Here is a 72,089-nt window from a genome sequence, read left to right as displayed (position 1 = left end):
GTGACACACGATCCCCTTATTCTACGTGTCGGTTCGTGTCACCCGATCTCCTAATTCTACATATCGGTTCGTGACACCCGATCCCCTAATTCTACGTGTCGGTTCGTGACACCCGATCCCCTAATTCTACGTGTCGGTTCGTGACACCCGATCCCCTAATTCTACGTGTCGGTTCGTGACACCCGATCCCCTACATGTGTCGGTACGTGACACTCCTATCCACTAAATCTATGTGTCGGAACGTGACACTCCGATCCACTAATATCATTCTGTAAATCATCAAGCCTTCTCTATACCAAGGCATCCTCAATCCCATTACTTTAATTCATCAAGCCTTCTTCTATACCAAGGCATCATCAATCCCATTACTTTAATTCATCAAGCCTTCTTCTATACCAAGGCATCATCATTAATAATGTATATTAAAGTTTCTTTTCAAGATTTGGGATTCAATATTTTCATCATGCTTATCTTATCACAATCACATAATCATATTCATGCAAACATATAATTAAGCATATAGTAGGGTTTACAATACTACCAATACATATCATTCTCTATTAAGAGTTTACTATGAAAGCATGAAAACCATAACCTACCTCCACCGAAGAATTGAAATCAACAAGCTATCTTCTCAGAATCCTTGCTATCCTCTTCGTTTCTCTCTCTTTCTACTCGTTCTCTTTCTTTTTCTGTCTCTTTTTGTTCTTTCTTATTTTTCTTATTCAAACCCTCTTTCTTTTACCCTAATTAGTATATAATTAAGAATAAAAGATGGCAATAATGCCCCACTAATTAACTTAGGGTTACCTCTTTTAACCCCCAAGAATTTGAGTTATTAATATAAACCCACGAAATCTATAATTAAGGAAAGAATAGTCCCAAAACGTCCCTTAAAACGTGTAAGGAAATCCGATTCTGCCTGGGATTTGCGCAACCTGTGACGGGCCATCGTGCCTGCGACGGTCCGTCCTGCAGGTCGTCACAAAGTTCAGAGAATGGATTTTCACGGAAGTCTCCGTGACGGTCCGTCACGCCTGTGACGGTCCGTCCTGCCGTTCCGTCACGAAGTTCAGAGAGTCGATTTTCAGTACGCAATTTCAAATTTTCTAAGTGTTTTGAAACGAGAACCTGCGACGGTCCGTCGTGCCCATGACGTTCCGTCGTGGAGTCCGTCGCTTCTGCCAGTTTTTCCAGAATTGAAGTCTGTTGCTCAAAACGACTAAACGGGTCGTTACATACTAGTTCTAGGTTCCAAGTATTTCATAATAGAATGAGATTCATACCCAACATATATTATTCCTAACCTTCTTTGGGGACCCATCTTTGCGCGTTGTGGTGGAGCAATAGGAACATATACCACACAACCAAAGATTCTAAGATGGGAAATGTTTGGCTCCTGACAAAAAACCAGTTGTAATGGAGAGATATCATGATACTGGTTGGCCTTATGAGCACAACCGCCGCTGCATGCAAAATAACATGTCCCCAAACTGCAACAGACAACTTTGTTCTCATCGATAATGATCTAGCTATCAATTGGAGACGTTTAATCAATGACTCTGCTAGACCATTTTCAGTATGAAATGTTACGAATGTTCAATTGTTATTCCAGTATATAAACAATAATCATTAAATGCTTGAGATGTAAACTCACCAGTATTATCAAGACGAATTGTCTTTCATAATCTGAAAATTGTGCTTTTAATCTTATTATTTGAGCCAACAACCTCGCAAAAGCCATATTGCGAGTTGACAGTAAGCATACATGTGACCATCTTGTAAATGCATCTATCAATACCATATAATATTTAAATGATTCACATGCAAGGTGAATATGTCCATATATATAATCTTGTATCCGTTCCAGAAATGCAGGTTAGTCTAACCTTAGCCATTAATTGTTTGATAACCAACTTTCCTTGTGAACAAGTAGCACAAGAGAATTCCTTTGATTGAAGAACATTTTGGTTCTTCAATGTTTCCCCATGTGAATTCTCAATTACTTCGCGCACCATATATAATCGGGATGACCCAACCGGTCATGTCAAATGATAAAATCATTAGAGCCAATAAACCTTTTGTTTACTACGACATGTGATTTAACTGTACCAATATTTATATGATACAACCTAGAAGAAAGTGCAGACAATTTTTCATGCACAATTTTCTTCTCCGCATTTATTGTAGTAATATAAAGGTATTCAACATTTTCTTCATTTGCAGTCTCAACATAATAGTCATTTTGGCGAATAACCTTGAAACTTAACAAATTTTTATGAGACTTACTACAATACAATACATTATCAATTACGAATAATGTTCCTCCGGGTATAATAAGGTCGCTCTTCTAGAGTTCTTAATCAATTTTTTACTACCGAATATTGTATTAACATATGCCTTTTTCATTACCAAATGAGAGAAATATTTTTGAGAAGACCCTACCTAAGCATCATCTTTGAGAGTCGAATGTGACTCTACTCGGGCATTAGAAGAGGAGGCGCCACTTTTATTTCCTTTCTTTTTGAAGGAATTTTGATACAGCTTGACAAAATGCTCGGGTATCCGACATTCATTTTTTCAGTGACCTTTCAGGCCACAATGATGACACTGATCACCCTTTCCTTTAGAAGGATTATTTTGCGAACCCACATTGTTCTCCCTTTTGTTATGACCACCACCTCGATGGATATTATATCGTCTTTTGCCTATGCAACGTCCGCGCATATTATCATGGCCTCGATTATTTTGTCTCATTTTAGATTGACTGTGTGCTTCTACCCTGTGTGCCTCCGGTAATGGAGCACTTTCAAAAGGACGGGCTTCGTGATTTTTCATTAAAAGTCCATTATACAACTCATCCACCAGAAGGCATGCGAGTAATTCAGAGTATTTTTTAAAATTTTTTTCAAAGTATTGCTATTGCAATATCGTTAGATGCATGGAAAGTAATTAGTGCCTTTTTCAACATGTCCTCATATTTTATAACTTCCCCACATAATTTTAATTGGGACGTAGTTCTAAATACATCAGAATTACACTCAATTACGATTTTTTATTCCTGAAACTATAAGTGCATCCACTCACAAAACCTATCCATAATTCAAGTGGATCTTTCATTATTAAGTATTCATGGCTTTCATCAAGATGATGATGGAGGAAAATCATAGTTCTCGCTTTATCCTGACTTGATGCCGTATTTACTTCGATGATACTATCACCAAGACCTTAGCGGTAAGGTAAATTTTGGCATCAAGTACCCATGACAAATAATTCTTTCCAGAAATGTCAAGTGCCACAAATTCAAGCTTTGACAAATTTGACATGATGAAAACTATTATAAAATAATTGAGTTAATATTATGATGTTGATTTCTTTATCATAAATGGTAAATTAATGTTCAAATGATAAAGTATAATATGATTATATAATATATTATATGTTATATGTATGCACATTAAATGTCTCAGAAACATATAAACTAATGATGTATTGATCAGTAGATTTATCATTTAATTTTAATTGTTCTACAATATTTATTATTAGTTTCCATATATATTAACGCCAATTTTTTAGAGTTTCAAGTCATATTTAATATAATAATATTCTTTTATATGACACACACTAGTATACTTATCATAATGTAAGATAAATATTTACGAGTTATCTTAACTAGCATAATTACTTAGTAATTAATTTAGAATTATAAGTTAGTAAATAACATAACAATATAAATCAGAAATGTATTGATTATCATAATAATAGCTAATTCAAGTCAGATATGTAGTAATTAAATTATCGATCAAAGATTTATGCAAGTCCTATTAGAAGTGTCAGAAATGAAAATTGATTGACGTTTAAGGAAAAAAATAATCGCGAATTACGTAGGTCTCAATTAGTTAGAGACTCGCACTGATAAGTGTTGTGAAATATTAGCAATATAAAATAATATCAGATAATAAATATATAGACAAGATATATGGGAGAGGATGTTTTCTTATTTCTTTCTTCTTTACTTTTCGATTGTATCTTTTACAAAATAATCATCGCTATATATAGTACAACATGTCGTTGAAAGTTATATGAATTAAATAGAGCTCATTTACTAGGTACATGAACTTCAAAAAAGAGTTACGGAAAAACCTTGAAGAGAGTTACGGATGACATCCACATTAATTCATTTATAACAAAATGGGATAATGTACAAGTATCCTTCAACCTATGGCCAAAATCTCAGAGACACAGTTATACTATACTAAGGTCCTATTACCTCCTAAACTTATTTTATAAGTAATTTTCTACCCCTTTTCGGCATACGTGGCACTAGCTTGAAAAAAAAAGTCAACCAGCATTGGACCCACAAGATAGTGCCACGTAGGCCAAAAGGGGTAGAAAATTATTAATAAAATAAGTTTAGGGTGGAGTAATAGGATCTTAGTATAGTATAAAGTGTGTCTTTGAGATTTCGGGCAAAGGTTGAGGAGGTACTTGTGCATTTTTCCGAATAAAATATAATAAGTTATAACTTTATCTTTTAACTTTCAAGTTATAATAATAGACAATTACAAGTTATAACATTTTCACTTATTTGAAAAAGGATTTAAAAAAGCAGTAAAAATTAATTAGTTTGAAAAAAAATAAAAGTGGAACTTTGGGTAACAAACGATTTGAAAATCTTAATGATAATTAAAAAAGACATAAAATAGAAGAGTCATAGTTTTATTGAAAATAGGCGGGTTGGGTAAAATTTGTACTGGTTGAAAATGGGTAATAATTCAATCACTTCATATTTGATATTGGTAAAAATGGATTGGGTAAGAAATGAGTGGGGTTAAATACTAGTTTACCCATATTTCCGTGAGTAAATAGTACTCTACTTAAAAGTTCAAAATGGAGAAAATATTTTAGTCTTTTTTTTATATGAAAAATACTGAAAATGCTTCAATATAAAATAAGTTTATGTAATAATAAGGGGAAAGTATTTTAATTTCAAAGTAAACGAATATTTGCATTTCAGGATTAAAACATACTTAATGCACTTTAAAGCATTGTCTGTACTAATACATAATTTGCATATTTTACACTAGGGTTGGAAATAAACACCGAAAAATCAAAACATCAAATCGAACCGAATTATTTTGATATTTCAATTTATGATTCGATATTCGGTATATATATACTTTGGTACTTTTCAGTATTTTGATCAATTTTCGATATGTCATTTTGCATAATTTGGTATTTTGGTGTACCGATATATATTACACTATCTTTATAAACTGTTATTATTTTATTAATATAAAATAAAAAATAGGTAAAATTAGGTCTTTAACTTTTCATCTTTAAATTTTAGGCATAGCAGCCTTCACAGTTCATTCTTTAGTCTTCATAAATACAACCTTCATCCCATGACACTTTTAACTCTTTCCACTTCGCCGGCCTTACCCTTGGTTCAGCAATCGGAAGATTAGCAACAAGCCAACGATCCGCCGACCAGAACGCAGCAAAACACAAAAAACAAACAAATCATCATCGCGCCATGCACCACGCAGGCAGCAGCGAGCAATAACCAACATCACTTAGCAGTCGATCGGCGACCACCATCGACCGATCGACGACCACCATCATGTAACTTCTCTTAATTCGAAATATCTGGGAATAACCTAAGAAACAAAAAATAATCACTTTGGTAAGAAAGGGAAACATCTGGAAATTTCCTAAGTTTTAAAAAAATGAGTTTTGATCATTTTCAAACAGCTATAACATCAAGCTCAGAATGAGTTAGAGTCAGTTCGTTATATGGTAGGAAAACCCTTGGGAAGATCATTTCAACAGCGCCAAGTTTGCTAAATTTTGATGTCGTATGAGGGAGATATGCCTTTCGGAAGTTGAGCTGATGGACTGAGGAAAGTCCAATTCTGGAATTTAGTAAAGGTGGGGTAGTCTTTTTACCCATTTATTTCCTAATTCGTTTTAAGGTTTTAATTCGGGTAAAAACAAGTTTTGGTCAGATTAGAGAAATTATATTTCACGCTTAGGGCTTGGGAGAAAAGAGAAAAGAAGAAGAAGGGAAAAAAACAAAATTTCGCCAAGAACGCCAAGGGATTCTAGTGGAATTCGTCACTGGTGATCCCTATTAAGGTATGTGAGATCTTTCATGTTGGATTAATTCATCCACACACCAATCTTACTTCAGTTTTGCAGTTTTGAAGTTGTTCATATGATTTGAAGTGAGTTCTTGATGAAATTGTCGAATCTCTTTTTGGTTGAGTTGATTAAATACCCATTGATATTGATTAGTAGTTTTCAATGTTTTTTTGAGTTAAATCTGTTGGGTATTGATACTATTGATGATCCTAAAGGTTTGGGGATAGAAATATGGAGGTTAGGCATTTTGGGATTTGAAAACGAGTTGAAAAATCCGTTAGACGCACCTGGGCAAGCAAGGCGCGTCGCGCCAGAATTTGACCGCAGTCAACTGGGCCCTGGGGCGATGCCACTAGTGCGAGAAAGCCATGCCTGAGGCTGGAACGGCGAGCCACCAATACGCTCAACCTGTCACATCCCGAAATCACACCTAGAAGTTAGGGACGATCTCGGATTGCAACCAGCTACTTGACCTCTCGGAGATCTTTTACAAGCCCTTGCATATCATTCATCGCATATACATAATGAAAAGTAGTGCGGAATTAAAACTTTTCTCAAAACATATCATAGTCTTTAAAATTCCTTCATATAAAGTCATAGGAAATACTAAGTCTCAATCTAATCAAACTTAAGACACGATAATACTTTTGGGACACGGCCCATACATAATACTAATATAGAAATACTTAATCTAATACAATACTTCAATATGAAACATAAAAGACATCTATGCCCTCGAATCAAATGAGGACATACTTCAACTTCTCTTGAACGATGCTACGGTCCAAGTCTTCCTTCCCAAATGCTCCTCACCTACTAAAAACTATAGAGATAGATAAAAACATGTATTAGTACAACCACATGTACTAAGTATGTCATAATGCATTAAAAATATGAAAACGGACATTTATTAGAAACATGCATCTTTTCATTTAAAAATCATATTATAATCATAAGAATAACATTTAACAACTTAGAAACACATAAGATAATATTTAAACAATTAAAAACATTTTTAAGCTAACATTATAGTAAGCTCAACTCACTGTATAGTGAATGAATTCACTGTTACAGTGAAGTTGTTTACTTCTTGTTTAGACACTTCTTAACCTGTAGTCTTCTCACTAAAAGCTATTCTAAGACCCACTTAATCAATACAAAGAGAGACGCCCATACAATCTCCCTAAGCATACCTAAATGACCCTCAAGAATACTTATAATAAGACACATACACACTTATAAGACATCAAACATATCAACATATAGATAATATGACATTCTCTATCCAAAGGCTATCAAAAGACTTAATTAAGTAAATCAAGAAGATAACATCCATGATGACCTCTTCAAGACTATCTAAATAATCCTTAAAACTTCCTAAGGCTTAGATCATGTCCACAAATTCAACATCTTCCCTAACTAGAGTCATTCTTAAGACTCATCTAGGTAAGATGCGAAGTGACCATTCCTATGCCCCCTTCACACCTTAACTAGACAACCCTTAACTACTCTAGATAAGTACTTATTCAATTAACATACTTTCTTACTTAAGTCATTACATTCATTACTTCATTTATACGATATTCAAGGTATAAAGGACATTCAAGTAATGGTCTTGGACAAAACCTAGGAACTCCCAATAACACTTTCAAAGCCTATTGTGCAGCCTATTGTGCAATGTCTAGATAGTATCCCATACCACCACCTAAACTTCATAGAACTTCTGTAATGCTAACAGGTATTCCATATGATGAGAATAGACAATCACCGACATAGACCATGATAGCAAAGCATGGAATCCAAAGTTCTAACCTACTCCGATGAGGGTGTTCTACTTATCAATGGTAGAACTTGGACACATCCCATGTAGGCACATGGTTAAGGAATATGAAGGGCATACTTTGTAATCTATTCTCAAACTTTAACTAGAACTACTTCCCTTACCATACTCACATGGTGCTAGCATTCGTTCTCGTAGAGTAATTTACACTTAAGGTTCATATAAAAGGGTTCTATATCAAGTTCATAACCCAATCACATTTTACCCTACCAAAGAAAGGTCCACTAGGGCTACCTCACAATGGAGAAAAGAAGCTTATGATGAATTTCATAAGGATTAATATGATGCCGTTTAAGCCAATTAACCTTAAGCCTATCGTTCCTTTACTTTGAAGGATACCATTACGACTTACGACTTCAACATTCATAACCTTACCACTAGGTTCAAGGTTTCATATAAAAGACCCTCTTATCTTCATTTAAGGTCACATGTCATTTATACATTCAAGACTAAGAGACTTTAACATCCTAATCCAAGGCATCACATATTCACATTCATACATATCAAGCAAGGGACACAAGTCAACCAAGACAAGAGACCACATACTTCACTTTAACTCATAATACATGTCATTCTAGAAGCACATATAATTAAATCTTATCCTCTTCAAGTCAGCCTATACACTATCATATCATCATCAATATGATCATCATAAACTCATATAGTCAAGTAGTGATAAGCATACATCAACCTTAAGACTATACACACAAAGCCACATTCATAGTCGAACATGATCACCTATATAAAATCAATAGAACACATATACTTTAATATTACTTAAAATGTAGACAACCATTATCATACTTCACATAATAATAATAATACTTCAAGTAGTTTGCCGACAAATACATGATCAATACATTACTTAAAATAGCGCCGACAAGGCCACATCAATTGCAAGTAAAGCACATAACACCATCACCATAAGTGGACCATACCAATCACAATTGAAGTATACTTAGCATAAAATAAAGTAAAATAGGGCAGTGTACCACCACTCCGTCCTAAACACCTCAATTCGATGCTAAATAATCCAATTTAATACCATAAAGCCCTTACCAATGACCATGAACAATAATTCAATATAGAAACTATGATAATCAATGAAACTAGGTCAATTAAATAGAAATTAATCAATATAATACAACCTAGATATCAATTGAACACAATTCTTACATTATTAGATAACGCATAGGAAACTACACTAGAATTCATAAACATTAAATCAATATCAAGTAACCCATAACTTAGTCAAAAACTAGAGTTCATCAAATTCACAGGTTCATAGGTAATTTTAGGTTAAAATGATCAATATAATAATAATAATTAAATCATTATTCAATGTTTAGAAATCATTAATAAAAGAACCCATGGAATAGATCATAAAATTGGACAACTCAACTTGAAAACTTTAGAAAACTTCTTGAGAGTTGGGATCCTTGATGAAGAGAGTTTCAAGGATCAACATCCATACCTTGATGAAGATATTTTTTAAATTAGATGAAGAGTCTCCACTCAATTCGTCAATCCAAGCCCTTCATTGAGTTTTGACTCCAATGGGGTTCTAGAGAGAATTCTAAGGGATTTAGGGTTTTGATTTGGAAGAATGAAATCTTCTAAGTGTTAAACGCTTATATACATGCTTAAAATTCCCAAAATACCCTTAAGGAACCGTCAAACCTCTTATTTGGAAGTGGGGTGAAATTACAAGTTCACCCCACACTTGGCAGTGAACTGCACGCAGGGACAGTGCCCATCGACGGTTGGCAGTCGACGGACCGTTTGTCCACTAACGGACCGTCCTGTACTTCCGTCGTTGGGTTAAGAGACTCATCATGGTTATATTATCTCCCAAGGACAAGTTTCCACCAACGGCACCCATCGACGGTGTGTCGACTGGCCAACAAGCCATCGATTGCCTCAGTCATTTGGGGTTGCCTTGGATAGTCTTGGCACCAACTTTTTGGGTCATTCCTCAAGGACCCTTGGATGGTCCTTGGGGATGTTTGCCCGAACATTTCCAACCCAAACATGATTCTATATGATTTTAAAACCTCTCACTTGAATTTTATTCAAAACAAACACGTAAAAATTGATGAAACATGCCTAGACACACAAGGTCATTTCAAGGCAACACTATCGAATGTCATGGATGTTCTTGGACGTTTGACCTCCAAACTTCATGAAACTTGACACACTACCTATATACACTATAATAAATCATACAAGGACCTTATAACCTTATGAATCACATATAAACATATACAACGACATATGAGACACAAAGGTGACTTAGTCGTCCCTTGACGTTTGACTTCCAATGCACCTTAAATCTTAGACACTGCCTCAATACCATATAAAACTTTCTGTATAGTTAAGCCTTATTGTAAGATGATCTGATACATTATATTTTGACTTTACATAGTCAATTTTGATAATTCCACTAGAGAGTAGTTTTCTAACGGTATCATGTCTATGTACTATGTGACGACACTTTCCGTTATACATAATGCTTCATGACCTACCTATTGCATCTTGAATATCAAAGTGTATGGATACTAATGTCAATGGTTTGGGACAATAAAGAATATCTATCAAGAAATTCTGGTGTATTTCAACTTATTCACCATTCTTATCTTGAGAACCTAGCTCAAAGATCATTGTAAATCTAGCGTTACATGTCTCTGTTGAAATATTTTCAAGAAACTGCCCCTCTACCAAGAGTAAATATATATCCACTTGTGAATTTTACTTCATTTTTCCGGTGATTAAATTTGCATCACTGTATCCTTTCAATACTACTAGATATTGTTATAATGTAAGGTGTAGTTTTTGGTATTTTTTTAAAATACTCCAAAACTTTATTTATTTCCATATAATGTGCTTAATTGGGATCACTTATGAACCGACTCAGTTTTTTAATACCACATACTATATCTGATAGGGCACACTTTATGATATACATCATACTTCCCAATACTCTAGCACAATCCAATTATGAGTCACTTTTGCTTTCACACTTTTGAAATGCAAAGCCCACATTTATTGGAGACTTGAAAATATTGACATCCAGATATTTGAACTAGTCAAGTACCTTTTCAATACAATAAGATCGTGAAAATTCTAAACATTATGGAGTTCTAAGTATTCTTATACCTAAGATCGCATCACCAACTCCAAGATTTTTCATTCCAACCTGGCTTTCTAACATATGTTTAGTAGCATTTATGTCATTAGTGTCTCTGTTGATCAACATATCACCAATATACAAATAAACAATTATCTTGTGATTTTAATGTGAACACATTCATCACTTCTATCATTCTTAAATCTATTTGCCAACATGGTTTGGTCAAATTTCTTATGTCATTGTATGGGTGCTTGTTTTAGTACATATTGTGACTTAACAAGTTCACACTCTTTCTTTTATTTACCAGGAACCATAAAACCCTCAGGTTGTTCGAAGTAAATTTCTTCGTCTAGTTTTTCGTTTAACAAAAATGTTTCACATTCATTTGATGATTTTGGAGGTTATATATCACAACTAGTAATATCATCATCCAAATTGATGTAATTCTAGTTATTGATGAGTATATATATCAACAAGATCAAAACCTTGTTTTTGTCTAAAGCCTTTGTCACAAAGTCTTACTCTATATATTTCAACAGTTCCATCGACTTTCATTTTCCTTTGAGGATTCACTTTGAACCCAAAAGTTTATTTCCTGGAGGAAGATCAACCAACATCCAATGGGATTGCTCAAGATTGAACCAATCTCACTATTGACATCATCTGTCCAAAAGAATGAGTCTACATAAGACACAAGAGATGTACCAAAATCATTTTCAAAGGAACTATATGTCCCTTGACATTTACTACGCCTCTGAATAACTTTATTATGTACATTCTCATTTTGTTCTTTAAAAGGTCATTTATACCTTTCACTAGACTACTCAAGTGTAATTTTACAGTCCACGGTCTTAGGTCCTATATCTATCCTTTTAGGATTAGGAACTTAGACTTTGGTTAGACATCCCCACACTTCGAAATATTTTAAGTTCGATTTCCCTCCTTTCCATTTCTCATATGAAATAGATTGTGTCCCAAACAATGAAAATTGGTTTATTTCTAAAAATACAAGACTTTTTGTTGTTCCCTTTTGTAGTAGGGATAGTTTTTCAACACAAGGTTTGTGGTAAACAGGCACTTACAAATAATGCATCCATCATTTCTTTCAATTTCGGTTTTTCATTAGATTGTGGTGAATAGGGAATCAATTTGATGGATAATTCTGCTTTTCGAACATATTCTGCGAAATGAGATTTATACTCTCCATCCTATCATTTCTATCTTTTCCCGACTAATTTTCAACTTCAATATTATATTATCTAGACGTTTATATTGCTTCATCCTCGCCATTTAGCAAATAGATATAGTCGTTTCTAATGCAATTGTGAATAAAAGTAACGAGATACTTTATCCCACCATGAAATGGTGTTGACTTCATATCATAAATGTCAGTGTAAATAAATTCTAAAGGATTATAATTCCCTTCAACCGACTTATAAGAATGATCTGCATACTTAGATTCCACACAAACTTGACATTTGCACTCAAAGTTAGACAAAACTTTTATGTTAATCAGTTTTCCTTACAAGGTTTTGTAATTGACAAGCCCCAAGTGTTCATGTCACAAACATTGACTCAAGAAAGTAAGAACAAATAAAAATATTGAGTCTGAAGCTCTTCGTGAGGTAGCTTTTTCCTCACTAATATTTTGTTCTTATTTTTTACAATTTTATGTGATACAAACATTGTTTAGAGTCAACTTGTTGTCAAATGTACTTTTCATAAGGACCTTTCCATAACTTTCAATTTGATTGTTATAGAACTACCCATGAACAAAATTTCATTGGGTCCAATAAAGGCAAAATAATACAAATGCTTCTTTAACAAAACATGGCAAATAACTATTCACCAATATTCATGTCTATACAAATAGTTATATTTAGTAGACATATCTTTTCACAAAAAATCACATAACTTCAAGTGACACTTTTTCATAAAAGAACACAATCATTTTGAACAAGTATACATATAATTTGGTAGTTTCATACTAGTCATACCATATACTAGTAAACAATAAACTCAACACCCAAAATATAAAACGTACACTAAGAATTTTGTGGGACTAACAGAATACAAAAGTATCGTTGAATTTCATATCTTTTGGTCCAAAGATAAATTATACATGAAGTCTAATTTTATTTTTATCATAAGCAAAGAACCCCCACATTTTAAATGTGTGATCTCAAAAATATTTTTCAAGCATTTGAATATAGTTTTTCCACACATTTTCCCTGACTATCAAAATTTCATTGGCAGTATAAAAACCTCTTTTGAAAATATTATTCTACGAAAGAATAATAGAGTTTCAATTCTCTTTGATAATCTTTACATAGTGTAAAAATTCATTCGACAAACTCACAAACTCTAAGTCGCTGATTTTTTTCCATCTATCACACACAGATATACCACTTAGTATTTAGAATGTTTTTATATAACAGTGAAATTTGTAGAAGTTAAATTTATTCAGAGTAGAATACTACAAAAGTTTTTAATCCAGAACAATCAGAATAATAAATTCAGAAGGGGTACAAAACAACAAAATTTTTTAGTCTCCAAACGAAATTAACATATTCTTTATCACATAGAAAGGATTTTCTTATCAAATATCATTCCAACTATAACATTTTGACGTTTTATTTTATCAAATAAAATTGTGCAACTCTCATTTTGCAAACTAAAGAATTTAAAAGGCAACACTATTTGTCAAGCAAAATTCATTCCACAACATATGGTCTGCAAATCTTTTTCCAAAGATACACATGATAAAAAATCAAAGTTGTTAACTCTTAGAATCTATTTTCCGACTTAGATAAATATTTAGAAGGTCACCTTGTGTAATCTTTAACTGGAATACGATAAATGTTTTCTGTTATATTCTCACTTTGACCTTGCTAAACAAAGCAATGAATTATGAAGAATTAATACATTTATCTTTTACTTTTATAATCAGATTCCCAGAATAAGTAGAATACAAATATACTAACAGTATAATAATTTTCTTAAGATTGTTGTTTATTTTGTATTCCTAAGATACTTAGAACAAAATTTTGAATAACTGGGTAAGGCACAACAAAGTTTAAAAACATTTTCAGAACTAGAAAATTAAAAATAGTAAAGTAACTAGAATCAGAAACAGATTAGAAAAAAATATACGAAATATTTTTCAAAAAGAAGAATTGTTGTCAATCTATGTTTAAAGAATCTTAATGATTCCAATAAACTTCGCAAAAACATGAAGTTACCAAAGTTCAACGAACAAGTGTTGACAGAAGAACATAAATTAATTCACAAATCTAAATTTTTTTAACATATACCAAAATCTTGAAAAACAAAAAGAAAATGAAGCCCACTGAATGCACAATATCCCCTTAAGGAAATTATTCCCCTCTAGTATTCGAGGTTTGATTTGGAATATGGCTACCAAGAATAGAATGATCTCAATCACCAATGTATTGATACCCAAAATGCTGGTGTCAGCGAGCCACTCAACAGGAGTAAAGTACTTTTAGAATACTAGATTTAGCAGTACTAGAACACGTCCAGAAAAATTCTTTCTTTAAAATGAGAGGAAATCCCCCAATATATAGAAAACAAAGGTAGTGCGAAAAAGTTCTTATTGTACCTTAACAGAGAGGTCACAAACCTTTGGAAAATTCAAAATCTTTTGGAAAGGTCGTCACCTTTCATGAGATTCACAACTTTTCATAAATCTAACAGCTTTTAATAAAAGTCGTAACTTTTCTTAAAAGTAACAATTTTTTCATAAAAGTCACAACTATTCATTTCCATTCAAACCTTTTAAAACCCAAAAGTTTTGTCAAAATATTTTTTTGAAACAGTATGGTCCGCAACGCAGAGAGAAAAATTTCATTTCTAAGGAACAGATCTGCATACATTTTTCTACCCGACTTTTTCTCCTCATTTTCCAACCTTAATTCTCCTAGATTTGATCATTTTACTCAATTTCGCTTTAGATTCAGATACCAAACACATGTACACAAGAATATACTCATAAACGACTCAAAAATTGACAAAATTTCCTCAAGAACTCAATAACTCCATCCTAATCCAAGAATGAAAACCGATTTCAAGAACCCAATTAAAGATCAACAAACTTTCAACTTTCTAAAATGAATTTTAATGAAGTAACATAATGTGTGGGTGGTTGAACAAAACCAACAGTGTGGAAGCTTACCTACCTAAAAGAACCATCTTATTGAAGAACTTAAAAGATAATATTGGAAAAAGAACCCTAGCCTTAGTGTTTCTTGAATTCCGTGGGCGTAGAATTTTGGAGTTGATGAGAGGGTTTGATTTATGAAAAGTGATTTTTCTACATGCTAAGGGAAATTTACATGACATCCTAAGGGTTTTTAGGACTAAAATACCCGTGAAGAAATAAAATGAGTTGGGCGTCGAAACAATTTTTCAATTGACAGAGGTCCCTATTGGTTGCATAACATGGAGCCATCGTGGAGCTGATGTCACGTTTGAGCATCATTAGTAAATCAATCATAACTTTACGAAGAGCACGAAATTTAGCAACTTAGTGGCGTTGTAAAGATAGTTTAAAGAACTTCCATTATCTATGTGTTACCCCCCTAACTCATTTTGTAATAAGAGTTTTGGTCGTTTGAAAATGACCCAAAACTCCTAACTTAACTATAATTTGCAAAATTTCTGATTTTACTATTTCCAAATAATTCTATTTGGAACTCAAGGTGCTACATCTATTGATCTTAACACTTATGAAATTTTAAATTTCTCAGTAAAATCTTGCTCACAACAAAGTATAGTACGAGTCTTAGCTCAAAATTTTTTGGGGTGGTACATGAGCTATTGTTTGTCTGTTGGTTTTGCATACTTGAGTTTTCTATATAGTTATATGATATCATTGGGAACTTTTTCCTAACAGATAAGTTGTAGTATTTGTAGAGACTTGTGGATAAACTTTGGTAATCTTCTACCGTTTCATTTATATCCTTCTCGACTTATTGTATTTTTTATTTTAGTTGCAACATTGTCGGTTTGCTAGTTCTTATTAGTTAAGTTAATTTTGTTGATCTTTTCATTATCTTTAATTTTGTTGTGACCTTTCCGGTCCCATTGTCTTGTTTTAGCAGGTTATTGTAGCGGCTTTTTTGGCCCTCATTGTTTTATATCCTTCATGTTTTAGTTGGTTCGCTTGGCCAAGTGAGCTAACGGGTGCCTATTGAGCATACCCTAAGTTGGGGCGTGATAGAAATAAACAAGGTGCTATACATGGATGGTAATCCTCTAGTAGATTATACTCAACAATTCCATATTAAACTTAATGCCTTGAAATCTTACCTTGTTAACAATGCCAAATAATTTGTCCAAGTATCCTTTCATTGTCTCGAAAAACTGTTTCATTTTCTGCAACTTGATTTTTTCAACCTCCAGTATATTCTTTCTTTAGATAATTCCAAATTTCTTTAGCAGATTAGAGAAACATAAATACTATGAAAATAGTGGTTTAAACAACAACAAACAAAGTTATTGTTGCCGGGACTTTAGGGTTCTCATATTCTTCTCACTATTAATTTGTTCTATGGTGAGATTCACCATTGAAAACAAGAAGAGTCATTTATGAAAACTATTTTCGAAATTCAAATCTTCAGTGACAAGCCCTCAAGAAAATGACTTCAGATCCCAATTGTTGGTTTTTTGAAGAAAAGAAATGCTTGAAAACAACACAAGAAGGAAAGTTCAAGAATACAATTTTATTGCACTAGACAATGCCATACTAATGAGTATTGACTAAAAAAACATGTATTCAATGACTAAAAATCTAACTAAAAAAATAGATAACCATGTCCTATATTTTAGATTCCATCTACTATATAACAAACAATAGAAATCGAGAATGTCATACTATTGAGTATTTACTAACAAAAGACATGTATTTAAAGACTAAAAATGTAATTGACTAATAGATAATGAAGTCATATATATCAGATTCCATCAACTTCAGAAGAAACAATATTAATCAGGTCTAACTTGATAAAATTAATGTATATGAAGATCTTTTTTTTTAAAACCGAATATTCAACATATATAAAGAAAATTCTAAGATCTTCAATTCTGAACTTCATTTGTATAGCTCTTAAGGTTGCACATTATTGTGTTGAAGCCAATTTGAGAAAGCTTGAAGTGTGTTTGTATCAGCTGGGTGATGCTTCTGTGTAAACTCAAGGAGGGTAGGCCATGTGAAGTCAGGATAAATTCGAGGTTTATTGAAGTCCACCAATTCGGTTGGTGGTCTCACCACCTTATCTTTGTCTGGACAAAGAAAGAAAACTAGTGATTTCCTAGGAATATAGTTGTTTACCACTGCTCTATGCAAGCAACTTTTGAATATTCCATTTGATAGCGCCTACAAAAAGGAAAACACCAAATATGTTTTAACACCACTTGATCAATTATACGAAAGACATTATATTCATGTTGTACATAATTCCGAAGCCCTTATCATGTATACCATTCTACATCATGTGAAAAGATCCTATATTATTTGTGTTATCAATATGTATTTTTTGTCTAATTATCTCTGTTTTTATGACTTAAATGGAGTACATAAGCTTATTATATAGTTCTATTGTGTAATTTTTCTTACCATAAATGTGTCGCCTATGTTAACCACAAAAGCATTGTAATTTGGATTGATTGAATGCCATTCATTATCCACAAAAACTTGAAGTCCACTAACACCATCTTGATGGAGAATGGTTAATGATGTTGGATCATAATGAGGCCATGTTCCTAATGTGAGCTCTGGATTATGACATGGTGGATAGTAGTTGATTCTCATTATGGATTCATTATCTTCGAAAAAATCTTTGAAGTTTTCCTTCTGTACTCCTAGACTCATCCCTAAGAGCTCCATGATCCTTAGAGAAAGTTTGCTCATCGAATTGCAATATTCTTGATAAACCTTCCTATGTAATTGAAAGGGAAAAAGTTAATTTGTTTACATAATCGAAAAAATAGAAAAATAGATATTCCATTTATTTCAATTTGTACTAGAATACCCAATTTTGTTGTTTTAAACATGTAATGAAAATTTTAAATTATAGAGTTACAAAAACGAAGAAGAAAAAAGTACTAATTTTTGGAAACCGACTAAAAAGAAAAGTAATACTCCCTCCATTCCTTTTTTAGTTGTCATACAGATTAAAAATACTTGTTCCAAAATAGTTGCAATTTAAAATATAAAGAATGAATTAATGATCTCTTTCCAACTTTGCCTTTAACATTAATTCTTCTAGCATTAAGAGAAAAAAAATAAAACAAATAATAAGCGATACATGGTTTAATAACAATCCTTATTAGTTTTTTCTTAAGGGTTGTGTCAAACCTTATCATGACAACTTAAAAGAATAGAGGGAATATAAGAAGTCAATTGTCCTTACCCAAGATTGTTAAAACTTTTTCCCATTGTCTTTTGGAAATACTCTTCAACTATATGCGATGAGTGTTCTTTAGCAGAGTATTGAAAAGAGAGTGTCTCTTTCCAAGGCAACTTTGACAAAAATGTTCCAGTAAAGCTGCTGGCATAGCCACAATGTTCACCAATTTTTCTCTCAGCTTTTAACTTTTCAGAGAGAGGCAAGCTAAAGAACATGTCCATGTTTCGATGGGCATTAGAGATGAGATTTTCATCAACTCCGTGGTTCACCACAAGGAAGAAACCGTGACTCTTGCAGGCTTCACCAACAAGCCTAGATGCTTCTTGCATTGTGGTAGGGTCACCAGAAAAGAAACCCCCTAAGTCAATAAGGGGAGCATGAAGCTCTTGTGGTATTGCACAATCCTTCTTGCCGTGTTTCATTTGGGATGCATCAAAAATTAATGAATTTTTCTCATCTACCATAGACGATTTATCATTTGTGATTATACTATCTATATCCATTGAATGGTAGAATTTGGTTTTATTCTCTTGTGCAATGAGTCACAAGTGAAAATGAAGTAGTGAGAGTGAATTGTAAGGAGCCAAAGTGAAGCATTATATAGGGTGTAATGATGCTTACATGGGTAGAAGTCCACATGTTGTTTGATTTTTCTATTGTTTTTCAAAGAGTTTTTACTGTATTAAAGATATGTTTGACCATATATATTGAAAAGAATTATTAATAAGGATATTTTTGATCATATATTTATAAAATATATTACTAAATTAATGATATGTTTGACGATATATTATGTAAATTTATTATTGTATTAAAGATATGATTGACAAAATATTTAGAAAATTTATTATTTAAGATACATTTGACCATTAATTTAGAAAATTTATTGCTATATTAAAGATACAATTGACTAAATTTTGAAAATTTATATGTTTGACCATAGATTTATAATTTTTTATACTGTACTAAAGATATATTTGACCAAATATTTTAAAATTTTATTGTTAAAGACATCTTTGACCAGAAATTTATAAGTATATTATTGTATTAAAGATATGTTCGACCATAATTATTATTATCAAAGATAAGCTAAACATACACTTCGCAATTTGCTTAAAAGGGCTTAATAATGTTTTAAATTGGGGCATAGGTCTATTATAGAATGTACATAGGCATCTATCCATAGTATCCATAGAACAATTATAAATAGAGATATTTAAATATTTTTTCTAATTTAGTTTCTGTAGATAGATATCCTTATACATCTACAAATAACTCTTATTCTTAAGGAAATAGATGCATTGACTCTACATTTTGCGTGGTACCCTCTCTATCTACAATACTTGTCAATCATTAACTTTGCAGACTTGTTAATAAACTATAAATAGAGGGTTAATTTTACTATATTACCCTTTGAATATTATAAATATAAAATCTTGAAAAATGTAAAAAAGAAATGAATTTAATAATGACAAGGGTAAATTATGAACTAAGGGTGTGTTTGGTATGAAGGAAAATGTTTCACTGGAAAACAAGTAGATTTATGACTTATTTTCTCATGTTTGGTTGGTGAGTAAAAAGTATTTTTAGGAAATAATTTTTAGTGTATGATTTATGAATGAAAAATATTTTTGAGAAATATCTTTTATTTTTACTAGAGTAGAAAATAATTTTGAAATTGAAAATATACTTTTTTAAAAAAATATTTTTTTTGTGGGGGGTAGGGGGAGGGTGAAAAAATAAAAATTTTAAGTTGAAAGTATTTTTCAAAATAAAATTATTTTTTTTGGTGGGGGTGGAGGGCTGGAGGGCTGGCGGTGTAGGGGTGAAAAAACAAAAAAATTCAAGTTGAAAATATTTTTTAAAAACAAACTTAAAATTTATTTTTGGAGGTGGGTTGTATGGGGAGGTCGAGGGTAGGGGTAAAAAAATTAAAATTTGAAGTCGAAAATATTTTTTAAAAATAAACTTAATTGTTTTTAAAAAAAAATATAATTTGAAGTTGGATGAGAGTTTTGGAAAATGTTTTCCTTAACTTTTGAAGGAAAATCATTTACTTAATTTTGCGGAAAATGACTTTGATTTGAAAATATTTTCCAAAACTTTTGTCCCAACCAAAAATGAGAAAATTGGAAAACATTTTCAAGAAAATGTTTTCCTTCATACCAAATACACCCTAAGTTTAAAATTATCAATTGATTTCATAAAGTGGATATATATTGTTAGACATCTCAAAATAATATAGTGGAAAACTATAGTGAACAAATGGTGTATTGATATACCGTAGTTTCACGGTATAATTAATACTTTTTCCTTTAGTTTAGTGTGTCCGAAAGTCTTTTTGTGCTAGTTTTTATATGAGTTTCTCTTTGTTTTGCAGGAAATCTAATGTAACGACCTGTTTAGTCGTTTTGAGCAACAGATGTTATTTCTGGAAAACTGGCAGAGACGACGGACCCCACGACGGACCGTCGAGGGAGTCTCGTTTCAAAACACTTAGAAATTCTGAAATTTGGGTACTGAAATCGACTCTCTGAACTTCGTAACGGAATGGCAGGACGGACCGTCGTGGATACGACGGACCGTCACAGATTCTTCATTAAATTTCAGTCTCTGAACTCTGTGACGGAGCAGCAGGATGGACCGTCGCAGGCACGACGGGCCGTCACAGGCTGCGTAATCCCAGTCTGAGTCGGATTTCCTTAATTGTTGGGACGTTTTTGACTATTCCTGCTTTAATTATATAGTTAGTGGGTTAATGTTAATAAGTCTAATTACTTGGGGGTTAAAAGAGGTAACCTTAAGTTAATTAGTGGGTTATTATTGCCATATTTTATTCTTAATTATATGCTAATTAGGTTAAAAGAAAGAGGGTTTTGAATAAAGAAAATAGAAAGAACAAGAGAAAGAGAGAGAGAGTCGAACGAGAAAGAGGAGAAACGAAGAGAAACAAAGCTTGGGTAATTGCTTGCTTGATCACGAATCTTCGGTGGAGGTAGGTTATGACTTTTATGCTATTCGTAGTAAACTCTTAATAGCGAATGATATGTGTTGAGTTGTATTGTAAAGTCTTCTATATGCTTAATTGTATGCTTGCATGAATGTGATTATATAATTGTGATAAATTAAGCACGATGAAGCTATTGAATCCCAAATCTTGAAAAACTCTAATCTCTTGTTAATGATGATGCCTTGGTATAAGAGAAGGCTTGATGAACTAAGTGATGAGATTGATGATGCCTTGGTATAAAAGAAGGCTTAATGAATTAATAGAATGAGTTTAGTGGGACGGGTGTCACGAACCAACACGTAGATTTAGGGGATCGGGTGTCACGAACCAACACGTAGATTTAGGGGATTGGGTGTCACGAACCGACATGTAGATTTAGGGGATCGGGTGTCACGAACTGACACGTAGATTTAGGGGATCAGGTGTCACGAACCGACACGTAGATTTAGGGGATCGAGTGTCACGAACCGACATGTAGATTTAGGGGATCGGAGTGTCACGTACAGACACAAGAGGAATAAAGATAATGAATCTTGAAAGATGATAATATACTCAATCTAATGAATCTAATTCCCAAATGAGTATGGTATTGAGGCTTGAGTCCTCATGTATGAACTTGGCGGTATTTATTGATGATTATAGTACTTGTTGTTGCTACATGTTGAGTATTGTGGTCGATTTATGATATTACTTGATATATACTGTTTTCTATTTTGAGTTGGCCGATGATACCTACTCAGTACTTGTGTTTGTACTGACCCCCTGCTTTTATGTTTTCTACTTTGTTATTCGTGGAGTGCAGCAAACGTGCCGTTGTCTTCAACTCAACAGTAATTCTAGCCAGTCTTCGTCACACCGGATCTTCAGGGTGAGCTAATGCTTCTAGCTTGGACTGGTTCTTCTTCCTCATGTCTTGATGCCTTGAAGTTTCGGCATGGACTAGCTTTTACTTGTTTTAATTTTAGAATACTCTTAGTTTAGTCATTTGATTGTAGATGTTCTTGGGGTGATGACTTCCAGATTTTAGGAAAATAATAGATGTTGAATTTTAAAAGTTATTGAATTGGTTTTTATTAATGAGTTTAAGTCTTCCGTATTACTTTCTGTTGATATTATATTGAAATGTTAAGGTTTAGATTGGTTGGTTCGCTCACATAGGAGGGTAAGTGTGGGTGCCAGTCGCGGCTCGGTTTTGGGTCGTGACATCTGTCCAAAGTTGAATGCGTAGATTTTGAGCAAAGAAATGCAGAAGAGACCACCTACGGAGCTGATGACGGTCCGTCGTGCTTGTGACGGTCCGTCGTGCTTGTGACGGTCCGTAGGTGGCAGCGTAGAGAAGCTGCTGAAGGAAGATGGGGAGGTCTGACCAAGTGTGGGGTTACGTAGCTTGTGATGGTCCGTCGTGGCTATGACGGTCCGTCCTGCAGGTTCGTCATGAAGTTCAGAGAAGTGATCCCAGTACCCAGATTCCAAGAGTTGAAGTGTTTTGAAACGAAGACCCTCGACGGACCGTTGTGCCTATGACGGTCCGTCATACTTGCCGTTGAGGGGAATGAAGAGAGAAGCAGAAGAAATTGCTAAGTATGGGACGACAGAGTCCATGACGGTCCGTCGTGACCACGACGGTCCGTCGCGAGGTCCGTCTACCCAGCCCGTTTTGGTAGATTTCCAGCAATTAGAATCCTTGTTTAATTAGGTTTTTATTTTTTTATAAATAGTTCGAAAAATCTCGTTTTTGAGGTTAGATTCTACTAGATTAGACATCATATTATTAGACTCTGTGTATTAGTATTTGATTTGGGATATTCTTACAAGTGATTTTTGGTGATTAATCAAGCAAACTTTCGGATTTTATTCTTTCTCATTGAAGTAAGTACATGAATTCTTCTTTAATATATTTGAATATTGTGTTTATGGCTATGAGTAACTAAACTCCATAACTAGGGTTGTGGGAACCATAGGCAAATAATGATATAAACCCTAATTAAAAGAACAATTCTAGAATAGTGTCTTGCATGTATTAATAATTCTTTCGTTTAGAATTCTTTTTAACGGATGGCCAACGTTAGAACTCGCCTTAATGCTACTTGCCGGACCAAGGAGGTAGATAATAGGAAAAGAATTATTAACATAGATTTAGTGTATACTATCTAATAGGCTAGTATTGATTGGTACGAGGTAATAACTTAGTCAAATATCGAATACGATGCTTAATATGAGGTAAGGATAAGGGTTAGGATAGCAACACACGTAGCCCGACCAAGGTGCGGAGTGAGATTTTCTAGATGGCGGACCAAGGATTTAGAAATACATAACTTATTACTTTGCATGCAAGATACTAGGAACGAATTGTTATAGTTAGAGTTATCAATTTATGAACCTGTGGGGAACACGTAAACCCTAGTTACTTTGATTAATTGATTAAAACCCAACATTAAAAGCTGTTAAGTATCTCTTTCAAGTTCGTTGTTTATTTTCACTTATTTAGAGATAGAACCCCCCTTTTTATATTTTTACTTTCCAAGGAAGTTATTGACCAAACGATAGTAATAATAGGTTGAGGTTAAGTCTAGACTATTTTCCTCGTGGGAACGATCCCAACCTCACTAGTTGGGTTATTTACTTGACACGACCGCTTTACTTCTCATTTGAGAAGTAAGTTTGAGCGTATCAAATTTTGGCGCCGCTGCCGGGGAATTTAGCTTCTAGATTAACTTGAACTTATTACTATAGTTTAGTTGATATTTTTCTTGATTTTACTTTGTTTTATTGTTTTTGATTTCCTTTCAGAACTATCCTCCTTGTATGCCAAATACACGGAGAGGAAGAAAACCCTTGTTTCCCTACCATCACGAGCTAGAGCGTATTCTGCGCAATATGAATCGAAACTTGGGAATAAATGATGAGGATCCAAACCAGAACATCCCAGATCCAGTGGATATTCATGGTCAGATGTTACCCGACGCTCCGGGTGAACATCAACAGAGGGGACAAAATCCCGTTCCACGGCCCCAAGCATACTACAGAGGGTATGATAACATAGCAGACTCGGATGGGCCACTTCTCTTGCCCCCTCTACCCACAGGCCACACTTTTGTGGTAACTAGTAGCCTGATGCAAATGCTCACTGCCAGAGGTTTGTTTTCAGGGATACCTTATGAGGATCCACATGCCCATATAGCTAAGGTAAGGGCAGTGTGTAAAAGTTGTGTGGGGAGGCCTTATTTGGATCTAGATGTAATAGGTCTCAGAGTGTTTCCTCTCTCACTGACGGGAGAGGCTGCTATGTGGTTCACTGAGCTCCCATATAACTCCATCTTCACTTGGAACCAACTACGGGATGTCTTCTTAGCACGCTACTATCCGGTCTCCAAGAAATTAAACCACAAAGACAGGGTGAACAACTTTGTGGCACTACCAGGAGAGTCAGTTAGTAGTTCTTGGGATAGATTCACCTCATTCTTGAAAATTGTTCCAAATCACCATATAGATGATGAGTCACTAAAGGAATACTTCTATCGGGGAAAGGATGATAATAATAAACGGTGTTGGACACTATAGCAGGTGGACCTTATAGAGAATGCCCTTATGCTGAGATTGCTGAGAAATTAGAGAAAATATCCCAAAACAACAAAGCTTGGAGTACTAGGAAGTCTGATACAGGGAGAAACACCTTCGCAGTGCAGTCCACTCACAACCCAGCCACAGATGAGATTCGGGAAGAAATGGCTCAGATGAGAACTGAGCTTGGGTTGGTACTAAAACATGTCACATGAGGTGCAGAAAAGATAAATGCAGTCAGCTACTTGGCTAAGCCACCACCTCCTAATGATGAGTGCTATTATGCGGAGGACACTTATGCAGTAAATGAGCAGACGGGGGGTTTCCGACCAAGCGCCCAAGGCTCAAATCAGGATAATTGGCGCCAAGGTCAAGGGAACCAAGGTCGGAACTATGGTAACTACAACCGTGAGGGTCATTATGTCCGAGATGGAAACTACAACCACGACAACAACTTTAACAGGGGTAACTATGCTAATAGAAACGACAGGAATGGGACCTATGTCACTCCTCAAAATCGTGAAGTTACTCCTAGGGATGGTGGAGATAGTATGACGCGAGTTGAGGATATGTTGCACAAAATGATGAGGAGGTTCGACACTAGTGATGAACACATTAAAGAGTTGAGGTATGATTTAGCTAGTATTGGGCAAAAAAGTTGATACACATGCAATTTCGATTAAACAGATCGAATTGCAAGTGACCCAATTATCTGCGACAGTGAACACACGACAACTAGGCAATCTTCCTAGCAACACTGTCCAAAATCCAAAGAATGATGGGCACTGTATGTAAATCACTACACGGGGTGGTAGGCAAACCATTGACCCACCTATGCAATCTACTGAGGAAAATGTGAGAAAGGATAATGATAATGTGGTAAAGGGTAGTGGTGAAGCAGAGGGAAGTAATGGAAAAGATGCAGAAGTACCTATCAAGGTAATTCCCATGCCTAGGCCACCACCACCCTTCCCTCAGAGATTAGTGAAAAAGACCAAGGATGGTAAATACCAGCGCTTCATAACAATGTTGAAGCAGCTCTCTATCAATAACCTTTGGTAGAAGCTCTAGAACAAATGCCCGATTATGCCAAATTTATGAAAGATCTGGTCACCAAGAAAAGATCGGTCACTTTTGAGGATGATGATAGATTGCAGCATTGTTGTGCTATTGCTACAAGATCCCTAGTACAAAAGAAAGAAGATCCGGGTACGTTCACTATTCCTTGTACAATTGGGTCATTACATTTTGCGAAAGCATTATGTGATCTGGGGGCAAGCATAAATCTAATGCCCCTCTCAATTTACAAGAAGTTGGGTTTGGGGGATCCAAAACCTACTGCGATGCGGCTACTGATGGCCGATCAGACAGTGAAAAGTCCCGTAGGGATACTCCATGATGTGCTAGTAAAAGTGGAGTCATTCATCTTTCCAGCAGATTTTGTTATTCTTGATTGCGAAGTCGATTTTGAGGTGCCCATTATTCTTGGGAGGCCATTCCTTGCTACAGGTAGAGCCTTAGTTTATATGGAGAAGGGACAGATGACATTTCAGTTGAATAATGAAGAAACAACCTTCAACATTTGTAGGACCATGAGGTAGAGTGGTGAGCTCCAATCGGTATCTGCCATATCCCACAAAGAAAAGATGAAGAAGGAGACTGAACAGAAAAATGCAAAACAAGAGTTTATGGTTGGGGATTTGGTTCTTGTAGAAAGTTCTGGGGTGCCTTGTCTTCTGGGCAAGCTCAAGTCCAAATGGACTGGCCCTTACTTGATTACCCAAGTATTCCCTCATGGGGCAGTTGAGTTAAAAGCCAAGGAGGGAGTGCGGTTTAAGAGGAATAGAGATAGAATAAAACTCTATTTTGGGCATAAAGCATCGGGGAATGAAGCGATAGAGGCATACCATCTTGATGAAGTCTGAGTAATCAAGTGTCCCCAGTCGTGCCGCGACATTAAATCAGGAGCTTGTTGGGAGGCAACCCAATACTTATCATCTTTTTAGTAATGGTAGCATTTTTTCTACTAATGGGTTTTAAATTTGCAGGCACATCACCAGGAAATTCTGCAGAAAATTACTTTGCAGCAGTCACTGACAGACACATCGACGGACCGTTGCGCCTGCGACGGACCGTTGTATGCATCCGTCGTACCAGGTACGTTTTTATGTCATTATGAAATTAGGGCACACAGGACGGAACCAACGAAGGGTTGTCACAAGTGTGACGTACAGTCGTCGGGGAACCATCGCGTGATTAATGAGGTACACCCAACCCGACCCGGCTGGACCCTTTTCAAAATCAGACCGTTTAAACTCCCAACCTCTTCATATTTCACCCCATTACTTTCATTATTCCTCCCATTACTCTCTCTTTTCAACTTCCACATTCCCTCCCTCCGATCATTGCCCCTCTCACAATTATCCAAAGCCCTAAAGTGTTATCTACTAGTGGAAACTGCTGCTGTGACTGTCTACCTTGCCACCGAGTACTTTTGCATCTGTATTTTCTCCATTTCTAAGGTATGTGTCTCTAATTTATACTCATTTATCTTGCATTTTTGTTACTAGTTAGTATTAAGCTTAGTTCCTCATAGTATTTTGTTTACTTTATACGATTCTGCCTGACCTAGGTTACAAATATTCGAAATTACCATGTTTACCACCCTAGACATAGGTACTTTTTCATTGCTAGTTCCCTAGGTAGTTGGGTTAGACACATGTAGGTCCATAACACTACAAGGTTGATGTGGGTTCATCGGGGTTGCTTAGGGTACCTTTAGTTCTGTCACTGTCATTCAGAACAAGACCCCATTGACGGACCGTCATAGGGTCCATTGCACAAGCCCTAGCACCCCTGTCCTACCGAACACATTTGATGGATCTTCGTCCTCGCGACGGTCCGTCCTGCACAACCGTTCTGGTTTTCAGAGACCCTATTTCTAAGGGTCTCTCATTTTTTTCCAAGTGTCCTTCAACGGACACATGTGACGGACCGTCGTACCCACGACGGTCCGTCCTGCATGACCGTCATAACGGTCAGAGACCCCTCTCCTAAGGGTCTACATATTTTTTCCCAAGTGTCCTATGATGGACTTCTACAACAGAACGTCGTAACTGTGACGGTCCGTCCTGCACACACCGTCATGGTAGTCAAAGACTCTCCTTCAGGGTTCTCTATTTCTACAGAGTCCAAGTACAACATGACGGACCACACGACGGTCCGTCATAGTCACGATGAATCGTCACCAGGCCCGTTGTGTGTCACTGTTTCTACAGCAATTACATATTATTTTCACTATTTTATTATGTATAGTTTCGCTTGTCTTGTTTGACACTACTCGTACTAATAGGATCCTTTGCAGGTACTATCTACTATGGCACCCAAGCAAGACCGAACCTACGTACGCGGGTGATCAAAGTCTGTTGCCCCATCTGCACGCTTGATCATCAGCTCTGATGATGAGCGGGACCCTGAGTATGTGCCCCCAGGCACTTCCACACCTTCCCGTGCTGCACGTGCTCCCAAAGCCACACCCAATACGGTGGCATCCGGCATAGTCACTGCCTACCAGTCTGATGAGGAGCGCACACTGACCGGCACACCCTCTGGGTCAGCCACAAATGAGGAAGGAGCGTCTGGCTCCTTATGAGTATCATGGTCCGAGGAGGCTTCAGGCTCTGCTGAGGTTCCCGCACCCGCCACTGCTGAAGCGTCGGCCTCGTCTGATGAGGCTGACAATTCAGACTCTACATCCGGCGCACCACCTCAGGTCCCCACACCATCCTCTGACCAGCCAAACCAGTGGTGTGTCGACGGCCAGTTTCAAGTTTACTCCGACGCCAAGTTCCTGACTGATAAAGGAGTAATGACTCGAACACTCATCTTGGAGCGGCGGGTACTTACAGGGAGTCTTCCAACGATGCCGGAGATCCACAACCTCTTCACCAGGCATCGCTTAGAGTGGACAGCATGTCCGTTGGGACGATGCAGCGAGGAAATGGTCCGAGATTTCTGCGCATCCTACGTAGAGACTCTCCGATCACAAATCGATAGACGGGCTGCTCCCACTAAACAGGCCCCACTAGAGCAGGTTCGAGTCCGAGACGTGTAGGTTGACATTTCCCTGCTAGACATCCGCCGGTTTCTATACGGCGAGAGTGCAGATGCTACTCGGACCCCCATCACTGCCAAGTTTGACTATCGCTGGAAGATAGTAAAGGATGGACAGTTCTTGTGCGAGCCAGCACTGAGAGAGACCACCAAGAGGTGGATGGGCCCTGCACTTGTCAGTAGATGGAGAGGGTGCCGATTGGGTCACTGAGCCGAAGTGGGCCATCAAGAAGGCCAACCTCACGTTCATAGCAAAGTTCTTGTGGCTGCTCGTCCGTCACTGCCTTCCCCCACAGCTGTTGATAACATCGTTACCTGGGATCGAGCAGTGTTGATGGTGGCGATGATAGCCGGATTCAAGGTGGACTTCGCATGGCTTCTCCAGGCAGTCATGCACGAGAGGGCATTCAAGGTCACTACTACCTACCCCTTCTCGTGTATGATCTTTGCCCTTTGCAGGTCTGCAGGTGTGCCCATATGACACGTAGATCAGCAGAAGACCCCGCAGGGCACTGTTGACGTCGGCCTCATCAGAGACGAGGCAAATGAGTTGGCTCCACGCAGAGGGCCTCATCCAGAGCTGCCCCCACTTGCGGATATGGTAGCCTAGGCCCGCACAGCTACACAGGCGTCCACTGACACTACCCCGGTCGAGTCTATCCCGGGTAGTAGCACAGCCCCGAGCTCCTCTCGCACAGACCCTCTACCGGTACTGGTCCCGCTTGCTAGGGTCCAAAAACTAGAGGCACAAATGGCCACTCTTCTGCATCATATCCAGCCGTGGATGCAGAAGTCGATTATTGAGTCTGAAGCGCGTCTAGAGAGGAAGATGCAACAGTTTACAGAGCGGAAGATTGCTGAGGTCAACCAGTGCCTGGACGCCTTTGAGTTGAGAGTGTTAGCCCGACCAGCCCTTCCGGTGGATGTGCCGACTCTTCAGGCTGCAGTCGACAATCTTCGTGTAGACATCGACACGATCCTAGAGGCGAGGGTGTCGGAGTCTGAGGCCCCTTCTGTCGAGCCTGCTGAGAACACAATGCTGGCAGCCCTGTTTACTACTTCAGAAATTCCACCACCTCCCCCTCGAGAGAGTGCCAATAGGCATAGGGGTCGAGCAGAGGATGAGGCGCGAGCAAGGAAGAAGGAGCGCCGAGAGATGGAGGCTACGAGGAGAGCCTCACTTGCTGAGGAGGAGGCGCACCAGATCAGAGCATCATAGTTAGCGGCTGGGGCGTCTAGCTCCCGCACTGTAGAGACAGCAGGAGGCACTACTGATGGTGCGGTTGTTGCTGAGGACACCACTGAGGGTGTCCAGATTGCAGAGGACGTGGGTTTCGGGGAACCGGACCCACCATCTTGCTGATCGACGACGCTTTGCGCCACAGGTTTGCTTCACCTACCACTCTAATATTTAGATTTTTTTTATGCATTGGGGACAATTGCATGCTTTTTTGTTGGGGTGGGGTAAATGGAAAGTGAGTGTTAGGGTGAAGTCTAAGTAGCCTAACTCACTATCCTCTTTTGGGGTTTTCTTGCCTGTGTTCTTTTTCACCAAAAGACTGATTACTTTTTCTGTTGAACCGGCATGTTTATATCTTTTGTACATAGTTTAACTCTGAAGCATGATGGCTAAAATGATATCGTGAGAAAACTGGAAAATGTTGCATGACTAGGCATAGTAACTGATAATTGTGTGGCTCTAAGCATGAAATAGAATTACACCATTGCATTACCCTAAGTCTTCAATTCGAACTAGGTGTCTAATAATCTGTTATAGTGATGAGATGTCAAGTGAGTGTGAGGAAATTTGAATAGTCCACTATTGGTACTGAGCTAGAACTTGCCTGGTTAGTCCTGCTAAAGGTAAGCTGTAACAGACAATTAGGAAAGGATCATAGGCCCTTATTCAAGATAGCCCATTTCTAGCCTAAATAAAAGAAACCAAATGAAAGTTATCCTTCTTTGATCCAAATAATCTGAGCTTAAAATTAGACCTTTCTTTTTCACCCCAACTGATCTTTTCTGGGAACAATATGTTGGCCCTGGTCCCTCCTTGGACATGTGCACCTCAGCTTATGCCAAAAGCATAAGTTAAGGGTGGCTAATGCATAAACAACCTTCGTTATGGCCCTGACCCAACTTTGGGTATTGTGTACCTTGACTCATGGCAAAGCCATGAGTTGAGGGTGGCTATTTTGAGGAATGCTCTGGAAAGTGGGGTTGAAAGAACAAAGAGAGAGAAAGAACAAAAGTAAAGTGACTCAAGAACTCGTTGAAAGAAAAGTAAAAAAACAAAAAAAAGAGAAAAAAGGAAAAGAGTCACTTACACAAATGAAGAAAGAAGGGAAAATAGCAAGGTGAAAGAATGGGAGAAACTGGGCGAGATAAAGTGATAGAAAGTGGAAGGTTTAGCCGATATGTCAAGGAGGGCAAAAATAGTCACTAAAGTATACCTAAATATACCCTACCTGACTTTGAGCCTATGTTACAAGCAAAGAAAGTCCTATCGTGATCCTAAGGATTGTATAGCGAACTTAAGGCAGTGAAAATAAGGGCAAGCTTATGGCAATAGGTATGAATGAGTGTGACTTTGTTCTGAGAGCGAGTGTTGAAAAGTAATCCTTAAACTCAAACTGAAATCATTGTGTGAAAAATGAGGATTTTGTTTTGAAGTGAGGACACTAGTTGCAATACCGGAATTGTTAGCACCTCGGTGAGAAATTGAAGAGGATAGGTGTTAGTGCATGGTGAGTCTGTGTCATGTGCTAATCCGACAAAATTCAAGCCTAATAGTGATAGTATGCATAGATTTGATGAGATTAATCGGGATTGATAGCCAAATGATTGCAAAGGATAAAACATGAATACTATTGTACAAAGATTGTGTAGTGAGTCATAGTGCGTCGCTTGAGGACAAACAACGAATTTAAGTTGAGGGTGTTGATATACCGTGGTTTCACGGTATAATTAATACTTTTTCCTTAAGTTTAGTGTGTCCGAAAGTATTTTTGTGCTAGTTTTTATATGAGTTTCTCTTTGTTTTGCAGGAAATCTGTCCAAAGTTGAATGCGGAGATTTTGAGCGAAGAAATGCAGAAGAGACCACCTACGAAGCTGATGACGGTCTGTCGTGCTTGTGACGGTCCATAGGTGGCAGCGTAGAGAAGCTGCTGAAGGAAGATGGGGAAGTCTGACCAAGTGTGGGGTTACGTAGCTTGTGAGGGTCCATCGTGGTTATGACGGTCCGTCCTGCAGGTTCGTCATGAAGTTCAGAGAAGTGATCCCAGTACCCAGATTCCAAGAGTTGAAGTGTTTTGAAACGAAGACCCTCGACGGACCGTTGTGCCTATGACGGTCCTTCATACTTGCCGTTGAGGGGAATGAAGAGAGCAGCAGAAGAAATTGCTAAGTATGGGACGACGGAGTTCATGACGGTCCGTCGTGACCACGACGGTCCGTCGCGAGGTCCGTCGACCTAGCCGCGTTTTGGCAGATTTCTAGCAATTTGAATCCTTGTTTAATTAGGTTTTTATTTTTTTTATAAATAGTTCGAAAAACTTTGGAAAACACATATTCATTGATGAATTTGATTTTATTAATAATTTTATGACCAAGGATATAAATGAAAAAAATAATATTAGAGATTCCTTTCATCACCCATAGGAAACTCTATACTATCGAATTAGACGACATCCACATTATTGTTTTTGGAAACAAACTTATCTTCCCCTACCTAAAAAGTATGTTTAAAGATAAAAATAAATTCATAAAAGATGAAACTATCTTTAGGATAAATTTACTTTCACAACAAGAAAATTATTGAATTGTCATGCCCTGAGTCTACACCTTGAACATGACAGGAACTCGAGAATCATTGCTAACCCCAAACAATCCCTTGTCCTTGCTCAACTCTCAGTGAAAGAATTACTCAAAAATAAAATAAATTTAAAAGCAAACCCGTAATTTATAAGTCTAAAATAATAAACTCAGAATATTCAATTAGCCAGAAATAGGCAACTCAACTCTTTAAAACATTTGACAAAGAAATGAAAAGACTCACGAAATAATGCTATCTACTTATTTGTAGCATTTCAAAATTTTAAATAGTTAAGAAACTAAAAATATTCAATTTTTTTGAAGAAAGGGGGGAAATCTGGAAAATTGCCTAAGTAAAGATAGTGAATTTGGTCATTTTCAAATGGCAATAACTTTTATCTCAGGAATTGTTTCAGGTAGTTGTTGATATGGTTAGAAATCCCCTTGAGGGATATTTCCAACGCCATCAAGTTTGTGCATTTTAGATATCGTATGAGGGAGATATGTCTATCGGAAGTTGGCGGTTGAGATAAGGAAAGTCCAAATCTGGATTTAAGAAAGGTCAAACTAGTTTTTTCACCAATTAATTTCCTATTTTTTTTAGGGGTTTATTGAGGTTAAAACTGTATTTAGTTCAGTTTTGTAAAATCAAAATACACTTAGGGATTGGAGAAGAGAGAAAAGAAGAAAGAAAGGGAGAAAAGTCAAGAATTTGCCAAGAACATCAAGATTTGCTTGTGGATTTCATCGGGGGTGATTCCTATCAAGGTAGGTGAGATCTTTTTGTGTTGGGTCATTTCCACACACACCAAGATTGTTTAATCCCTTGGTTGAATGAGAATAGAGAAGTTCTTGAAGAACATTGTTGAATTCTTATAGGTTAGTTGTTTAATGCCTATTGTTATTTTGATTCGAAATTCCAAGTTGTTTTTCAAGTTAGATATATTGATTATTGAAGGTACTAATAATCCTAAGGGTTTGGGAAAATAACCATGGAGATTTAAGGGGTTTAGCATTGTAAATCGAGATGAAAAATTCATCGGGCATCACCAAGGCAGGGTCATGCGTGCCGCGCCTCATCTGTGCCAAAGGTTCTGGGACGGTGAGTGTGCAATGCACCTAAATGGAGCCTCATACCAATGGGTATGGTGCGGCGAGCCAAGTACATACCCAAATCGGCATTTTTCTCCTAATTTTTATAATTCAGTCCGATTAAGCCCTTCTAAAGTATTTTAACATTTCCTAATGATTCTAAGTAATCTTAATGACTTCTAATGATAGATAAATCATCAAAAAACATGAATTTACAACCTTGAATCCATAACATCAAATTCAAGGAAAAGTTAGAGCCAAGTCTAGAGAATTCCTGAAGTCCTTTCATGAAATCTTTTTGATATGCTCAAACTTATTTCTCAAATAAGAAGTAAAGCGATTGTGTCAAGTAAATAACCCAACTAATGAGGTTGGGATCGTTCCCACGAGGAAAATAGTTTAGACTTAACTTTAATCTATTATTACTATTGTTTAGTCAATTATTTCCTTAGAAAACAAAAGACGATAAAAGGGGGTTTTATTTCGAAATGAATGAAAATAATTAGCTAAATCAAAGTAGACAACTAACAGATTCAAATGTTGGAGTTTAATCAATTTATAAAAGTAAATAGTGTTTACGTGTTCCCCACAGGTTCCTAACTTGATAATTCTAACTATAATAATTCTTTCTTAGTATCTTGCATGCAAAGTGATAAGTTATATATTTCTAAATCCTTGGTCCAGCATTTAGAAAATTTCACTCCGTACCTTGGTCACGCTACGTGTGTTGTTATACTAACCCTTATTTTTACCTGATATTAAGCATCACATTCAATATTTGACTAAGTTATTACCTCGTACCAATCAATACTAGCCTATTAGATAGTATAAACTAAATCTATGTTGATAATTATTTTCCTATTATCTACCTCCTTGGTCTGGCAAGTAGCATTAAGGCTAATTCTAACGTTGTCCATCCGTTAAAAAGACTTCTAAGCGAAAGTATTATCAATATATACACGACACTATTCTAGAATTGTTATTTTAGTTAGGTTTTACCTCATTATTGATATATCGTGGTTTCACGGGATTTTTAATGCTTTTTCGTTAAGTTTAGTGGGTCCAAAAGCCTTTTTGTACTAATTTTTATGTAAGTTTCTCTTTATTAGCAGGAAATCTGTCTAAAAGATGAATGCAGAGGTTTTTGAGCGAGAAATACAGAAAAATACCACCTACAGAGCTTGTGACGGTTCGTCGTGCTCGTGACGGTCCGTAGGTGGCATCGTAGTGCAGCTGCTGAAGGAAGATGGGGAATTCTGACCAAGTGTGGGGCTACGGACTGCGTGACGGACCATCGTAGACATGACGGTCCGTCCTGCTGGTTTGTCATGAATACCAGAGAAGTAGTCCATGTACCCAAATTCCAAGAGTTCAAGGGTTTTGGAATGGAGACCCTCGACGGACCGTTGTGCCTATGACGATCCGTCATACCTACCGTCGAGGGTAATGAAGAGAGAAGCAGAAGAAATTGCACAAGTATGGGACGATGGATTCCATAACGGTCCGTCGTGACCATGACGATCCATCGCTAGGTCCGTCGACCCAGCCGCATTTTGAAAGATTTCCAGCAAATAGAGTCCTTATTTAACTAGGTTTTTATTTTTTATAAATAGTTCGAAAAACCTAATTTTTGAGGTTAGACCCTTGATTATTGTTAGACTCTGGATTATTTGGTTAGACTCTTGATTATTTTTTGGACCCTTTGTGAGACTCTTGAATATTTTGAAACTCTTGTAATTGATTGTTGGTGATTTTTGTTGAATAATGAAGCGAATCTTCTGATTTTACTCTTTCTCATTGAAGTAAGTACATGAATTCTTATACCATATATGTGAACATTGTGATTATGACTATTGGTAACTAAACTCTATAACTAGGGTTGTGGGAACCATGGGCGAATAATGAGGTAAAACCTAACTAAAATAACAATTCTAGAATAGTGTCATGCATGTATTGATAATTCTTTCGCTTAGAAGTCTTTTTAATGGATGGCCAACGTTAGAATTTGCCTTATCAACATAAATTTAGGGTATACTATCTAATAGGCTAGTATTGATTGGTACGAGGTAATAACTTAGTCAAATAACGAATACAATGCTTAATATGAGGTAAAGATAAGGGTTAGTGTAGCAACACATATAGCTGGACCAAGGTGCGGAGTGAAATTTTATAGATGCCAGACCAAGGATTTAGAAATACATAACTTATCACTTTGCATGCAAGATACTATGAAAGAATTGTTATAGCTAGAATTATCAAGTTATGAACCTGTGGGGAATACGTAAACCCTTGTTACTTTTATTAATTGATTAAACTCCAACATTCGAAGCTGTTAGTTGTCTCCTTTAATTTCGTTAGTTATTTTCAATTATTTAAAAATAGAAAACCCCCTTTTATCATTTTTGCTTTCCAAGGAAGTAATTGACTGAACAATAGTAATAATAGATTGAAGTTAAGTGTAAACTATTTTCCTCGGGGAACGATCCCAACCTCATTAGTTGGGTTATTTACTTGACATGATCGCTTTACTTCTTATTTGAGAAGTAAGTTTGAGCATATCAAATTTTGGCGCCGTTGCCGGGGAAAGTAGCTTTTAGATTAACTTAAGCTTATTACTATAGTTTAGTTGAAATTTTCTTGATTTTACTTTGTTTTATTGTTTTTTATTCTTGAAGAATCATCTTCCTTGTATGCCAAATACAAGGAGAGGAAGAGAACCGTTGTTTCCCTACGATCACGAATTAGAGCGTACACTATGCAACATGAATCAAAACTTGGGATTCAATGATGATGATCCAAACCAGAACATCCCAGCTCCGATTGATGTTCATGGTTAGTCGTTAACCGATGCTTCGGGTGAACACCAACAGAGGGGACAAATTCCCGCTCCACGGCCCCAAGAATACTACAGAGGCTATGACAATATAGCAGACTCCGATGGGCCACTTGTCTTTCCCCCCTCTACCACCAGGCTACACCTTTGTGGTAACTAGTAGCCTGATGCAAATGGTCACTGCCAGAGGTTTGTTTTCAGGGCTACTGTCTGAGGATGCACATGCCCATATAGCTAAGGTTAGGACAGTGTGTAAAAGCTGTAAAGCGAGGCCTGACTTGGAATTAGATATAATAGGGCTAAGAGTGTTTCCTCTCTCACTGATGGGAGAGGTTGCTATATGGTTCACTGAGCTCCCGTACAACTCAATTTTCACTTAGAACCAACTAAGGGATGTTTTCTTAGCATGCTACTACCCGGTCTCCAAGAAACAAAACCACAAAGACAGAGTGAACAACTTTGTTGCACTACCAGGAGAGTCAGTTAGTAGTTCTTAGGATAGATTCACCTCGTTCTTTAGAAGTGTCCCAAATCGCCGTATAGATGATGAGACACTGAAGCAATACTTCTATCGGGGACAAGATGATAATAATAAAGCGGTGTTGGACACTATAGCAGGAGGATCTTATGGGCGTGTCCTTATGCTGAGATTGCTGAAAAATTAGAGAAAATCTCCCGGAACAATAAAACTTGGAGTAGTAGGAAGTCAGATACCAGGAGAAATACTTTCGCAGTGCAGTTCACTCACAACCCAGCAACAAATGAGATTCGTGAAGAAATGGCTCAGATGAGAGCTAATCTTGGGTTGGTACTAAACCATTTCACTGGGGGTGAAGAAAAGATAAATGGAGTTAACTACTTGTCTAAACCACTACCACCTAATGATGAATGCTATTATGCGGAGGATTCCTATGCGGTAAATTAGCAGACGAGGGGTTTCCGACCAAGTAACCAAGGCTCTAATCAGGAGAAATTGGCGCCAAGGTCAAGGGAGCCAAGGTCGGAACTATGGTAACTATAACCGTGAGGGTCATTATGCCCGAGATGGAAGCTACAACCGTGACAACAACTTCAACAGGGGTAACTGCGATAACAGAAATGATAGGAATGGGCCTATGTTCCTCCTCAAAATCGTGATGCTACTCCTAGGGATGGTGGAGATAGTATGGTTGAGAAGAAATGCTTTTGATGGAATTTTTGAGTTCATCTCAAAAATTCTGCCCAGTATCGAGATATGCAAGGAGAAATCTTTGATGGAAATTTTTGAGATCCTCTTGAAAATTCTTCCGTAGTTACCAATAAAAGGGAAAATGAAAATTTTTATTATCATAAGACCGAACCCCTATAGGAGCGCCTATGTATACCCTTTTTAATGGGAATAAGGTTTGACGTAGTTCCAAAATATAAAGAGCGTAAGTGAGACATTAAAAGAACCTTCTTGAGCAACATCTGAATGATAGATTTTGCCCAACTTTTGTTGCCCATATGTTAACATCGGTATCTTATTGTAGAAAATTTGAACTAAAATAGCGCAAGCCTTATTGTAAATAGGTTTGATTAAACTTTATCACGTTTAAATTTGAACTTTCTTTGATGTAAAGTCTTCCAAGCGTATGACCTTACTATCAATCAATTGTTGAATCTTGTCTCTTAGATCGCGACATTCTTCTATGGTATGTCCTTTCATTCTTAAATGATAATCACAAATCTTAGAGGGTTAAATCCACCATGCACGTGCATTCATCCATATTTCATTGATAAGAATGATGTGTCCGACCATCATCAATTTCTCATAGAGTTGTCCTATAGGCTCAGTCAAAGGAGTAACGACTTTGGTATTTTGGACAGGATATGTTGGTTGTTTATATGGCAGATGAGACCTTTGGTACGGGGACATTTGATATGGAAGGATTGGAAATTGTATGAGAGACGCATGATGCCAAGGAACATGGATCAAAGGTGTTTCATATCGAGAAGCTTGCATGTTAGAATTATGAGGGAGTGGAGTAAGATGTTGAGATCTAAGAGATGATGTTAGGGATGATACCAATAATTTGGAAAGTGGGTGTTGTTTGGAGGCATTTGAATGAAACTTTGTTGATATTAAGAATTAGGGTAACTTGGAGGAGGATGAGAAGTAGGGTGAGTTGGATGATTATTTTGGAGAATGGCTTGACTTTTGAAACACCACATATCCATGTTTGTCTACAAAATAGGATTGGCGAAGAGTAACAATTTTTCCCACTTGAGCATATCAAACACCTTTTCTTCTAACTTCTTTATTTTTTGCTCAAGGCTTGGTACCAACTCATCTGAAATACACTTTTTCAACAGTCTTGCATTTAACCTTGCCATTAGTCACTTTCATCTTTATTTTGTAATTCACAATTAAGAGAAAAGGAAGAGAACCCTTTGATCGCGTGTGGTAAACCTTGGTCTACAAATCAACCTTGGTCTGATGTTAAACACACTGCGTGCCCATATCTTTTACCTTTCACCGGTGAGCCCATGGTGTCCTTCCCCACTTAATATAGGGTCTTCAGTGCTATCAGGATCCATATGTCATATAGTGTGTACATAAAGCCTATTGTGTACCCATAAGAATGGTCAAGACACGTTTCCATTGTCACAGTATGTTGTAGAATTGTAGTTTATCTAGTCCAAACTCATACTTAAACTGCTCCATGTCAGATCGGAGTGGTATGACTTGTGTTTGCCCAAATTGTCAAAGTACTCGAAGTGGCACATATGGTTGAACACCCTTAAAGCTAATAATCTCAATGAAGTATCGGTCGTCCCCTCTTACTATGGCATTAGGCATGGATAATCAATAAAGCTTCCACTCGATTCGGTGGCTCACAAGCTCTATAAAAAAATATCTGTGAGTCCACAAATCCATCAGGTGCGGTGAAAAGTACCATTCTTCTTGAATGGTTATCAATCTTGTTTCCTTGACCAAGAAATATGTCTACCATGTCGTATATCCTGTGGAAGTGTTCGATAACTCACGGTTAAAGTAGAAGGTTGCATCCTTCGAAGAACATTCTACCATCGACACATGCTGACAGACTCCTCATTATCTCCGCCAGGATCATGGGCACTATGGTTTTCATAGGCTATCCCCCTCTTTGAGCTAAGTCTCAACACATACCTTAAACATGTGCCAATTTTCCCCTTGTTTTAGGGAAAAAAGTATTCTAATAATGCAATGGCAAATGCATCTAAGCGATATTTTTCACATTCTTCAATGGAGCACTCAAATTCATCGCTAAAATTGTAGTAGCTATTATCTCGGTTACATGGTGAGTACAGAAAGTCTAAATGTGTCCACTTAAGGTCTAAAGAAATAAAGATTGGATTAGACTTCATCCCAATGCTTTTTAGAAATTCCCTTGATGATGGATTATATGGTACCATCATTTCACACTCATGGTATGACAAGTCGATTAAACCACTTATTTCTTCAATTGTCCGTGTCAAGTCACAATCTGTAAATTTTAAAATCATCCTCACATGTCCCTAAATTCTAGTAGGACCCTAGTCAGATGAGGGTTTGGTATGACAGAGATAAGAAACGTGAGACCACTTAACAATTGACGAATCTCCCTCTCCCGATATCTCTTTGTATCCATGCACCAACTTCTAAGTCTGTGATTCACCTCTGTGACCATTTGAGGGTTTGGGGGAGTTGATATCATCCATGTCTCGGCAAACATAACAGCAAACAATTTCTGAACTCCAATTTTGCAAAGTGGGCTTGATTTGATTATTATGATCACATTGAAACATAAGTATGCAATTTTTCTAAAGGGTGTTGGGGCCATTTAGACGACAGAGTAACTACTAATTATGTGGATTGACACCACGGGTCAAACCACCTAGGTCTTATGCAACATGTATAACTTAATAAAGATTTCTAATAATTGTCATGACATAGAATTGAAAGGGATTATATGCGAGAAGAAACATGGTTCCACGGTAGTAAAACTATGTATATCATCCATACCTTAGCCATCTCACTAAGAAAGGGTGTTTGAAGTGAATTGGAGTATTTGTGAGATATGCAATCACATACCATCATGGGAATAAAAATAAAAAAAGGAAGAGGGTCCCAATTTGGGAAGCGTGAGTGGAATGTCAGTTATTAAAGCAGGAAATATTTATCATTTAGGTTAAAAACAATAATATATAGGCAACTTATAAAAGCGATAAATAAATAAATAAGCATAAGTAAAGGAAAGTGAACTAAAAATATATTAAAAATCATGCAAATAAGGAAAGAGGGTATGTGATTATACATGTAAGTAAACAAATAGGGGAAAGGAAAAGGGTGAAAAATGGTAATAAATAAATAATGTAGAGGGAAAGGGGAGGAACATAGAAAAAAGACAATAAATAAGGCAACAAAAAAATAAGTAAACATGGAAATCACCTAACAAATAATGAAATAACCAAATAAACCGAACCCCACATACATAAGCATAAAACACGTAATCGTAAGAACATAATATCCCCAGCAGAGTCGACTTTATGTCGCGCCCCATTTGTTTGCAATGCGGGCTTTGTGCACGACCTAACTAAGTATAACCAAGGTCAATGAACCAGATATCAGGGTAAGAGTTCAAATTACCTCGAGGGGAAGGTGTTACGCATCCCTCAAGTTCCACAATCACATTAAAAGGAATAGAGAAAATGGTAATAAATAGTATTATGGCATCCAATACGGTGAGTTCAAAATATAAAAATAGAAATTTTGACTAAAAGTGAAATCTGAGCAACCAAGAGAAGTCAATAAATATGATTACAGCTTCATTTATGATTTTAACATATGGAAATTAGTCAAAGGAGTTCATACACGAAGAATTTAATTATTATAAATGTAGAGAGTCTGCAAACCATTAGTTAAAGGACAAAATCACTGAAACAAACATACTTTAATAAACTGCACAAATTAAAGGAGATCATAATAGCAGAGGTGGACAAGAGCTTAAATAGGAAATCACAACTTACACATGTTATTTTTATCTAAGAAAAGAATAAGGCCATAGTACTTCAATATATTCAATAATCAGCAACCCTAAGAAAATTCTAAAGAATACGAGCAGACTAATATAACATATGACACATTAAGAAAAATGTTTAGAAAATCATACCCAAACAGATCTGAACAGATCTATCATTATCCGAATGATACCTCAAAATAGGCAGGAATTAAAATAAGTGTTAAACCCCCTAAATTTCATCGAAAGATGCCTCTTATTCACTAGTCGGAGCTGCTTATTGTTTCCTTTGAAATCCATTTTTTGCTTCTACGGCTACTCTGCTCTGCCACCACCTGCTGCTGGTCGCTGCTCGAGCTAATGTCTGCCTCGCCTGGCTGGTGGTGGTTCTCACGAGAAGAGGATAGGTGGGACGGCTCTAGCCGCTGCTTCTGCTTCCGGTCGTTGCAGCCGCTGGAAGCTTTCACTAGTTGCTGTTGGCTGGCTTGTGCAGTGGAGCTCGCTTGGAACTGCTGCCCAATAGGAGCAGCGTTAGAGAGGAGAGGAAGAGAAGCAGCCTCGCTGCTGCTGCTGGCGGAGAGAGGCAGAGAAAAGGAGGAGTGATGGAAGATAGGGGAGAGAAGAAAGATGAGGAAAGTGGAGCGGCGGCTTATCTGTTGAGAGGGGAAGAGAAATTAAGAATGAATTAGGGTTTGGGGTCTTTTGGTATTAAAAGAAAGAGATGAGGAAGTTGATCTCAATCGTTGATTTAATAAGAGATGAAAGGGTAGGATTCATCTAGGACTTAATGTATTAAATGAACGGACGACATTAAAGCTGAAATTATATAGAATTGAAATTGAGATGGCCAAAATTGAAATACGAAATCGCTAGATTTGAAATAAAAGGGTGGTTATGATTGAAATTAAATTGGAATTGAGATGACTAGGATTGAAATAAATTGGAATAAAATGGACTAAGATATACATTATTTTGAGGAAATTTAAAGAAATGATATTCAATTAAAATATTACAAATGTTATAATATTTTTTGTACAAGTAATCACTGAAATTTTAAAAAGTTTGACTAAAATAAATATTTTGAAATTTATTAATAAGTTTAAAATATTTTAATAATATTTACAATAATTTTATAAAGTAGACATACTAAAATATACAACTTTCCTATGCAAAATCGATTAAAATTATAAATTCTAAAATAAATTTTAAAATACGTATTTAATTGAAAAGCATTCCTAAAAATGGTGAAAGGTCTATTAAAATCGGATGTCAACAGTAAGTTCACCCAACATCCCCGTTATGCTCCTAAAATATTTAAGGACATGAGGAGCAGGATGAGCTTGTTTGTCGCCGGCTTGCACGACCCAAGCAAAGAGAGTAGAGCTGCAATGATGATAGGCGACATGGACATATCAAGGTTGACGATTTATGTGCAGCAGCTTGAAGAGGAGAAAGGGAGGGTCAAAGAAGAGTATAGAAACAAGAGAGCTAAGACAAGGAATGAGTCCGGGAAGTAGAAGAGTAATGCCAACATGTAATCCTTCCAATAGAAACAGAAGGGTCCTGCCCCATCATGTGCCAGTGCACCTACACCCAAGAAAAAGGGTGAGTACTATGGCCAAATTCTAGAGATAAACCTGCTTATTCACAAGATAGTAAGGCGCAAGGGGGTATTTATCCTCTTGCATACGCCAAATTTGGTAGAAACCACTCTTGTGTTTGTCCTGAGGGCTCCATTGATTGCTTTAAGTATCGTCAAACCGAGCATTTCATGGGAGAGTGTCCAAAGAATAAGAAGGGAAACTGTAGTGGGGGAAATAGAACCAGTCACCTACACCTAGAAGAGCTATTTTTGGAAATGGTGGAGGAACAAATCGCTTGTGTGCTCTCAACAATCGCCAAGAGAAAGAGACTCCAGATGTTGTCACTTGAATGATTAAAGTATTAGAATTATTATTTATGCATTGATAGACCAAGGAGAGAATTTATCTTTTGTGACTCCATATATTGATATCAACTTTGATATTATTCCTGAGAGCCTTAGTTAACCATTTAGTGTCTCCACACTGCTTGATGAATCTATTCTAGCAGAAAGAGTCTATCATGATTGTCTCATTTCCATCAATCACAAGAGTACCATGGACGATTTAGTTAAGGTGGACATGGTAGACTTTGATGTTATCCTTGTGTGGACAGACGTCATGCCTTTTATGCCTAAGTTGATTGTAGAACTCGAGTAGTCAAGTTTTAATTTCAAAATGAGCCAGTGTTAGAGTGGAAAAGCACTTCTGCAGTGTGTTAGGGTCGTTTTATTTGTAATTTAAGTAGAGGAAGTTAGTTTCTATGAGGTGTGTCTATCACTTAGTTTGAGTTAATGACTCTAGTGTTGAGATACCTCCTATTCAGTTAGTTCCATTAATGAAAGAGTTCGGAGAAGTCTTTACAAATGATCTTCCTGGAGTCCCTCCTAAGAGAGAAATAAACTTTGGTGTAGATCTTCTTGCAAATACTCATTATTTCTCTATTCCTTCCTATAGAATGACACCATCAGAGTTAAAAGAGCTGAAAGAACAGTTGAAAGATCTGTAAGATAGGGGATTCATTCGACCAAGTGTCTTACATTGGGTCACTCCAGTCTTGTTTGTTAGAAAAAAGGATTGTTCCCTTAGTATATGTATAGATTATCATCATTTGAACAAAGTTACCATCAAGAATAAGTATCCTCTTCCAAGGATAGATGAACTTTTTGATCAGCTTCAGGGTGCTTCTTGTTTTTCCGAGATTGACCTTAGATCAGGATACCACTAGTTGAAAGTTAGACAATGTAACATTCCAAAGACAACTTTTTGAGTTTTGAGTCAAGTAGTTTGGGTTGAAAAATGTGCCTGCAACATTCATGAATCGTGTGAATAGAGTCTTCAAACCTTATTTATATATGTTTGTCATCGTCTTAATTGATGTCATACTAATCTATTAAAGGTATGAAGAAGATCATCCTAGTCATCTCAGAATAGTCCTTCAGACTTTGAAAGATGAGGATTTATATTCTAAGTTCTTAAAATGTGAGTTTTGGCTTAAATCTATGGCATTCTCGAGCCACATAGTTTCTGGTGATGAGATAAGAGTTTATTCCCAAAAGATAGAAATAGTTTAGAGTTGGGCCTAGACCTACTTCTCCAACTGATATAAGGAGTTTTTTAGGTATGGCTAACTACTATAAAAGATTTGTTGAGGGATTTTCATCTATCTCGTCTCATTTGAACAAGTTGACTAAGAAAACAGTTAAGTTTCAATAGTCAGATGTTTGTGAGAAAATTCTTTCAGGAGTTAAAAAAGAGGTTGACTACTACCCCACTCTTGACCTTACCAAAAATTAGTCAAGGTTTTGTGGTGTAGTGTGATTCATATAGAGTTTGTTTGGATTGTGTGTTAATGCAGAATGACAAGGTTATAACTTATGCTTCCAGACAATTAAAGGTTCATGAGAAGAATTATCCAACCCATGACTTAGAGTTGGCTGATGTAGTATTCACTTTGCAGATATGGTATCACTATATGTATGGTATTTATGTGGATTTCTTCACTGATCACAAGATCCTATAATATATGTTCACTATGAGAGTGATTAATCTCAGACAAATGAGGTGGTTAGAATTGCTCAAAGATTATGACATGAGAATTCTTTACCACCCAGGTAAGGTTAATATTGTTCTTGAAGACTTAATCCGGTTGTCTATGGATAGTACCGCCCATCTTGAGGTAGAGAAGAAGGAACTTCCAAATAAGTGCATTGACTTGCACGCCTAGGAGTCCGACTCATGGATTCCACAAAAGGAGGAATAATGGTGACAAATGGGGATGAATCATCATTACTGTCAGAAATGAAAGAGAAGAAAAACCAAGATTCTATTTTACTTGCATTGAAGGAAAATGTTCATAAGCAAAGATACTAATTTTTGAACAAGGGGGGAGATAGTGCGTTAAGATATCAAGGTAGATTATGGTTACCTATGGTAGATGGGCATTAAGAAAGGATCATGGAAGAAGGTCATAGCTCTAGATATTCAATTCATCCAGGTTCCACAAAGATATACCGTGATTTGAGAGAGATATATTGGTGGAATGATATAAAGAAGGGCATTGCCAAATTTGTTTCCAAGTGCCTGAATTGCTAACAAGTTAAAGTAGAGAACCAAAGGCCTAGAGGTTGGCTCAAAATATAGAAATTCTGGAAAGGATGTGGGAGATTATTAATATACACTTCATCACAGGGTTACCAAGGTCTCACAGGAAGCATGATTCAATTTGGTAATTGTTGAAGAAAGACAAAATCAACACTGTTCTTGCCTGTAAAAACCACTCATTCAGTAAAGGATTATGCAGACTTATATATTCACAAAGTACTGAGACTTCATGTAGTCAAAGTTTCGATCATCCTAGATAGAGGTGCACATTTTACTACACGGTTCCTGAAATCTTTCAAGAAAATTAAAAGCTCAAATGTGAATTTAAGCTCTATTTTTTATCCGCATGTGGATGGAAAAGAGGAGCGTACTATCCAGACATAAGAATATATGTTGAGGTATTGCATGATTGATTTCAAGGTGAATTGGGATGATCACCTACGTCTCATTGAATTCGCTTATAACAATAATTATTATCTAGCATCTAGATGGCTCCATATGAGACCCTTTATAGTAGAAGATCCAAATATCATATTAGGTGGTTCGGAGTTTGGGAAGCAAGGTTGATAGGACCAGATCTAGTTCACCAAGCTATGGAGAAGGTGAAGGTGATTCAAAAGAGATTGAAAACTGCACAGAGTCATCAAAAATCCTACACGGATGTTAGTAGATTGTCGTTAGAGTTTGAAGTGGATGATTGGATATACTTGAAGGTTCACCCATGAAGGTTTTTATGACGTTTGGTAAGAAGGGGAAACTTCTTCCTCGGTATATTGGACCTTGTCGCATAGACAAAAGGATTGTCAATGTAGCTTATGAGTTAGAGCTGCCACAAGAGTTAGCAGCGTTCATCCAGTATTTCATATATCTATCTTGAAAAAGTGCATGCGAGATCTTTCATTGGTTGTACCGACTTAAAATGTTGGGATCCATGATAGCTTATCCTATGAAGAGATTCCGATTCAGATTTTACATCTCCACGTTCACAAGTTGTTAACAAAGGAGGTTGCATCAGTGAAAGTCCTTTGTATGAACCAATTTTTTGAAGAGGCTACTTGGTAAGTTGAAGAAGATATGAAAAGGAGATATCAACATCTCTTTGAATCCGGAGACAATTCATATCAAGGTACTAATTCTCTTCTTAGTTGTTTATAAACTATGAGTAAGCATGTGGTTACTTGATGTTGTTTGTTGAGTGTTGAACTTGATGTTAATATTCTTAATTTAGTGAAAGAAATCTCATCCGAGGATGAATGTTCCCAAAGGAAATATATTGTAACATCTCACAAATTTGAATTAGCTAAAAAAAACAAAAAATATTCATTTTTCGAAAGAAAGAGGAAAAAATCTGGAAAAAATGACTAAGTTAAGAAATCTAGTATTGGTAATTTTCAACGAAAAAAATTAGAGAGTACATCAGTTCATGAATCATGACAAAAATTTTATCTCTCGGCTAAAACTTCTAGCTCAGTATTTGTTAGAGGTTCTTCTTGATATAGTTGGAAATCCCTTCAATATATCTTTCCAACGCAGCCAAGTGTGCATAATTTTAAAATCGTATGTGGGATATATGCCTATCGGAATTCGGGATGTTAAGAAGGAAAGTCAAAATCCAGATTTAAGGAAGGGCAAACTTGTCTTTTAACCAATTACTTTCCTATTTTATTTTATGGGTTTATTGGGGTTAAAACAAAGTTTAGTTCAATTTTGGAAAATCAAAATCACTCTTAAGGATTGGAGAAGAGAGGAAAAAAGAAAAAAAGGGATAAAAGTCAAGAATACACCAAGAACATCAAGATTTGGTAGTGGATTTCAACGAGGATGATCCCTATCAAGGTATGTGAGATCTTTTAGTGTTAGTTTAGTACAGCCACACACCAAGCTTGTTTCAATCCCATGATTTTCAAATTTGTTGAATGAGAACACTGTTCAATTCTTATTGGTTGAGTTGTTTAATGCCTATGGTTGTTTTGATTAGAAATTCAGGGTTGTTTTTTGAGTTGGATCCATTGATTATTAAAGGTACTTTAAATCCTATGAAATTGGGAAAAGAACTATGGAGGTTTAGGGGTTTAGCATTGAAAAACGAGATGAAAAATTAGTCAAGTATCACTTAGGCAGGGTCAGAAGTGGCGCACTTATCAGCGCCAGAGGGTCTAGAGTGGCACTCCTGCAATGCGCACAAATGGAGCCTCCAGACCAATGGGTCTGGCGCGGCATGCCCAGGATGCACCCGAATCAACGTTTTTCACCTAGTTGTTTTGGAATTAAGTCTGATTAAGCCCTTCTAAAGTATTTTAACACTTCCTAGTGATTCTAACTACTCTAAATGACTTCTAATCATACAGAAAAATTCCAGAAACACGAATTTACACCCTTGAATCCATAACTTAAAATTCAAGAAAAAGTTAGAGCAAAGTCTAGATAGTTCTTAATATTCTTTCATGAAGTCATTTGCAAATACATTAAACTTGTTTTAAGACATAAAGATCAGTTTTAGTAAGGACTAAAGTTAAGAAGGAGAATTTCATTTCAAGTTTCATAAATCTTTTAAAAATGTTTTAATTGTCATTTAAAGACTTACGCTCGAGTTAAGTTCAGAGTAAAGTGAAGTATTCCTTCAAAAAAAATATGGGAACTAAGTATTCCCAAAAGAAATTAAAATGTTTTCACATTTAATAAAAGGGAAAACTGAGACATTCAAAAAGCCTTCGGGCTAGTATTCAGTGAAAGAGAAATAACTTTCTAAATAAAGCAAGCAGGAAAACTAGATTTGCAAGATAGTATTTGAGCTAAGTATTTTTTTCACTAATTTCAAATCACACAATCATTATGTTTTTAAAACATAAGACCCAATATATTTTGGGAGTAATATTGAGTACCAATATGTGGGAGAGTTTAGACAACCCAGAGCCCCCATAAACCATCTAGCCACCATGGGTAGAAAAGGGTAATATTTCTTAGATGAACCCTTTTCTGAGTAGACTATTGGATCTATTAGGCAGTTTAGGTCTTATACCTTTGGCCGAGTATAGGATGCGCTATCAGCGTGAGGTACATCAATGTATCAACACTGTATCCTTAAGTGATAGTTGTCGGTTAGAGAAATTCCTACAGAAGTTAAATGTTATTACATATATACATTAGTTTATTTGTATTTTTACATATATGTCAGAGTTAATTGTATCTCTGTGTACATCAGAATTTACAACGCGTTCCAAACAAATTTTCTTTATATTCACTTGTTTTAAATTTCTTTATAACAAAATGAGTCAATATTATTGAGTCATATAATTCAAGAGTTGAGCAGCGTCAAAGGTAAGTGCCCCTTCTTACTCTTTTCTAGCTTAAGTTGTTTTAGAACTCCAACTCCGATACTCCTACATTTAATGTATTGATGCCAGTTTCCCTGCATCGTATCATGATACATACGCATGTAACGATGATCTACATCCGACGCACCCTTGATCCAGTTGAGCACTCCAGAGTAAGTGGTGAGATTCCTTGCTTTCCGTAGTCATATCTCACTCCTTTGAACTCAAAACTTAGCAAACTCGGTTGCATTGGAAAGATAATTCAAAGTCATTTTCTAAAATATTTGGTAGCACACCAAAATCAACCTGATCTAGGAGTTATAGGTATTTGAAGTCGACCCAAAACTCACACTTAGCTTAACTTGCAAAATTTTAGATTTTGCTAGTTCCGATTTAGTTCTTTTTGGAACTCAAGGTGCTACAGCTAGTGACCTTAACGCTTAAGAAATTTTAAATTCCTTGCAAAATTTCACTGATTACGAAAATGGTTCGAGTCTTATTGCGAAAAAATAAGGTGTTACAATTTGGAAGCCAAAACTGACCTTTTCCATTCCCTAATTTTCGCCCTCAATCTCGCCAATTACCAATTCAGTTATCAAATTCAAATCATTTTGAATTTCAAAAGAATCCTATCACAATTCAACCGCATTAAAAGTTCAAATAAGGTTGTCTTATCTTCTCCATTCTGATTTCCATTTTTTTAATTATTGTGTATCCATCGTTTCAGTTCTTGCATCATGCAACTAACATCTAAAAAATCTCTAATTTTTTATTCAGAAGATCCTAATCAAGAAGAATTGAGATTTAAAAGGTTGCATGGCCCGACAATTATGATAAATCAAAGTTCCATCAAGAGAAAATTGAAAAAGAAAGTACATGCATCTTCTACATCAAAGGATGCGAAAACCCCAAAGAAAAGGGATAGAAAGGTTGTCCCTCCCATTAATCGACCAACACTATCCATGGTATGCATATTTTACCATATATGTATCCCCTGTTTTTATTTATTTTCTTTAGATCTGATAAAGAATTTTTTTTATTATTATGTATATTGTTTGAAATACGCAGTTCTTTCCCATATACAATAATTTTTCCATTTTTTGTGTTAATTGTTATTGCATCAAAAGTGAAGAGAATTGTATCTAAGTTAAGTACTCAAATCACATTTACTTTGTAGGTTGTTTTTTGTATAATGTATCATTCTCACAGAATTACGCAAATGGATATGAGATTTTATATGTTATACGTATATACAGAATAATTAAATATTGTACCTCTTATATTTTGCTGTTATTTAGTATCAAATAAAGTGAACATTATTGTATCTAAATGGTTGCTTAATTCACAATTTAGCATGTAGGTTGGTTTTGGTATTGTGCATCATAGTCATAAATAATTCCCCATATGATACTTAAACAACATAAGTAGGTTATGAGAATTTATATTTGTATCATATTTAGTTGTGTTACTATAGATGACTTGTTGCTATTTAGTATCAAATAAAATGAACATTATTGTGTCTAAGATAGTTTCTTAATTCACAATTTGGCATGTAGGTTGGTTTTGGTATGGTGCATCATAGTTAAGGGTAATGTCTCATATGATACTTAAATAGCATATAATGGTTATGAGAATTTATATTTGTATCAAATTCAATTATATCATTGTATATGAAGAATAATCGAATTTGTGCATCTTTTATGTCTTCTTGCTATTTAGTATTAAATAAAGCGAAACATCATTATAATTCTGTAATAGTTTAGTATTTCTATCTGTAGGTATGCATGTATCATGTACTTTTTTTTATTAATAAACATCATTTATGTAATTGCAGAATATGATTTATGTAATTAAACATATTCCAAAGCACTCCCTAAAGTTTGATCCTACCTACAACTCCAATTTTATTGAAGATTTAGTCTTGTCAAAAAAGGAACATGGTATGAAATTATTCAAGGATATCATATTTGTTCCATACCTAAATATCCCCAAATACAACTATTAAGGTTATCTTACCAAGTAATCATATCTGCTAGAGATTGAACAAGACAATCTAGATAAAGAAATTCAAATTCGGCATGCCAAAGGAAATGTCTTGCAATTTAGTATCAAAGAGTTTTCTATCATCACTGGTTTGAAATGTAAAGAAAATATCATAGATTTTACTTATTTAGATTCAAAACCAGTAAAATGGTGCAAAGATATACTCCTAATCTAAATTTTAATGTAAATAAAGGACATTTGGTAGATCCTTTTATGCAAAATGGTTGGGACAACATTGATGATGCCCTTCAGATGACTATCTTGTATTTTATCTATAGATTTGTATATTCCCAACTTGGTGATGCAGCATTCCTATAAAGGACTTCTTCATGGTAGAAGATGGCAGCTATGAACAGTACCTGTGGGGATAACTTTCCTTCACAAAGTTAATGAAATAATTTAAAAACGAGTACACCCCAATAAAAAAAATGTATCATTTTAATGGACTCCCATACACACTTAATGTCTGGATATATAAATGTGCGTCTGTAATAATGACGAGATAGATGTAAAGAAAGAAATGGTATACCAAGGATATGCAATTGGAAAGTTGTGGCTCCAAAGCCCAAATTTTAGATGGTTATGAAAACCATCTTTACTGAGGTAATAACTACATAACAACATTTTTACTTTTTTTTTAAGTTTGCGATACATTATTACTTTTTTTCTCATGATGTTTTACTATTCATTTGTATAGAATGATTGTTCTAATATTCATCCCACTCCCAAAGAAATCAAATCACTTCATTTACCAGATAACATTCATGTACCTCCAAGTCAATCAGATTCATCAATTGTTAATAATGAGAAGGTGCACTCGGAGGAGGTTTCTGATTTTGATGACTTCTCATCAAAACCTCTAGAGCAACTTTTAAGGAGTTCAACATGAATTTCTAGTGCAGCGTCTACCGCACGCCAAGAGGATAAAGAGTGTACATACACATAAATATAATTTGCCTAAATCCACAAAATCACATGAACAATCAAATCATTCATTTCAAACTCCAAATTCACTACCGCAACAAGTCTATGATGTATCTGGTGTTCCTCATAATACATTCTTTGGAAAAATAGCTTTGAATAGTGTAGGAATTAAGGGTCTAAAGATTTACATGAAATGTTATGTAAGTAAACTACCATATGATTTAAACATTTGTTTGTTCATTATTAACTTCATTTTATATATTTAATTTGAATTTAGGTTGACAACATAATTGGAGCTCTTGACAATAAAATTGGAGCTCTTGAGACGTTAATAAGAAGAAAACATTCTGAATTGCTGTATTTTGCTTCCCTTCTCAATTTTTTGTTATACTGATTTTTTGAATCATTGAGGATACTGAAGGTGCCGCACATGATGGATGATTTTGTAGAGAAAGATAATATTGTTCCACAACCCAATTCTTATAACTTCTACTAACAAATCATTTCACCGACGCAGATAAATTTTGCAAATGTTGATCATGATGTTGATGTACCTACTGTGGAGGTTGGAAAACGAAAGGTTTCCGAAGAAAATGTTTCAAAGGTACGTACATGTCTCATACTTACATTAGTATTACATGCATTATTATTTGTTTCAATCCCTAAAATATTTTAAGAATATATCATGTTTAATGATTGATACTTTAATTTATGAATTAGACGTTACTATTTTTGTGTATCACTTATTGTACTTTATACATTAATAATGTATATGATACTATATTTAATTTTGAGAAAATGGTCAAATGCCCCCTTAATCTATTATCGGATTTATACACTTAAGCCTCACGGGGTCCTATGACGTTTTGAACTATTTTATAAGAAAGTAAATCTAGGAAAATTTAGCTAACTGTTCAAAAAAAACTTATTTAGTGGTAACATCCATACTTTAATAATATTAGTAAACATGTCAAAAATGTCATTATTTTAAAAATAAAAAAAATATTATGATATAAATCACGTTTTCTCTCTCCTTGTTTACACGCATGCTTTCTCTCACATAGATTACACACTCTCCTATACTTTGATAATTGGATAAATTTAAAGTCCTTTAATTAAGCTCTTTTCAATTTCTCTCTCTAAGTTTGTTCCAAATCAAATCAAATATCCCCAGATTTCATATTCGATATATTTTTATTTTTGATTTTTTCCCTTTAATTTCGTTGCAAGATTGTATTGAAGATTAACATTGAGTTGGGTATTATGTTTATCATATTCTTTATTATTTGCTTACTGATTTTACTGTTTTTTAAATAAACTTTGATTTGTTGTTGTTCTTAAATCCTATTTTATGATTTGATAATTCAAAATTCTCTCTTCAATGGACGATTTCAAGAGAGTTACTAGATGTATTGGAAAAATAATTAATTCTCTTTTGATTTTCCATCATTTAATCTTTTTTCACTCAAGAAATAAACAACAATGTAGGTTCCGCTACTAAATCTACGAAGGATAGACGATGGGGAAAAATGCAGTACTGACGGTGTGCAAAATCCCACATAAATTCTTAATGACGAAGTTGAAGAAGGCCAAATTGTTGGAGAAGAGGTATTTTATTTTGTTGCATGTTTTGTGCCTTGCATTTTTAGTTGATTTTGTTTAGTGATTTTTAAGTTTCAAATAAATACATGTTACAATGTGTTTGTACTATTACCAAATAGATCTGGAAGTGTATATGGAATTTTTGTTCTGTTATAGTTAGTATATATTTTTGTATTTCATAGACTTGTTGTATTTTGTATTCTATTTTTTTTGTGTGTGTGTAAGTTATGTCAATGTGAAACATATTATGCATTTGATTAGTATGTATTTTGTATTTCATAGTTTTAATGTTTTTTTGTATTCATAGATTTGGAAGTGTATATTGAATTTTGATTCTTTTATAATTAGTATGTATTTTTGTATTTTATAGATTTGATGTACTTTGTATCCATAAATTTGGAAGTGTATATTTGTATTTCCTAGAATTAACTTTGATTTGGTTGAAATTGGTCGGTATATGCATTATCCTTGAGGTAGAAAAGAATTCGAGTGGTTGCTACAGAGTATCAACAAGGTTTTGACTTCTGAAGGTCAATATTATAGAATATGTGGTATACCTGCTGTCCTTCAAATATGGATATACGAGTGCATGGGTAAGGTTCAGACCAATTTTACATGGAAAATCAGTGATCGTATTCCCCGTATTCTAAATTGACAAATAGTAGGAGCAAAGCCCAATTCAAATTGTTGATGAAAGACACATTCAATGATGGTAATAGAGAGGTATTGTGGATAACTAACGAAACTGTACCCTCATAATTGTGTCAATTCCATGTATATCTTTTATCATGTAAATTATTTTGTCTACACTCGTGTTCTGATTAAATGGAAGAATATTGTCCCTTCTCTGAGGGAAATTGTTGTTCTACGATTGCCACCCGAAGGTGTTGAAAAATCAAATGAAGGTGTTCAATCTAAGCCACATGATGATATTGATGAACAAGCACTGTCTGGACAGGTGTTCAATCTGAGCCACGTGATATTATTGATGAACACGCACTGTCTGGACAGAATTCAGACGATGATCAAATGCTTGGTTATCATTAGTACTTCCTCCATTTATACTACACATGTCAATATCTTCTTCATACAGATTTCTACTATTTATATCACGATCATTCACAAATACAGTCACACAAATGGGCTACTTTGCAAATTCCCTAGCTTCTTTCTTCAATGACACATGTACTCTTATACCCATCTCGTTGTGTATCTCCAAAGGTGCAATGCTACCTTCTATTTTATTCTTAAGCTTCAACTTGTTATACCTCAAATCTACCCCAATCTGTTTAGCAACTTCATCAACTAATTCTTTAAACAATGCATATTCTTTAATTATGATTGCCTCAGTTGTGTAATCAACGTAGCAATTATCTTCAGTCCAATGTCCAGAATGCATAATTATAAAACTAATGCTCCCCATATATGCTTCATAATAAATAAAAAAACAAATACACAAAGTCAATACTATATACAAAAATGCATACGTTACCATTAATTTGTATCAAGAATAGAAAACAATAAAGTTACAGTAGTAATTCGGATATATGATCGAACACGATTAGTTGTCTAAAATTGTGATGCATCACATACGTATTCTGTTGGATATACAATATTTTATAAAAAAGTTACAAAATAAATTCAAATCAGAATAGTCTTATTTTTACAATAAATCAGTATATTTGAATTCGTAAACCAAACAATGTAAACAAACCCAGAAAAAATAATGATAATTGCATTGGTCAAAATACATAAAAGTTCAAAACGAAAATACATAGATTAACAATTATAAAAAAAAATCGCGTCAAATCACAATCAACTACAAACATATAAAGATTAATTAATCAACAAATATCTGACTGTATGTATATTTCGACTTTTCTATCGCGTTTATTTTTCAAAAAGTTGTTATCCAGTTTATTTCACAAAACCTAAAACTCGCCAGAATTTTTTTTTAATTGATGAACATCATGAATAATAAACAGATTTATCCGTCAGTTTTTGAATATGTTGTAACTAATGTTTAGATTTTTAAGCATCTGTTACTTTTTTTATTTTTTTCTCTCCCCTAAATAGCTCCTGTTTGTTATATAAATTCTGTATTTTTTTTTAATTTAACCAAATAAATAAAATATAATTAATATACATAATAAGGTAATTTTTTGACATTATCACTAAATATTGAAACTATTGACACTATACCATATTAAATACTAAAATATTGACATTATAAAAAAATTTCCCATAAATCTACCCTTAATGTTTAGATGGCTAAGAAAGTGTATTTCACTCTCTTTGAGAGAGTAAAAGGAGATGGTTGCTTTTATTGTATTTCAAATTTTAATTTTTCTTTCTCTCTCTTTCTAATTAAATCAAAATAATCTCCACCATCTCAACCCACCTCACTCCACCTCACCCCACACCTCTTCTTCTTTTTTACGCCACTCTACACTTCTTCTTCTACTTCTTCTCTTTTTTTGCCTTAATTTTATCTTTCATCACAAATCTCTACAAATATCTTCAGAAATTCTACATATTAAGTCTCTCTTACCTATAATTAAACAACCTTTAAATAAATTTAGTTATCACTCCCAAATCGAAGTAATAAAATAAAAAATTAAAAAAATTATTTTTTTTGCCGTAATTCATGTCATATAAAAACAAATTTTCAGTTTCCAACACATTCACAAGCTCTTCTTTAAAAAATTGGCCTAATTTCACATTCTTCATTTAATCACAAATTTAGATATCTTCGAAATGAGGCATAAAAAGTTCAATTGGTTTACAAATTTTTTCAGTTGAATTAATTTCAACTATTTTAATTTGATTTGCTACTTTCACGAACATTAAAAAAAATTAAGTTGGCATTTATGGAATGCCCATATATACTTTTGTATATCCCTTCAGAAGCCCCCAACATGAGTAAAATATGTAGCAATGGAGTTTGAGAGAAATTGTGGATAATAAGATATAGATACTGGTCATAGAGACTCTTACTCGTCGAAAAAAAATTCACCTTCGTTTCTCTTGACAGAATGTAAATGGATGAGAAGTGGGTTTGATAATGGTGATGTTCTTGATGACAATGAATGGTTTATAATGTAACATTAATAAAAAAAAAAGGAAGAAAAATAATTAATTTACTATATTTATTAGGTGGCGCTTACATGGCATGTGTGTGTTAAACCACAATATAATTGAGTGGTTATGTAATTATAGGAAGAAATTTATTTCCTTTTAAAATAGTTCAGGGGGGTAATAGGACTCCCGTGAAGTATAAGTTTGTAGTTTAAAATCTGATCATATGTGGTGGGGGATTTTTTACCATTTTCTCTTTAAGTTTTGTATCATGTACATTAATATTATGTCATTACTAGATACTTTAATTTATTATTCCTTATAATAAAGTCTACAAATACATAAGGATGATACATCCATTGAGGAACATGCAATGGAGTCCACTGGACTCTTCTACCCACAACACACTCTGACGATCCTTCGGTAAATCTGATTATTTATGATAAGAAAGTTGTAAGTAAAAGTGTTTTAATCACTATACATTAATTATTTTTGGGAAATATTATTTTATATTCTCTTTATTAGGATGATGGTGCCGATACAATTCCACAAGATTTTGAAAAATATGCTTCAAATTCAATAGTTATTGATACTTCGGTATGGTAATAATTTGTTTACCAGAAAATGCAAATAGTTTTCTGATGTTGCATAATTTATTTATGTAAATTGTAAAAAATTTATTATTTACTTGACATCATATAGGATTCTATCATATCGGCCTCCATTTCTTCTGAAATCGAAGCGGTCATAGATGCACTTTGTAACATCTCGCAACTAGAAAGAACTAGAATGAAGTTTGAAAGCTCAAAAATTTTATTTTTGAAAAGTATAAGGAAATCTGAAAAATTGTATGTGAGCTAAAGTTGAGTTTTAGTCAACTTCAAATGATCATAACTCCTAGCTCAAGATGATTTAGGCGTAGTTGCAAACGCCAAATTCGTGCGATTTCGAGTTCGTATGAGTGAGCTATACCCTTCGGAAGTTGGGGTGATGGATTAAGGAAATGTCCAATCCATAAATTTAAAGGGTTTTTCAGTACCCAATTAATTAAATTTGTTTAAGTGCATTAAATAAGGGTCTAAACTAAACTTGGTCAGTTTTATGCTTTTTGGAAAAAAATGTTAGTGTTTTAGAGAAGAGGAAAGAAGAGGAGAAAAGAGAAGGAGAAGCAAGGAAAACACTCAAGTTTTGCCAAGATCATGCAATTTGGTTGTGAATTTCTCTAAGGCATGTATTTTTGAAATCAAATGTTGTTCTTGAATTGGGATGAATTGAGAAGTTTATGAGTTCGTTACGTCACATTATAGAGTTTTTTTTGAGTTAGGTTCTTAGGTACATATGTTGGGTATCTACATCTAAAAAAATGAGTTTGGGTGAATTGGAGAAGAAAAACGAAGAAAAAATTTCGATGAGTGAAATTTGGACATGGGAGCACGTCGCACAACCTGTTCCTAGAATTGGAATTTTAGCTCCGCGCCGCGTAACTAACACAAGGTGTTCTCCCTCAAAAGACGTTTTCGAAACCAAAATTTAAATATGCTTCTACGTCGCGGACCCTCCTCCAAATCTTGATTTTCAGTCTTTTCTCATGTTTAGCTATCTAATATCATTCTTAAACAACATGAGATCTTTCCAAATACAAATCATAATCCTTGAATTCAAGGATCAGTTAAGAGTCAAACCCAGATCAGATAAGAGTCAAATCAAGAGTATTCAAGATCAAAGTCAATAGTAGTCAAGAGCCAAGTAAGAGAAGTTCATTTCAAGTTTTCAAAAGTCTTTCACAATGTTGTAATCTTGTTTTAAGACTTAAGTTTTGAGTTCAAAAAATAGTAAAGTTTGAAGTTCTTTCTTCAAAGAAGTATATGGGGACTATGTAACCCCAAAGAATTTAAAAGAAATGTTTTCACATATAAATAAGAATGGAACTGAGATTTTCAAAGAGCCTTTGAGTTACTTTTCAGAAAAAAAAATAATGTCTTTTAAATGAAGCAAGCAGGAAAATTGAGATTCTGAAGATAACCTTTGAGCGAAGTTTTTTTTTTGAGCAATTATCTAAATCACAGAAATAAGTTTCTTTAAAAGCATGAGCTAAGTACATTTTTTGGAGTAGTATTGAGCACCAATATGGGGATGTGAGTTCATAATAACTCAAGTCTTCATAAACCATGTAGCCATCATGTGTATTAACTGTTCATACTTTTTAAATGATCATATAAGTTAAGCTAGTGGATCTACTTAGTGAGTTAGATTCTTATATCATGGCAATGTATAGGATGGCCTCGGCAGCGTGAGGTAAAGTATTGTATCATCACTATTGCTCTTAAGTGACAGTTGTTGGTTAGAAAAACTCCCACAGTAGTAGTCAAATGATTCTTCAAGGGGTTCTGCTTAGTGTGAATGGGTATGGGACTTCATTCATGCATTACACAAGTAGAATTTGAGAAGAAGCATGATTTGTCTTTTTATGGTATTATGATTATGAGTTAACATAAAGTTACTTTGTATTTTACATACATCTTAGAGTTATTTGTATCCTAGCATACACAGAGTTGAAATTTATTAAACTACACGATTAATCTCCACAACGGGCAAAAAATTAAATTAAATTATAAACTTTGGAAAACACATATTCATTGATGAATTTGATTTTATTAATAATTTTATGACCAAGGATATAAATGAAAAAATAATATTAGAGATTCCTTTCATCACCCATAGGAAACTCTATACTATCGAATTAGACGACATCCACATCATTGTTTTTGGAAACAAACTTATCTTCCCCTACCTAAAAAGTATGTTTAAAGATAAAAATAAATTCATAAAAGATGAAACTATCTTTAGGATAAATTCACTTTCACAACAAGAAAATTATTGAATTGTCACGCCCTGAGTCTACCCCTTGAACATGACAGGAACTCGAGAATCATTGCTAACCCCAAACAAACCCTTGTCCTTGCTCAACTCTCAGTGAAATAATTACTCAACAGTAAAATAAATTTAAAAGCAAACCCGTAATTTATAAGACTAAAATAATAAACTCCAGAATATTCAATTAGCCAGAAATAGGCAACTCAACTCTTTAAAACATTTGACAAAGAAATGAAAAGACTCACGAAATAATTCTATCTACTTATTTGTAGCATTCAAAATTTTAAATAGTTATGAAACTGAAAATATTCATTTTTTTTAAGAAAGGGGGGAAATCTGGAAAATTGCCTAAGTAAAGATAGTGAATTTTGGTCATTTTCAAATGGCAATAACTTTTATCTCAGGAAGAGTTTCAGGTAGTTCTTGATATGATTAGAAATCCCTTGGAGGGATATTTCCAACGCCATCAAGTTTGTGCATTTTAGATATCGTATGAGGGAGATATGTCTATCGGAAGTTGGCGGTTGAGATAAGGAAAGTCCAAATCTGGATTTAAGAAAGGTCAAACTAGTCTTTTCACTAATTAATTTCCTATTTTGTTTTAGGGGTTTATTGAGGTTAAAACTGTATTTAGTTAAGTTTTGTAAAATCAGAATACACTTAGGGATTGGAGAAGAGAGAAAAGAAGAAAGAAAGGGAGAAAAGTCAAGAATTCGCCAAGAACATCAAGATTTGCTTGTGGATTTCACCGGGGGTGATCCCTATCAAGGTAGGTGAGATCTTTTTGTGTTGGGTCATTTCCACACACACCAAGATTGTTTAATTCCTTGGTTGAATGAGAATAGAGAAGTTCTTGAAGAACATTGTTGAATTCTTATAGGTTAGTTGTTTAATGCCTATTGTTGTTTTGATTCGAAATTCCAGGTTGTTTTTCAAGTTAGATATATTGATTATTGAAGGTACTAATAATCCGAAGGGTTTGGGAAAATAACCATGGAGATTTAAGGGGTTTAGCATTGTAAATCGAGATGAAAAATTCGTCGGGCATCACCAAGGCAGGGTCATGCGTGGCGCGCCTCATCTGTGCCAAAGGTTCTGGGACGGTGAGTGTGCAATGCACCTAAATGGAGCCTCATACCAATGGGTATGGCACGGCGAGCCAAGTACATACCCAAATCGGCATTTTTCTCCCAATTTTTATAATTTAGTCCGATTAAGCCCTTCTAAAGTATTTTAACATTTCCTAATGATTCTAAGTAATCTTAATGACTTCTAATGATAGATAAATCATCAAAAAACACAAATTTACAACCTTGAATCCATAACATCAAATTCAAGGAAAAGTTAGAGCCAAGTCTAGAGAATTCCTGAAGTCCTTTCATGAAGTCTTTTTGATACGCTCAAACTTACTTCTCAAATAAGAAGTAAAGCGATTGTGTCAAGTAAATAACCTAACTAATGAGGTTGGGATTGTTCCCACGAGGAAAATAGTTTAGACTTAACTTTAATCTATTATTACTATTGTTCAGTCAATTAATTCCTTAGAAAACAAAAGACAATAAAAGGGGGTTTTATTTCAAAATGAATGAAAATAATTAGCTAAATCAAAGTAGAAAACTAAAAGATTCAAATGTTGGAGTTTAATCAATTAATAAAAGTAAATAGGGTTTACGTGTTCCCCACAGGTTCCTAACTTGATAATTCTAACTATAATAATTCTTTCTTAGTATCTTGCATGCAAAGTGATAAGTTATATATTTCTAAATCCTTGGTCCGGCATTTAAAAAATTTCACTTCGTACCTTGGTCCTGCTACGTGTGTTGTTATACTAACCCTTATTTTTACCTAATATTAAGCATCACATTCGATATTTGACTAAGTTATTACCTTGTACCAATCAATACTAGCCTATTAGATAGTATAAACTAAATCTATGTTGATAATTATTTTCCGATTATCTATCTCCTTGGTCAGGCAAGTAGCATTAAGGCTAATTCTAACGTTCTCATTCCGTTAAAAAGACTTGTAAGCGAAAGTATTATCAATATATACAAGACACTATTCTAGAATTTTTATTGTAGTTAGGTTTTACCTCATTATTGATATACCGTGGTTTCACGGTATTTTTAATGCTTTTTCCTTAAGTTTAGTGGGTCCAAAAGCCTTTTTGTACTAATTTTTATGTAAGTTTCTCTTTATTTGCAGGAAATCTGTCTAGAAGATGAATGCGGAGGTTTTTGAGCGAGAAATACAGAAAAATACCACCTACAAAGCTTGTGACGGTTCGTCGTGCCCGTGACAGTCCGTAGGTGAAATCGTAGTGCAGCTGCTGAAGGAAGATGGGAATTCTGACCAAGTGTGGGGTTACGGACTGCGTGATGGACCGTCGTAGCCATGACGGTCCGTCCTGCTGATTTGTCATGAATATCAGATAAGTATTCCATGTACCCAAATTCTAAGAGTTCAAGGGTGTTGGAACGGAGACCCTCGATGGACCGTTGTGCCTATGACGATCCGTCATACCTGCCGTCGAGGGTAATGAAGAGAGAAGCAAAAGAAATTGCACAAGTATGGGACGACGGATTCCATAACGGTCCGTCGTGACCATGACGATCCGTCGCTAGGTCCGTCGACCCAGCCGCATTTTGACAGATTTCCAGCAAATAGAGTCCTTATTTAATTAGGTTTTTATTTTTTATAAATAGTTCGAAAAACCTCATTTTTGAGGTTAGACCCTTGATTATCGTTAGACTCTGGATTATTTGGTTAGACTCTTGATTATTTTTTGGACCCTTTGTGAGACTCTTGAATATTTTGAGACTCTTGTAATTGATCGTTGGTGATTTTTGTTGATTAATGAAGCGAATCTTCTGATTTTACTCTTTCTCATTGAAGTAAGTACATGAATTCTTATACCATATATGTGAACATTGTGATTATGACTATTGGTAACTAAACTCCATAACTAGGGTTGTGGGAACCATGGGCGAATAATGAGGTAAAACCTAACTAAAATAACAATTCTAGAATAGTGTCATGCATGTATTGATAATTCTTTCGCTTAGAAGTCTTTTTAATGGATGGCCAACGTTAGAATTCGCCTTATCAACATAAATTTAGGGTATACTATCTAATAGGCTAGTATTGATTGGTACGAGGTAATAACTTAGTCAAATAACGAATACGATGCTTAATATGAGGTAAAGATAAGGGTTAGTGTAGCAACACATCTAGCTAGACCAAGGTGCGGAGTGAAATTTTATAGATGCCAGACCAAGGATTTAGAAATACATAACTTATCACTTTGCATGCATGATACTAGGAAAGAATTGTTATAGCTAGAACTATCAAGTTATGAACCTGTGGGGAACACGTAAACCCTTGTTACTTTTATTAATTGATTAAACTCCAACATTCGAAGCTTTTAGTTGTCTCCTTTAATTTCGCTAGTTATTTTCGATTATTTAAAAATAGAAAACCCCCCTTTTGATCATTTTTGCTTTCCAAGGAAGTAATTGACTGAACAATAGTAAAAATAGATTGAAGTTAAGTCTAAACTATTTTCCTCGGGGAACGATCCCAACCTAATTAGTTGGGTTATTTACTTGACATGACCGCTTTACTTCTTATTTGAGAAGTAAGTTTGAGCGTATCAAATTTTGGCGCCGTTGCCGGGGAAAGTAGCTTTTAGATTAACTTAAGCTTATTACTATAGTTTAGTTGAAATTTTCTTGATTTTACTTTGTTTTATTGTTTTTTATTCTTGAAGAACCATCTTCCTTGTATACCAAATACAAGGAGAGGAAGAGAAACATTGTTTCCCTACCATCACGAATTAGAGCGTACACTACGCAACATGAATCAAAACTTGGGATTCAATGATGATGATCCAAACCAGAACATCCCAGCTCCGATTGACGTTCATGGTTAGTTGTTAACCGATGCTCCAGGTGAACACCAACAGAGGGGATAAAATCACGCTCCACGGCCCCAAGAATACTACAGAGGCTATGACAATATAGCAGACTCCGATGGGCCACTTGTCTTTCCCCCTCTACCACCAGGCCACACCTTTGTGGTAACTAGTAGCCTGATGCAAATGCTCACTGCCAGAGAATTGTTTTCAGGGCTACTGTCTGAGGATGCACATGCCCATATAGCTAAGGTTAGGGCAGTGTGTAAAAGCTGTAAAGGGAGGCCTGACTTGGACTTGGATATAATAGGGCTAAGAGTGTTTCCTCTCTCACTGATGGGAGAGGTTGCTATATGGTTCACTGAGCTCCCGTACAACTCAATTTTCACTTAGAACCAACTAAGGGATGTTTTCTTAGCACGCTACTACCCGGTCTCCAAGAAACTAAACCACAAAGACAGAGTGAACAACTTTGTGGCACTACCAGGAGAGTCAGTTAGTAGTTCTTAGGATAGATTCACCTCGTTCTTTAGAAGTGTCCCAAATCACCGTATAGATGATGAGACACTTAAGCAATACTTCTATCGGGGATAGGGTGATAATAATAAAGCGGTGTTGGACATTATAGCAGGAGGATCTTATGGGAGTGTCCTTATGCTGAGATTGCTGAAAAATTAGAGAAAATCTCCCGGAACAATAAAACTTGGAGTAGTAGGAAGTCAGATACCAGGAGAAATACTTTCGCAGTGCAGTTCACTCACAACCCAGCCACAGATGAGATTCGTGAAGAAATGGCTCAGATGAGAGCTGATCTTGGGTTGGTACTAAACCATATCACTGGGGGTGCAGAAAAGATAAATGGAGTTAACTACTTGTCTAAACCACCACCACCTAATGATGAATGTTATTATGCGGAGGATTCCTATGCGGTAAATGAGCAGACGGGGGGTTTCCGACCAAGTAACCAAGGCTCTAATCAGGAGAAATTGGCGCCAAGGTCAAGGGAACCATGGTCCGAACTATGTTAACTATAACCGTGAGGATCATTATGTCCGAGATGGAAACTATAACCGTGACAAGAACTTCAACAGGGGTAACTGCGATAACAGAAATGATAGGAATGGGCCTATGTTCCTCCTCAAAATATTGATGTTACTCCTAGGGATGGTGGAGATAGTATGGTTGAGAAGAAATGCTTTTGATGGAATTTTTGAGTTCATCTCAAAAATTCTGCCCAGTATCAAGATGTGCAAGGAGAAATCTTTGATGGAAATTTTTGAGATCCTCTTGAAAATTCTTCCGTAGTTACCAATAAAAGGGAAAATGAAAATTTTTATTATCATAAGACCGAACCCCTATAGGAGCGCCTATGTATACTCTTTTTAACGGGAATATGGTTTGACGTAGTTCCAAAATACAAAGAGCGTAAGTGAGACATTAAAAGAACCTTCTTGAGCAACATCTGAATGATAGATTTTGCCCAACTTTTGTTGCCGATATGTTAACATGGGTATCTTGTTGTAGAAAATTTGAACTAAAACAGCGCAAGCCTTATTGTAAATAGGTTTGATTAAACTTTATCACGTTCAAATTTGAACTTTCTTTGATGTAAAGTCTTCCAAGCGTATGACCTTAGTATCAATCAATTGTTGAATCTTGTCTCTTAGATCGCAACATTCTTCTATGGTATGTCCTTTCATTCCTAAATGATAATCACAAATCTTAGAGGGTTAAATCCACCATGCACGTGTATTCATCCATATTTCATTGATAAGAATGATGTTTCTGACCATCATCAATTTCTCATAGAGTTGTCCTATAGGCTTAGTCAAAGGAGTATAAATTTTTCCATGTTTCTTCTCAACCTTGAAGAGGTTTTTACGAATATGTAGTTGAGTGACGACTTTGGTATTCTGGACAGGATATGTTGGTTTTTTATATGGCATAGGATGCCTTTGGTACGGGGACATTTGGTATGGAAGGATTGGAAATTGTATGAGAGACGCATGATGCCAAGGAACATGGAGCAAAGGTGTTTCATATCGAGAAGCTTGCATGTTAGAATTATGAGGGAGTGGAGTAAGATGTTGAGATCTAAGAGCATGATGTTGGGGATGATACCAATAATTTGGAAAGTGGGTGTTCTTTGGAGGCATTTGAATGAAACTTCGTTGATATTAAGAAGTAGGGTAACTTGGAGGAGGATGAGAATTAGGGTGAGTTGGATGATTATTTTGGAGAATGGCTTGACTTTTGAAACACCACATATCCATGTTTGTCTACAAAATAGGATTGGCGAAGAGTAACAATTTTTCCCACTTGAGCATATCAAACACCTTTTCTTCTAACTTCTTTATTTTTTGCTCAAGGCTTGGTACCAACTCGTCTGAAATACACTTTTTCAACAGTCTTGCATATAACCTTGTCATTAGTCACTTTCATCTTTCTTTTGCAATTCACAATTAAGAGAGAAGGAAGAGAACCCTTTGATCGCGTGTGGTAAACCTCGGTCTACAAATCAACCTTGGTCTGCTGTTAAACACACTGCATGCCCATATCTTTTACCTTTCACCGGTGATCCCATGGTGTCCTTCCCCACTTAATATAGGGTCTTCAGTGCTATCAGGATCCTTATGTCATATAGTGTGTACATAAAGCCTATTGTGTACCCATAAGAATGGTCAAGACACGTTTCCATCGTCGCAGTATGTTGTAGAATTGTGGTTTATCTATTCCAAACTCATACTTAAACTGCTCCATGTCAGATCGGAGTGGTATGACTTGTGTTTGCCCAAATTGTCAAAGTACTCGAAGTGGCACATATGGTTGAACACCCTTAAATCTAATAATCTCAATGAAGTATCGGTCGTCCCCTCTTACTATGGCATTAGGCATGGATAATCAATAAAGCTTCCACTGGATTCGGTGGCTCACAAGCTCTATAAAAAAATATCTGTCAGTCCACAAATCCATCAGGTGCGGTGAAAAGTACCATTCTTCTTGAATGGTTATCAATCTTGTTTCCTTGACCAAGAAATATGTCTACCACGTCGTATCTTCTGTGGAAGTGTTCGACAACTCACGGTTAAAGTAGAAGGTTGCATCCTTCGAAGAACATTCTACCATCGACACATGCTGACAGACTCCTCATTATCTCCGCCAGGACCATGGGCACTATGGTTTTCATAGGCTATCCCCCTCTTTGAGCTAAGTCTCAAACCACATACCTTAAACATGTGTCGATTTTCCCCCTTGTTTTAGGGGAAAAAAGTATTCTAATAATGCAATGGCAAATGAATCTAAGCGATATTTTTTACATTCTTCAATGGAGCACTCAAATTCATCGCTAAAATTGTAGTAGCTATTATCTCGGTTACATGGTGAGTACAGAAAGTCTAAATGTGTCCACCCAAGGTCAAAAGAAGTAAAGATTGGATTAGACTTCATCCCAATGCTTTTTAGAAATTCCCTTGATGATGGATTATATGGTACCATCATTTCACACTCATGGTATGACAAGTCGATGAAATCACTAATTTCTTCAATTGTCTGTGTCAAGTCACAATCTGTAAATTTGAAAATCATCCTCACAGGGTCCCTAAATTCTAAAAGGACCCTAGTCAGATAAGGGTTTGGTAAGAAAAAGATAAGAAATGTGAGACCGCTTAACAATTGACGAATCTCCTTCTCCCGATCTCTCTTTGTATCCAAGCACCAACTTCTAAGTCTGTGATTCACCTCTGTGACCATTTGAGGGTTTGGGGGAGTTGATATCATCCATGACTCGGCAAACATAACAGTAAACAATTTCTGAACTCCAATTTTGCAAAGTGGGCTTGATTTGATTATTATGATCACATTGAAACATAAGTATGCAATTTTTCTAAAGGGTGTTGGGGCCATTTAGACGACAGAGTAACTACTAATTATGTGGATTGACACAACGGGTCAAACCACCTAGGTCTTATGCAACATGTATAACTTAATAAAGATTTCTAATAATTGTCATGACATAGAATTGAAAGGGATTATATGCGAGAAGAAACATGGTTCCACGGTAGTAAAACTATGTACATTATCCATACCTCATCCATCTCACTAAGAAAGGGTGTTTGAAGTGAATTGGAGTATTTGTGAGATATGCAATAAAATAAAAAAAGGAAAAGGGTCCCAATTTAGGGAAGTATGAGTGGAATGTCAGTTATCAAAGCAGGAAATATTTATCATTTAGGTTAAAAACAATAATATATAGGCAACTTATAAAAGCGATAAATAAATAAGTAAGCATAAGTAAAGGAAAGTGAAATAAAAATATATTAAAAATCATGCAAATTAGGAAAGAGGGTATGTGATTATACATGTAAGTAAACAAATAGGGGAATGGAAAAGGGTGAAAAATGGTAATAAATAAATAAGGTAGAGGGAAAGGGGAGGAACATAGAAAAAAGACAATAAATAAGGCAACAAAACAATAAGTAAACATGGAAATCACCTAACAAATAATGAAATAATCAAATAAACCGAACCCCACATAAATAAGCATAAAACAAGTAATCGTAAGAATGTAATATCCCCAGCGAAGTCGACTTTATGTCGCGCCCCATTTGTTTGCAATGCGGGCTTTGTGCACGACCTAACTAAGTATAACCAAGGTCAATGAACCAGATATCAGGGTAAGAGTTCAAATTACCTCGAGGGGAAGGTGTTACGCATCCCTCAAGTTCCACAATCACATTAAAAGGAATAGAGAAAACGGTAATAACTAGTATTATGGCATCCAATACGGTGAGTTCAAAATAAAAAATAGAAATTTTGACTAAAAGTGAAATCTGAGCAACCAAGAGAAGTCAATAAATATGATTACAGCTTCATTTATGATTTTAACATATGGAAATTAGTCAAAGGAGTTCATACACGAAGAATTTAATTATTATAAATGCAGAGAATCTGCAAACCATTAGTTAAAGGACAAAAATCACTGAAACAAGCATACTTTAATAAACTGCACAAACTAAAAGAGATCACAATAGCAGAGGTGGACAAGAGCTTAAATAGGAAATCACATCTTACACATGTTATTTTTATCTAAGAAAAGAATAAGGCCATAGTACTTCAATATATTCAATAATCAGCAACCCTAAGAAAATTCTAAAGAACATGAGCAGACAAATATAACATATGACACAATAAGAAAAATGTTTAGAAAATCATACCCGAACAGACCTGAACAGATCTATGATTATCCGAATGATACCTCAAAATAGGCAGGAATTAAAATAAGTGTTAAACCCCCTAAATTTCATCGAAAGATGCCTCTTGTTCACTAGTCGGAGCTGCTGATTGTTTCCTTTGAAAACCATTTTTTGCTTCTGAGGCTACTCTGCTCCGCCACCACCTGCTGTTGGTTGTTGCTCGAGCTAATGTCTGCCTCGCCTGGCTGGTGGTGGTTCTCACGAGAAGAGGATAGGTGGGACGGCTCTAGCCACTGCTTCTGCTTCCGGTCGTTGCAGCCGCTGGAAGCTTTCACCGGTTGCTGTTGGTTGGCTTGTGCAGTGGAGCTCGCTTAGAGCTGCTGCCCAATAGGAGCAGCGTTGGAGAGGAGAGGACGAGAAGCAGCCTCGCTGCTGCTGCTGGTGGAGAGAGGCAGAGAAAAGGAGGAGTGATGGAAGACAGGGGAGAGAAGAAAGATGAGGAGAGTGGAGCGACGGCTTATCTGTTGAGAGGGGAAGAGAAATTAAGAATGAATTAGGGTTTGGGGTCTTTTGGTATTAAAAGAAAGAGATGAGGAAGTTGATCTCAATCGTTGATTTAATAAGAGATGAAGGAGTAGGATTCATCTAGGACTTAATGTATTAAATGGACGGACGACATTAAAGCTGAAATTATATAGAATTGAAATTGAGATGGCCAAAATTGAAATACGAAATCGCTAGATTTGAAATAAAAGGGTGGTTATGATTGAAATTAAATTGGAATTGAGATGACTAGGATTGAAATAAATTGGAATAAAATGGACAAAGATATACATTATTTTGAGGAAATTTAAAGAAATGATATTCAATTCAAATACTACAAATGTTATAATATTTTTTGTACAAGTAATCACTGAAATTTTAAAAAGTTTGACTAAAATAAATATTTCGAAATTTATTAATAAGTTTAAAATATTTTAATAATATTTACAATAATTTTATAAAGTAGACATACTAAAATATACAACTTTCCTATGCAAAATCGATTAAAATTATAAATTCTAAAATAAATTTTAAAATATGTATTTAATTGAATAGCATTTCTAAAAATGGTGAAAGGTCAATCAAAATTGAATGTCAACAGTAAGTTCACCCAACATCCCCGTTATGCTCCTAAAATAGTTAAGGACATGAGGAGCAGGATGAGCTTGTTTGTCGCTGGCTTGCACAACCCAAGCAAAGAGAGTAGAGCTGCAATGATGATAGGCGACATGGACATATAAAGATTGACGATTTATGTCAAGCAGGTTGAAGAGGAGAAAGTGAGGGTCAAAGAAGAGTATAGAAACAAGAGAGCTAAGACAGGGAATGAGTCGGGGAAGCAGAAGAGTAATGCCAACATGTAATCCTTCCAATAGAAACACAAGCGTCCTGCCCCATCATGTGCCAGTGCACCTACACCCAAGAAAAAGGGTGAGTACTATGGCCAGAATTCTAGAGATAAACCTGCTTATTCACAGGATAGTAAGGTGCAAGGGGGTATTTATCCTCTTGCATACGCCAAATTTGGTAGAAACCACTCTTAAGTTTGTCCTGAGGGCTCCATTGATTGCTTTAAGTATTGTCAAACCGAGCATTTCATGGGAGAGTGTCCAAAGAATAAGAAGGGAAACTGTAGTGGGGGAAATAGAGCCAGTCACCTACACCTAGAAGAGCTATTTTTGGAATTGGTGGAGGAACATATCGCTTGTGTGCTCTCAACAATCGCCAAGAGCAAGAGACTCCAGATGTTGTCACTTGAATGATTAATGTATTAGAATTATTATTTATGCATTGATAGACCAAGGAGCGAATTTATCTTTTGTGACTCCATATATTGATATCAACTTTGATATTATTCCTGAGAGCCTTAGTTAACCATTTAGTGTCTCCACACTGCTTGATGAATCTATTCTAGCAGAAAGAGTCTATCATGATTGTCTCATTTCCATCAATCACAAGAGTACCATGGACGATTTAGTTAAGGTGGACATGGTAGACTTTGATGTTATCCTTGTGTGGATAGACGTCATGCCTTTTATGCCTAAGTTGATTGTAGAACTCGAGTAGTCAAGTTTCAATTTCAAAATGAGTCAGTGTTAGAGTGGAAAAGCACTTATGCAGTGTGTTAAGGTCGTTTTATTTGTAATTTAAGTAGAGGAAGTTAGTTTCTATGAGGAGTGTCTATCACTTAGTTTGAGTTAATGACTCTAGTGTTGAGATACCTCCTATTCAGTTAGTTCCATTAATGAAAGAGTTCAGATAAGTCTTTACAAATGATCTTCCTGGAGTCCCTCCTAAGAGAGAGAAATAAACTTTGGTGTAGATCTTCTTGAAAATACTCATTATTTCTCTATTCCTCCCTATAGAATGACACCACCAGAGTTAAAAGAGCTGAAAGAACAGTTGAAAGATCTGTAAGATAGGGGATTCATTCGACCAAGTGTCTCACATTGGGTCACTCCAGTCTTGTTTGTTAGGAAAAAGGATTGTTCCCTTAGTATATGTATAGATTATCATCATTGAACAAAGTTACCATCAAGAATAAGTATCCTCTTCCAAAGATAGATGAACTTTTTGATCAGCTTCCGGGTGCTTCTTGTTTTTCCAAGATTGACCTTAGATCAGGATACCACTAGTTGAAAGTTAGACAATGTAACATTCCAAAGACAACTTTTTGAGTTTTGAGTCAAGTAGTTTGGGTTGAAAAATGTGCCTGCAACATTCATGAATCGTGTGAATAGAGTCTTCAAACCTTATTTATATATGTTTGTCATCGTCTTAATTGATGTCATACTAATCTATTAAAGGTATGAAGAAGATCATCCTAGTCATCTCAGAATAGTCCTTCAGACTTTAAAAGATGAGGATTTATAATCTAAGTTCTTAAAATGTGAGTTTTGGCTTAAATCTATGGCATTCTCGAGCCACATAGTTTCTGGTGATGAGATAAGAGTT

General features: G+C 35.6%; 1 protein-coding gene and 1 long non-coding RNA gene across 2 annotated transcripts; one reads left to right on the top strand and one right to left on the bottom strand.

Moving 5' to 3' along the window:
- Nucleotides 1-17,040: 17,040 nt before the first annotated feature.
- Nucleotides 17,041-29,665, bottom strand: LOC101254497 (gibberellin 20 oxidase 2-like). The gene is made up of 3 exons (XM_004241050.5): nucleotides 18,548-29,665; nucleotides 17,752-18,073; nucleotides 17,041-17,511 (listed from the first exon to the last, which is right to left on the bottom strand). The coding sequence occupies exons 1-3, from the start codon at nucleotides 19,045-19,047 to the stop codon at nucleotides 17,242-17,244; spliced, it is 1,092 nt and encodes a 363-aa protein (XP_004241098.1). The 5' UTR covers nucleotides 19,048-29,665; the 3' UTR covers nucleotides 17,041-17,241.
- A 20,461-nt stretch (nucleotides 29,666-50,126) lies between these two features.
- On the top strand, nucleotides 50,127-54,135 carry LOC138349045 (uncharacterized). The gene is made up of 3 exons (XR_011221576.1): nucleotides 50,127-50,431; nucleotides 52,951-53,037; nucleotides 53,922-54,135. It is a non-coding gene; the product is annotated as an uncharacterized lncRNA (long non-coding RNA).
- Nucleotides 54,136-72,089: the final 17,954 nt, after the last annotated feature.

The sequence above is a fragment of the Solanum lycopersicum genome, chromosome 6 (assembly GCF_036512215.1).
Source record: "Solanum lycopersicum chromosome 6, SLM_r2.1".
In the NCBI taxonomy this organism is placed as follows: Eukaryota; Viridiplantae; Streptophyta; class Magnoliopsida; order Solanales; family Solanaceae; genus Solanum; species Solanum lycopersicum.
Note: the sequence above shows the minus strand (reverse complement) of the source record. Positions and strands in the feature narration are given on the sequence as shown.

Coding starts and splice junctions, on each gene's coding strand:
- LOC101254497 (XM_004241050.5), bottom strand. CDS start 19,047: ATGGATATAGATAGTATAATCACAAATGATAAATCGTCTATGGTAGAT. Junction 18,074..18,547: donor AAAAGTTTTAACAATCTTGG/GTAAGGACAATT, acceptor TCAATTACATAG/GAAGGTTTATCAAGAATATT. Junction 17,512..17,751: donor ACATAGGCGACACATTTATG/GTAAGAAAAATT, acceptor TCCTTTTTGTAG/GCGCTATCAAATGGAATATT.